The sequence below is a fragment of the Acipenser ruthenus genome, chromosome 40, assembly GCF_902713425.1.
Source record: "Acipenser ruthenus chromosome 40, fAciRut3.2 maternal haplotype, whole genome shotgun sequence".
NCBI lineage: Eukaryota > Metazoa > Chordata > Actinopteri > Acipenseriformes > Acipenseridae > Acipenser > Acipenser ruthenus.
Window position 1 is genome coordinate 6,496,940 of NC_081228.1, and position 60,652 is coordinate 6,557,591.

At 45.5% G+C, this 60,652-nt stretch overlaps 4 protein-coding genes and 1 long non-coding RNA gene across 6 annotated transcripts; 2 read left to right on the plus strand and 3 right to left on the minus strand.

The window, feature by feature from the left end:
- The first annotated feature begins 10,566 nt into the window (after nucleotides 1-10,566).
- On the plus strand, nucleotides 10,567-16,298 carry LOC117397436 (transmembrane protein 45B). The gene is made up of 6 exons (XM_059010306.1): nucleotides 10,567-10,742; nucleotides 13,424-13,630; nucleotides 13,935-14,147; nucleotides 14,352-14,536; nucleotides 15,179-15,324; nucleotides 15,605-16,298. The coding sequence occupies exons 2-6, from the start codon at nucleotides 13,441-13,443 to the stop codon at nucleotides 15,717-15,719; spliced, it is 849 nt and encodes a 282-aa protein (XP_058866289.1). The 5' UTR covers nucleotides 10,567-10,742; nucleotides 13,424-13,440; the 3' UTR covers nucleotides 15,720-16,298.
- An 880-nt stretch (nucleotides 16,299-17,178) lies between these two features.
- LOC117966673 (nuclear factor related to kappa-B-binding protein-like) lies at nucleotides 17,179-31,394 on the minus strand. 2 transcript variants are annotated; one of them, XM_059010302.1, is made up of 26 exons: nucleotides 31,272-31,394; nucleotides 30,898-31,067; nucleotides 30,011-30,212; nucleotides 29,482-29,609; nucleotides 28,835-29,009; nucleotides 28,591-28,692; nucleotides 28,141-28,214; nucleotides 27,978-28,062; nucleotides 27,504-27,690; nucleotides 27,110-27,221; nucleotides 26,614-26,740; nucleotides 26,408-26,485; nucleotides 25,624-25,703; nucleotides 25,248-25,294; nucleotides 25,085-25,145; nucleotides 24,502-24,676; nucleotides 24,151-24,257; nucleotides 23,529-23,652; nucleotides 23,325-23,404; nucleotides 22,390-22,574; nucleotides 21,411-21,699; nucleotides 20,511-20,720; nucleotides 19,522-20,250; nucleotides 18,987-19,093; nucleotides 18,333-18,468; nucleotides 17,179-17,937 (listed from the first exon to the last, which is right to left on the minus strand). In XM_059010302.1, the coding sequence occupies exons 2-26, from the start codon at nucleotides 31,015-31,017 to the stop codon at nucleotides 17,812-17,814; spliced, it is 3,846 nt and encodes a 1,281-aa protein (XP_058866285.1). In that variant the 5' UTR covers nucleotides 31,018-31,067; nucleotides 31,272-31,394; the 3' UTR covers nucleotides 17,179-17,811. The 2 variants fall into 2 exon arrangements, with proteins under 2 accessions (XP_058866285.1, XP_058866286.1); XM_059010303.1 differs by having other exon boundaries at nucleotides 30,898-31,081; nucleotides 31,272-31,348.
- Nucleotides 31,395-31,485: 91 nt separating this feature from the next.
- LOC131708121 (uncharacterized) lies at nucleotides 31,486-37,474 on the plus strand. The gene is made up of 3 exons (XR_009311266.1): nucleotides 31,486-31,610; nucleotides 32,969-33,194; nucleotides 36,614-37,474. It is a non-coding gene; the product is annotated as an uncharacterized LOC131708121 (long non-coding RNA).
- Nucleotides 32,047-37,563, minus strand: LOC117397433 (phospholipase A1 member A-like). The gene is made up of 10 exons (XM_059010305.1): nucleotides 37,459-37,563; nucleotides 35,963-36,309; nucleotides 35,505-35,613; nucleotides 35,095-35,196; nucleotides 34,718-34,825; nucleotides 34,200-34,367; nucleotides 33,888-33,980; nucleotides 33,445-33,556; nucleotides 33,033-33,212; nucleotides 32,047-32,661 (listed from the first exon to the last, which is right to left on the minus strand). The coding sequence occupies exons 1-10, from the start codon at nucleotides 37,505-37,507 to the stop codon at nucleotides 32,562-32,564; spliced, it is 1,368 nt and encodes a 455-aa protein (XP_058866288.1). The 5' UTR covers nucleotides 37,508-37,563; the 3' UTR covers nucleotides 32,047-32,561.
- A 1,190-nt stretch (nucleotides 37,564-38,753) lies between these two features.
- LOC131708120 (suppressor of tumorigenicity 14 protein homolog) lies at nucleotides 38,754-59,019 on the minus strand. Its single transcript, XM_059010304.1, has 19 exons — nucleotides 58,455-59,019; nucleotides 50,875-51,031; nucleotides 50,228-50,358; nucleotides 50,041-50,111; nucleotides 49,010-49,170; nucleotides 48,418-48,444; nucleotides 47,922-48,156; nucleotides 46,772-46,914; nucleotides 46,505-46,602; nucleotides 46,110-46,219; nucleotides 45,540-45,670; nucleotides 44,975-45,079; nucleotides 44,389-44,496; nucleotides 43,976-44,089; nucleotides 43,461-43,583; nucleotides 42,828-43,011; nucleotides 42,070-42,341; nucleotides 41,525-41,658; nucleotides 38,754-40,752 (listed from the first exon to the last, which is right to left on the minus strand). Exons 1-19 carry the CDS (start codon nucleotides 58,506-58,508, stop codon nucleotides 40,591-40,593), a joined length of 2,520 nt encoding a protein of 839 aa, XP_058866287.1. The 5' UTR covers nucleotides 58,509-59,019; the 3' UTR covers nucleotides 38,754-40,590.
- Between the last annotated feature and the right edge of the window lie 1,633 nt (nucleotides 59,020-60,652).

Here is a 60,652-nt window from a genome sequence, read left to right on the forward strand (position 1 = left end):
TTTACCAGGCATCTTCAAGCAGAGTTTCAAGGGCAGCCTGTGAGCCGCGATGCAGCCTTGAAGGTGCAGAACACTGCGGGATCGAGAGGCTCGCTCTGCTGCTGTCAGACTTACAGCTCTGCAGGAGTTCAGTGATGAGTCTGGATGAGACTTCCTCCTGCACACTGACATTACAAATCCCTTTTTCAAGGCTGACCTGGTCTAGGTGTGACATTATAGACACTAAAAAGAAGGAAAAACAATCGTCTAACATACCATGCACTTTAAAATGAAATATAAAGTTTAGTGTTATAATAAAGCGCCAGTCATATGCTGCATAAACACAACATTTTTATGACTAAAAGGAATCATATAGAGATCGTTTGAAAAAGGAAAACAGCTGTGTACCAAAAGGAGCAAAAGTAATGTAGTTGCACAAAAACGTGAATAATTGATAAAAGATAATGATTATATCAGGATGTTCCTGATAACTGATTTTGTATCAATTATTCACATGGCTGTGAGAGAGAGAGAGAGAGCGAGAGAGAGAGAGAGAGAGAGAGAGAGAGAGAGAGAGGGAGGAAGTAGAGAAGGGGACAATAAAAGAGTGAAGGAGACATGTGAAAAGGAGAAAGGAAAAGGGGGAGGGAAAGAGAGAAAACAGAGGAGAGAAACCGTGTCAGGGAGTCAGAGAGAGAGAGAGAGAGAGAGAGAGAGAGAGAGACTGTGTCTGATGCAAGTGGTTCCTGGTAAACTATTCCACACATTACTATGCTCTGGTTGTGAAAGACTTCTTCAGTATCTTCAATTTGAATGTTGTACAGCTGTGTTATGAGGGGCAGGTAATATGCACCTTCGTCAGTCTGAATCCAGGCAGGTGGGTGGGGAGCTGCAGTCTCAGTTGACGGGATGTCGGTGGACGTGTGAAGCGAGGCTCCCCCAGGAACGAGATCCATCTGCTCCCTCAATGCAGCCCTGGCTGTCTCCACGTTGATTCATATTGTACAGCAAGAGATGGAATCATGCCTCGTCCTGATTAACTAAAGGGAATTGGCTTTAAAACAATTCATATGAAACATTTCCACTGGAGCTCTCCCCAAATCTCCTCTCCTCCTCACACTCTCACTTTCTCTGTTTTTCAAAGGTCAGGTTTTAGCAGTCTGTAATCAAGCTATTGGCTGTACTGTATAACAGCTCCCTCCAAATCACGTGGGAAACCATGCAGAAAACAGATGGGAGATTCACACCGAGAGTAAAGAGAACTGCAGTTCATTTTACTCCCACAAACAACAGGAATTGTAGTTTTGCATTTTTTGATCGTGTTTATCAATGTTTAGAAAGAATTGATTTATAGAGGTGAAGGGCAGCGCCCGGAATCTGTCAGTGTTTGCCTCCGTCAGTGTTTGCATCCTTATTGACCCTTTCCTTACACTTTTAGGTATGACCTGTTGCAATGCGTCCCTTTGATTGTCTGCCATTGAAGGAACCGCCTGAGGCCAAGGAAGACACAGACCTCCGTGGCGTTTACCGTCTTTAGCATGATTCCCAGCGCAACACAAGTGACACGTTACACACAGGTTACCTGACGAGCATGCGACTCCCTGCATAGATACAGGGGGTTTAAACAAGGCGCTGATTGTCCCCATGAAGTCTGCACCCAGCAGGTCTGCTAGAAGCAGTAAAACACACTACTAGGTACTAGCAAGAGAAGACCCCCTCCTTCCACTGCTGATAGGATCACATCCTCAAAGAGCCAAACAACTTCAAACTGAGCAAGGGTCAGGAGAAATGTGTCATTATCCTATATCATTACTGTGGAAGTCTAATCAAGGCGCACAGAGTAGAGCCATGTCTCTTACATACAAATACTGCCCCTCTGTGGCCGTACACCAGATGACAATCAGATACCCAGTACATGGTTATCTCTATACTGTACTGTATTTAATGTGCTGGCTCTCAGATCCACAGCACTGAGTTCTCTATACTGTACTGTATTGAATGTGCTGGCTCTCAGATCCCCAATCATGAATTCCCAGTTTAAGAATACCCCATTTCTAAGCTATTTTACCATGACAGCTGTCCATGATGATGCATGTTTTCTCACACTTGTCTCCCTCAACTCGGTGGGAGAGTGATAAGTAATCAGTGAGTTTATGAGGTAGTAAAAGAACAGAGAACTTTACACAGTGAGGAACTAATAGAGAGGCAGCTGCAGGGAACACAGAGCTTGAAATCAAGTTTGAAGAAAATCCTGCAGTAATGTGGAACAGCGGGATGTCGAATCTCTTTTAAAACTTCTTCTCCTGACTTATCGCCTGCTGGTGGCTCCTGATGTGAAACTGGTTGGTCTTGGAGGTCTTTCCTTTAGCCACCTGGCTCCTGTGCTGTGGGATGACCTCCCCGTTGACATCAGGAGCTGCCAGTCAGATGATAGGTTTAAAAAAGGTCTTCAGACTTATCTGTTCGGTCTCGCATTTGGTTAAGGCCCTTGAGAAGCTCAAGTGGCCAAATCTGGTTGTTGTTGATGTTGGATGTGCCGGTGCTGATATCAGGACAAGTCTGTTCTGAGGGAAACTGTCTTTATGTGCTGCGTTTCTTTCAGTGGTGTTGTTTTTTTTATTACTTTTAATTCAAGCAATCATGATTCAATAATTGCAATCTGTGAACCAACGGCATACAGAGCGCGTGGGCGTTTTTCAAAGCTTTGTACTACGAAAGGCAATCGGTAATCATATTATGACTCATTAAAATATTAAACATTTTGAATGAGTAAAAATTATAAAATGTCAGTGTCTTAAATTGAAAAGACAGTGAGACTGTGACTGTACCTAAAAGACTTAGCGCTCGGAAGAGCTGCTTACTGTGTTCTGTTGACAGGGACGGGCTCTCTCCTCCCAACACGGAAAGGTAAAGAGGAAGCGATATATTAATACATTGCAACCTTTTTATAAACTAAAACATTCGTATTACCCCTTTAACAGCCCATCTAGTCATCGTGTGACGCCGCATTTAGGGAGAGTCTTACAAAATGAGAAACAAACGTCAGGAGAGTGCTGAATTATACATGACTAGGAAATGATAGGAGATGATCAGGTCTTTAATAACCAGGCCAGAGGTTCACCGCACACCTGATCTCATTGAGAAGCTTACCAGCACTGCCTGGCCTTTCCCCCTCAACGCTGTGTAACAGGGCGGAGGCCAGCCACCCTGCACATCGCAAGCGAGCTTCTATCCACTTTGCAAAAGAGCCGGGCTGCTCTGCATTCATGGTTTTAGAGCTATTACCTCACGACAGGGGACACAGTCTGTAACTGCAGTGTATCACACAACACTGGCCGGTACGCTAGCGGAGATTGCCGCGTGTGGAGCTGTGTCTCAGTGCAGCGCTCAGACAGGATGCCATGTTAGATTTATTACATGAATGGAGGGGAGAGGGGAGCGGAATTGTGCAGAACATCAATGTCACGGATCCTAAGTTCACAGTGCGAAATGAGACTTACTGATAATAAAACCCAAGCCCACATCCTGCGTGCAGACCAGCTGGATTTGCTTGGATTTGGAGAAGCAGACTAGCACAGAGACCCACCCTCGAGTCCTGTTTGCATTGCTGCCAGGCTTGCACCAGCGCAGTCAACTAAACACAGGGATCCTGAGCAACTGGAAGCTTACCTGAGGCAGTGCTGCGCTGGCAGCAGTGAACACTAATTATTATTATTTATTTCTTAGCAGACGCCCTTATCCAGGGCGACTTACAATTGTTACAAGATATCACATTATTTTTACATACAATTACCCATTTATACAGTTGGGTTTTTACTGGAGCAATTTAGGTAAAGTACCTTGCTCAAGGGTACAGCAGCTGTGTCCTATACCAGGGATTGAACCCACAACCCTCCGGTCAAGAGTCCAGAGCCCTAACCACTACACCACACTGCTGCCCATCTGGTTTTTATAATCTGGTTTATAAAGCCGCTGCTAAAAAGACAACCAGCAGGCGTCACATTCATGCGTTCCTCTTGAAGCTTTCCGTTGTTGTGTCCTGCCCGTGGTTGGCAAGCACACCCCATGCCCTCGGAGGATAGGCTGCATTTCTAATGAAATGAATACAATCTGTCCCTATTGATAATTTCCTGTATCATTTAAGAACACACCTAGCAGTGCTCCCTACAGACCCAATCCACGCTCCACTGCTTTTTTCATTTAAGCTAACAAAACAGGCGAAAGCAAATACCGTACAAAACACAGCTGATATGATACACCGATGATTAGGCTGTTATTAGAGACTGGAAACTGAACTGTCAGGAAATGACTACAAAAGATAGTGAACTATGCAGGGTGTGGGGTACAGTATGGCTTTGGGACATGAATAGGAAATCAGGCTTAAATCCTGAATATAAATATCATATGTTACGTATAATAAAAGATCATATTTACAATGGCATCAAAAGCCGACAAGTACCTCTAGTGTTTGTTTTCTAACACACGTTCCCTTGACAAAGGTATGTTAACATAACAAAACAGGACGTTGGCTCAAAACCACCATCCCAGGATAATCAGGATGCAACAGGATACTCGTCAATCACTAGAAACACTTGATCACTATTTGAATGTGAGTTTTCAGTTGATCAATTGCTTTTCTTCATTTGATATTTTGAGCAAAAACTCATTTGTTCCTTACCTCTTTGACCGTTCGTCACAGAGAACGGCTGCAATAAAATGTGCCTCCGATTTTATAACCTGTCACTCACGCATGCAGGGAGGGCTGTAGAAGAGCTTGATCCAGCCACCCCAAGCAAGTGATTAGAGGCCAGGGTCAGCTTACCAGCTCAGAAATGGTGTTAGCAGGTCTTTACACTGACTCTTATTCAATTACTTCCTGCCTCCTTCCCCTCTCCCCTATAAGACTCTGCTTATCTCCCTTTCCTTCTCTCTCTCTCTCTCTCTCTCTCTCTCTGACTCTGACACAGTTTCTCTCCTCTATTTTCGCTCTTGCACCCTTCTCTCTTCCTCTTTCCTTTCTCTTTTTCACATGTCTCTCCTTCACTCTTTTATTGTCCCCTTCTCTCCTTCCTCCCTCTCTCTCTCTATATATATAAAAAATAACATTTTAGTAAATTATTATTTGTTTATTTAGCAGACACTTTTATCCGAGGCGACTTACAGAGACTAGGGTGTGTGAACTATGCATCAGCTGCAAAGTCACTTACAACAACGTCTCACCTGAAAGACGGAGCACAGGGAGGTTAAGTGACTTGCTCAGGGTCACACAATGAGTCTGTGGCTGAGGTAGGATTTGAACCGGGGACCTCCTGGTTACAAGCCCTTTTCTTTAACCACCAGACCACACAGCCTCCTAAATTATCAGTTTATCAATTACTTGTATTCTTCATTAGATAGATAGATAGATAGATAGATAGATAGATAGATAGATAGATAGATAGATAGATAGATAGATAGCATTTATAGTCCAGTGTTCTAGCTGCAGTCAGACCATGTCACATTTTCTTTTTAAATCTGTATAATGTGAATTAAAAGTATATTAAATAATAAAACAAATAACCCGATATATATATCAGGAAGACACAATGATGTTGAGTAGCAGGGATAAGGTTGCTCACGCTAACAGGAAAGGGCAACGAGTTTTATCACTTCTTTAAGAGCGACATTTTTGACAGCGGGTGATAATTGAGAATTCTTTTGAAAAGGTGATGATGATCCATCTTGTATTCTTGTGTCAGTGATGATGATCCATTTCTTATCCGTGTGTCTGGGCAATAAATCACCATTCTCCTGCAGCAGTGCGTCTTGGCATGCTGGGAACATCCATCTTCATGCCAACGGGAAGTCAGTGACTTAAGAAACACGCCATCTGGAGACTTTGGAAGGGGGGAGTTCTTTGTTTCTTTCTTTCTTTCTTTCTTTCTTTCTTTGAAAACGAAAGCCATTTATTATTCCTGCAAAGTCTACAAATAGAAGGCACGCGCACACTGTCTCACTCTGCTCTGCTGGTATTCTTACACAGCAGGTGTGTGTGTGTCTCAGATCTCAACCATATCCCTTTTGTTTCTTTCCTTTGTACAGTATTCAGGAGTGCATAGCAAAAACTGCAGCTCATTTAAAATAAAAAATAACAATGTAACGTGCATTCTGTGGCGTGTGTCTTCTCTTCTGTACTGTATTGTGAATGTTCGCCTCTCTATACCTGTACAGACTTCCTTCTTTTCCTATGCTATTGGGACCTGAGGACACAGCTGGAAATGACGTAGAGATATATTTAGGACAGAGGATACAGTAAGAGATTTCTCTTTATAGAGAGAGTGGCGAGGGGATGGAATGGGTTTTGGTGTTTTTTTTTCCATTTCTGAATTTAAAAGAAAAGATTGTTTTTCAGTTTGAAAACCTGCAATTAGTTGTATTGGGCTACTATGGTTTTTTAGACTGAATCAGCTCAAAGATCAAAGTATACTGCATTGAAATGTTTTAAAAAGGAACCGCATAGCTGTCAGAGATGGGAAGAAGCTTTCAATGGAGGATATTATTTATTAACAAAACGCTGTGCCAACTTTCCTGTGAGCTATCAGCTGCAGCCCAAACAAATGAGTCCTGCACAGCGATGCTCTGACTCCACTGTGCTGCTGTAATCAATTTTATTTCCCAGTGTAACTTTTATTAATTATTGTTGTTTGAACTGGCATTAAAAAAAAAGTCTTTTCACGTTTTCTGTGTACTGAGTGTACGGAGCTAAATTGTGATTAATTTTTACCATCTGGCATCTATTTACCAAATGTGAATTTAATGAATGTGAATTATTCCAAATACTGTTGTGTGGCTAATTACATTTCAGGTGCGTTTTAAACAGAGAGTAATGTCTGGAGGTGTTGAACAGAGCCAGGCAGGCAGGTATTACAGAGAATGTGTTCAGGAAGTTTATTCCACACATCATGTGATTTGTTTCAGAGGAAATTTCTTCAAGATCTGAGTAGTGATTCTTTGTTGGTTCGCTTATAAACAGCCTAAGTCAGTGCAGTTATCTTTCTTCCAAGATAATATTTACTGTATATAAAATACTTGCTATGCAAATATATAACTTTGCAAATCAAAAAGTCTGTAATGCAGTGAATGGAGAGGGACAGGGAGAGAGGCAGGAGGAATGGAAAAGAGACTTGAATACAGAGAGAGAGAGAGAGAGAGAGAGAGAGAGAGAGAGAGAGGGAGAGAGAGAGAGAGAGAGGAAAGAGAGAGAGAGAGAGAGAGAGAGGAAAGAGAGAGAGAGAGAGATGAGAGAGAGAGAGAGAGAGGGAGAGAGAGAGAGAAGAGAGAGAGAGAGAGAGAGAGAGAGAGAGAGAGAAGGAAAGGGAGATAAGCAGAGTCTTATAGGGGAAAGGGGAAGGAGGCAGGAAGTAATTGAATAAGAGTCAGTGTAAAGACCCGCTAACACCATTTCTGAGCTGGTAAGCTGACCCTGGCCTCTAATCACTTGCTTGGGGTGGCAGGATCAAGCTCTTCTACAGCCCTCCCTGCATGTGTGAGTGACAGGTTATAAGCCACTCTATAAAATCTGAGGCACAGTTTATTGCAGCCCTTCTCTCTGACGAAGGGTCAAAGAGGTGAGGAACAAATGAAAGTGTGATGGGAGCTGAAGCACTGGAGGAGAGGGGATGTCAAAGTGCTTTAATGTTCAGCTCGTGGGATTGGAAAGACACCATCAGCCACGCGTTTCCAATTGTGTGTGAAGTTCTGTATCAGAACTCTGTATCAGAACTCTGCATCAGAACTCTGTATTAGAACTCTGTATCAGAACTCTGCATCAGAACTCTGTATCAGAACTCTGTATCAGAACTCTGCATCAGGACTCTGTATCAGAACTCTGTATTAGAACTCTGTATCAGAACTCTGTATCAGAACTCTGTATTAGAACTCTGTATCAGAACTCTGTATCAGAACTCTGCATCAGAACTCTGTATCAGAACTCTGCATCAGGACTCTGTATCAGAACTCTGTATCAGAACTCTGTATTAGAACTCTGTATTAGAACTCTGTATCAGAACTCTGCATCAGAACTCTGTATTAGAACTCTGTATTAGAACTCTGTATCAGAACTCTGCATCAGAACTCTGTATTAGAACTCTGTATCAGAACTCTGTATCAGAACTCTGTATCAGAACCCTGCATCAAAACTCTGATGTAATCCTCTCCACTACTTCTTCTCAAATCTGCATCTATACCAGATGATAGATACTGAAGTAAAAAGCCTTGGGACTGATGTGAAGGTGGTAAATACAGACACATTGCATGCATACATTATATTGGAAACTCTTGCTGGTCCATCTGTGTTGAACTGATGTCCAGACATGCATTTCCCTGACACACCAATTACACAGAACCCATAAAAATCCCTGAAATGCATGTTCCGAGTCATGTGTGGCTGTCTCTTCAGGAACACAACGCAGTGATGCATTGGCACCCTCTAGTGGCGCAATCCACGCATTACACACAGCACTAGGCTTGGGTGAGCAATTCCAATTCTGTGTAGCAACCCTTATATATTCGGGGATGCCAGAAAATAGTTTGAGGGTGATGTTGGCTAGGAAATGGAGGGCATGGTGGTGGGCACCGCAGACTGTCAGCACCTGCTCCTTAGAAATGTTTGCCAACCATGCATTTCATGTTGTGAATCTCTACTCTGGGATAACAGGGGATTTAGTAAGCAGAGGATCTGAGGGAAGTTCTGCGCTATACACACGCTAAACCTCCCTTTAAGTTGCAAAGACCCACAGACTTCCTAAGAAGATCATTCAAATATTGTACAACTGTGGCGTTAGTTCTGGCGTTAGCAGGGTGATGATGTCCTCTGGGTACAGTATGATTAAAGCACAGTAAAGCGAAGCGAAGCGCAGTGGAAGAATCCTGCAATCATACAGCACAGCCCAGCATGGAGAATTCCAGATCAGTATGGTACAAGAAAGTGTGCTAAATGCAAAATGCAGTGCTAATGTGTTGTGGTAAGAAATGACGTGTCTGTAGTTTAGCTAAATAAAGATTTCTGGTAACATAGCAGTAAATGCATGACTTAATCAAAGGTCATTCTGATCAGTGGCAATAGTTGTTTTGTTTGTGTTTGGTTACGCTGCTATGCTTCGGAAAGAACTTCGTAAAGTCCCCTGTTTTGTTTTGCAACTACTGTATATAAAAAAACGTGTAAATACTGTATATAAAAAAAAAATGTCCACAGAAACGGGGCTAAAATAATAGAGTAGTTTATAAGCTGTCACAGAGACCCGAGATGTTATTGTTTTCCTGTAACTCAGTGAAGAGGCCCATCTGTTACTTTTTGTAATACACGGATACCCTTGTGATGCTAATATTAAAGAAGACGAGGTTCAGCCGTGCAGTTGGGTGTTTTTAAACGTCGTGTTTCAGTGCAGTACAGACGCTCTGTGTCGTTATCCGTTTCTCTGAGATACGAATGTACCAGCTTTATTATTTATTTATTTATTTATTTATTTATTTATTTATTTATTTAACATATTCTCATTTTGTTGATCATTAATGAACATTTCTGTACCGTGGCTGTTGTCGAGTTATTGAAAACGAGACAGTTTGTGTTTGAATTGAATGAGATGGTCTGGAGGAGTCGAAATGGGTCAAAGTTCATGTATATTTTCCTCTAGAGGAATTATCACTTTTTGACGTCACTACTGTGGTATTTGCCTTTTTTAAGAATTGCTCAGGATGTAAATATAGCCTTCATCCATGTGTATATAACCAGTGTTTGCATACAGCTAATATAGTGTAGTCAATAAACCACGTGAGAGAAAGTTAATTATTAAATAAGGGTTTGTTTTTATTTACAGTATATATATTATCTGACAGTGAGGAACAGGCCTGACGGTTAATGGCTGCTGTAGGTACAAAGTTCATGTAAATATGCCCTCAAGCTGGTATCACCAGGATATGGGAATCAAACATTTCCCTGATGAACGGTGTCGGTTACGTTGTCAAGTGCGGTTTGCTATTTCAATTGGAATGCGATCTGTGAGAGATGCTAATAGTCGCTGTCAGGGTCTAATACGCACGAAATCTACAAGCGCAATACCTGACATCGTGTAACATGCCAGCGCTTTACACTGGAGCTACGCAGGGTTCCCGAGACAGAGACACCCCGTGAAACTGTTTCTTGACCCGGTTAAAGAATCATTTATATACCTGAACAACATAAACACAGAAAGACACCTGAAATCCAGTGTTTCTGTAGAGAATTCAGCATTGTTCTTTCATTAACAGGTATCATTGATACCAATATAATATGAACAATATCGTCTACGAAAACGCACGTGAAAGTGAATGGAAATGTAAATTAAACTCTTTGTGTACATCAAAAAAAACTTGTTTCATTTTGGAACACTGCGGTTATACCTCCTTTCACCAATTAAGAGGTATTAAATATGAAATAATACGCTTGTTAATTCAAATGTTTCATATGTGGCTCCCGGTAGGAATAACAGTGCGTTGCGTAATGTATTTGTTAGGAGATATCCACAAGGCAAACCCCGAGTGACGTGTTCCCCCTCTGCCTGGCAGAGCTGCTGGGTGCAAACTCATTGACAGACTGGGGCGGGTCATGCAGTCACCCGACAGGTAACCAAGGCTTTGGCTGTGAGACAGGTGCGCGTTCTGCCTGCACCTTACCCCTCCTCTCCGAAGGTAACACCACCGCGGCGGGACAAACCCGGCACAAGCGGGACACGGTTATACGAAATAAGGTAAGAATACTACTTTTCAAAAGTTTAGTTAACACTGACAGAAAAAAATCTGCCTTATCGCCAAGATTCATCTACTGATCGAGAAATAGTGTCAACTGATACCGACCACAGATTCCTGAAATACTCTCTTTTGTAAAAGTTATTTTTGTAACAGCTATCGGGTCGCGGAAGGAGAGCAACCTATTTTGAATAATGTGAATACGATAGAGGGGACAGGCGGTTTATTTATTTTTGGTTTTAGTGCGGATCCGTTCATCCGTTCATCTCAGTCATAACTTTATGCAGTACACTTATGAAACGTATATATTTCTTTTAATAATTAATAACACTACTTGACGTGTTATAAATTCTTCACTAGTGTATAACCATAATAATACACACACAAAAAATAAAGAAATATATTTTAAAGGAATTCAGAGGAAGAATAGTTTAATGATAGGCAGGGTTGTTTGTAGATCACTTTGAATACATGGAACAGGGTATGCTGTGGTAATCAACCTACAGAATCACGGAAGAAACAAGAGGCTGTCACTCAGTTTGGAAACTCTGTCAGGCTGTGCAAACATCCTGACTTCTGTACCCACACACCCTGATAGTAGTTAACCCTTTCTTCATTTGATAAAGCTGGGTTTCCCTTGCAATCCAGTATAAAACTAGTGCATATGATAATTATAAAAGGTTTTTGTTTTTTTTTTGAGAAAAAATTGCTTTGCATTTAATTTCATTGGACATCAACATCTATGCATCAGCCAATGTCTTTACAGAAGAGGCAGTCCCATCTTGTCCTAACCTTATCACAATCTTACCCCAAACCACCAGCTTAACCTTGACCTTGAAGTCACTATCAGATTGCAGATGTGCTATCCAGTCAATGTGGATGTTCCTGAAGCGTTTAGTACCAGACAAATGGAAAGAATTCAAAAGAAACAAGCATTGAGCCAGGACAACCCTAACAAATTCTGATTGCCCATGGAGCTGTCAAATGGAGTTTATGACTGTAATAAAGGTTGCATAGCTGATACTGTATGTATGTTGCAACCCCTCACAGTTCAAGGTGCACTTTGCAATCTGTTTTATCCATATCTAAAAGAAGTCAAGCTGATAACAGCACCCAGCATTGAAAGATAATCGAGATGACATAACAGTAGAGCGATGCAGGTACCGCAGTCCTCTCCAGAGCAGCTGTGTCACCTTGCTCTGCACTAACAGCACATTGCACAAGCTGCAATTCGCCCTTGCAAATGACACATTTAAACCCGCTCTGTGTAAGAAGCTGTGTAACCGGTTTGGTTAGTCTCTGGAGTTTCCAGGACTCATGGGAACTCTGAGTGTGGCTTTTGTATTTAGCAGCTTATGTTTAATAAGTACATTCTTTCCATGCTAATCAAACACAGAAAGGTTTGGAGCGTAGGATCACCCAAAGCAGCCAGTAACAGTCTGAGGCAGTTTCATGAGTTAAACTGTGGTTTATTCATACAAATAATCTTTGATAGAAATGTCTTCAAATAACTCCTGAAATAAAGCTTCAGTCAAAAGCAAGTCATCAGCCCTTTCTCCTCATCTCTATCACTGACACTGCCCCCTCTCCCTTTCTACTCATCTCTATCACTGACATGCCCCTCTCCCTTTCTACTCATCTCTATCACTGACACTGCCCCCTCTCCCTTTCTCCTCATCTCTCTATCACTGACACTGCCCCCTCTCCCTTTCTCCTCATCTCTCTATCACTGACATGCCCCTCTCCCTTTCTCCTCATCTCTCTATCACTGACACTGCCCCTCCCTTTCTCCTCATCTCTCTATCACTGACACTGCCCCCTCTCCCTTTCTCCTCATCTCTATCACTGACATGCCCCTCTCCCTTTCTCCTCATCTCTATCACTGACACTGCCCCCTCTCCCTTTCTCCTCATCTCTCTATCACCGCCACTGCCCCCTCTCCTCATCTCTCTATATTTCCCCTTCATTTTCTCCTTCTTTCCTTCCACCTCTCCCTCCAGACACTACCTGTCCCCTCTAATCAGATCAGTGTTTCCCTCAGTTGGCTTCTTGTTATCTGATAGTGTTGAATCCCAGAGGCTGCAGCCTCTGGGATTTGACAGGGAAGCAGTTGCACATGTTTCTGCGCTGTGCATTACACATACCTTTGGGGGACAAAACAACAAGAGACACTGTTTACAAAAAACACAGTATCCCCTGTGGAACAGCGTAGCGGGGCTAACCCACTGTGCCACCTAGCAACCATACACACCCTCCAAAAAGGAGCATGTCCATTATTTTAAGACAAAATCATAAAAGTGAAGGTAAGGAAACTCCTTAGTCTGGTAGACCAAGAATCAGTATGTATCACATTTGTTTAGTCATAAAACAGTTTTACAGAGGTGTATTTACGTACAACACTTTTATTACAGTCATAGTTGTGCTTTGCAAACATTGCTGGTAGAAATTGATCTGGATGAGATATTGAGTTATCTGTTATGTAGTCACCGTCTGAGGTCAGCTTTACAAACATGTCTGTTTCTAACGAATCCCGTGAATAGTTGCATGCTCTTTCTTTTGTTATTTTGTGTATCCCTGGTCTCCTTGCTGGAGTTCCTGAAAGATATCAAGTGTGGGGTAAGAGAAAGACGCTGCAAGACAGGCTGTGTCCTCATCAGTGCTTCTTTCCCCCTTCCTCCGGCAGGACCGCTGGTAGAGGGAATGGCGAACTTCAAGGGGCACGCTCTGCCCGGCAGCTTCTTCCTGCTCTTTGGACTCTGGTGGTCCGTCAAGTACCCCCTGCTCTACTTCTGGAGGAAGAACCGGTCAGGGGGGCACGTCCAGCTGAACCCCGTCTCCCAGAGGCTGGACCTCATTGAGGGGGTGGTCAAGGTGGTCTTCTCCATCGTGGGTGAGTCAAAGACAGAATCAATGGAGCAGTCCGTACCAGTGACATTAAAGATGCAAACAGCTTTAATAAAATCTCCACTGCTGCTGAAGCAACCTTGGACTTATGTAACGGACAGTAAATATGTATTAAGATATGATTTGCGAGGGGGAAGAATCCAGCGCTGTTAGAGATGTCCTCTTTTGGGTTTTCACATTTCCCAAACCAGCGAGTTCAAAGCAGATTGCGAAAGAAACTTTGTAAAAACGTCTCTGTCTTCAGCGGTTTGAAAGCAGACTCTCTTCTTTAACCCCTGGCTTGCCCGCAGGGATCCTGGCCGAGCAGTTTGTGCCGGACGGACCGCACCTGCATCTGACCCAGGGCGAGGGTCACTCCTGGTTCAAGCTGATGAACTGGCAGCACAGCACCATGTACCTCTTCTACGGCATCTCAGGGGTGGTGGACATACTCACCACCTCCCCGCTGGGAGTCCCGCTGGGGCTGGACAGACTCATGCTGTCCGTGGCTGTGTTCATAGAGGGTGAGCAGACTGCAGAGGGAACAACACTACCAATGGAACTGGCCATACCACTGACGTTAAAGATGCAAAGAGTCTTAATAAAATCTCTACTGCTGCAGCCTAGGACCTATGTAGAGTACATGTACATTAACGTATGATCTATGATGATGTTTACTCAATGACTGTACATAAAAGGCCCCCGTGTCCTCCTCTCACTCTCGACAGGTTTCCTGTTCTATTTCCACGTGCACAACCGAGCCCCGCTGGACGTGCACATCCACTCCCTGCTGCTGATCGCTGTGTTCGGGGGCGCCTTCAGCATCCTGCTGGAAGTGTTCCAGAGAGACCACATCGTCCTGGAGCTCTTCAGGAGCAGCCTGGCCATCCTGCAAGGAACGTGGTTCTGGCAGGTATGAAGAGCTGTCTCTGTGCTGCTGCTGCTGCTTGTGCATACCTTCCACAACCACAAAACACTCCCTGGAGGGGGAGACAACGTCATCGTTCAGGGTTCTGGCAGGTATGAAGAGCTGTCTCTGTGCTGCTGCTACTTGTGCATACCTTCCACAACCACAAAACACTGCCTGGAGGGGGAGACAACGTCATCGTTCAGCGATAGACTGAGAACGAGAACCAGACCAGGCATCGAGAAAGACTTCTAGTCGAAATGTTTGTCACTGCATTTATTGCGTTTCTTTCAGTATTTACAAATGGAGTAATATACAGTACCTGTCTGGAAAGGTGTGATGCTATATAGTTTAAAATGCAAGAATGTTCTGCAAGATGAAGACGTCAGATTTATTGAGGTGTGTCTTCAGGTGACTTTGCTTCTTTTTGTTTCTGAAAGGCAGTTCAAGGGTGTTTCACTGACCCTGATTAACCGTGACTAACTTACCTACGTTAACATTAGCTAGTCCAAGATTAGGGTTAATCTGTTTAGCCGAGTCCATTTTGCAGCGTAATTCTTCTTTCTCAGATATATAAACCCTGTAATAAAACCCTGAGACAGTGAGAGCTCCGCTTGCTGACGGCTGCTGCTGTGTTGTTTCCCTCAGATCGGGTTTGTGCTGTTTCCTCCCGGAGGAGGCACAGCGTGGGATGAGAGCAACCATGACAACATCATGTTCATCACCATGTGCTTCTGCTGGCACTACGCCACAGCCCTGCTCATCATGGCACTCAACTACGCCCTCGTGTGGTGGTGAGTGGAAACGCGGCTTGCACCCAGCAGGGAAAATAACCATACCACAGAAATGTAATTTATATAGCAATCCTCCTTGCAAAAAAGATAACAGAGCTCTAAACTGCTCGCTAATAAAAATTTTAAAAATATATGTTTTAAGTTTAGATTTAAAGACTGATTTGATTGTTGCCCTCTTCTCAAAGCTTTGAGCCCGATTTAACATCTGTTTGATATCCAGTCTAGTGTTTCCACTAGTCTCTGCCGAGTCTGAACTACTGCTGTTTTCCTTTGCCTCTAGCTGTGTGCGTCGCTGCGCTGACAGGACCGGAGCAGACCTGGAGCTCGGACGCCTCATGAAACCGTCCAAAAACACATCCCAGAAGGCCCTGCTGCAGGAATCGGACGAGGAGTAGATGCAGGCTGACCTCTCAGCAGTCACCAGCTATAGAGACATCCATGGATACCATTTAAAGCGACATATTCACAGAGGTGAATAGGAGAGTGGGGAGGGAGAGCGCAGGCTACTTGAACACTCCACCTGATGACCCGGCTAGTACAGAATACTAAACATTTTTAAAAAGGTGTGCTTCTTGAATCACTATTTTATACGTCTTTATTGTACTGTTTTGTTTTTTTGTATCTTTTGATATAATAATTGATGCTTCCAGACACTCCGACAAGATGAAGTCATTATTAATTTACTGTATATTAGCTTTGTGTTAGATTGAGTGTTTGAATGCTGGGATAAAGCGAGTTCTAGACTTGTCCCAGCTCTGCGCGTGTTCCTAACCAGCATACAGACATTTAATCATCTGTTAAGTCTGACGGTGACTTAACAGTTAACAGACAGATGAAGCAAAGTATTTATTGATCAGAAAACTGGTTCTCAGCCCAGTTCCTAGTGGAGAGAGGCGTCCATATTGCACCGTAAAACACATCACGTCATGGGCAACCCAATTTTACACTCTCTATAAACATTCAATAAAATGTAATCTATTAATACAGAAAGCAGTGCCTTTGTATTGTGTGTATCTGAACCCAAAGCCATTCTTTCAAGCAGGAGCCATTGCACAAACCCAACCCTACAGTAAGTATGAGCTGAATGATTGATGCACATGAGCACCGCCCAGAAGCAAAGAGGCAAGGGTCACTTTTAAAATGTCTTTTTTTATATTCTTTACAGGTATTGCGTATGTTACTTACATACACTGATCTAAATAGACTGCTGGTCCTGTCTTTAAGCTAGGACCATCCTTGGCACTTTACATGCAAGTACACAAAGAGATGTTTTTTTTATTAAATTACATCATCTTTTAGCACAGAACTTGGAGGGTAGTGGTCTCTGCAACCTCAGCCCTGGGGTTGAATCCTCAGTCACTACAGCGTGTTAATGCCTCGGGTGGACCTTGCTCCTCAATGCGGAACCCCTCAGCTCAGTCAGTAAGCGTTCTTTTCCACTCTCCCCTGGAGACAGTGTGTGTTCATGCAGTTTGTCGTCAAGGCATCCCGCCTTGTGGGACCTCTTCTAACCAGTCCATCTGGTTTTTCACTCTTTTTTCACGATACAGCCTTGTACCTACCTGGGGAACTGGGCCAAAGTCTACCACACAGCCCAGCAACCCCAGAGCTAGAATTAGCTTGTGGTCTCCAGGTAACAAACTGTTGTCCTCAATTACCAGATCTTCAAAACTGAGATAAAAGATCTGCTGCAAATCGCACCTACACTTTTACAAAAGAACGTGCTTGAGGAATGCGCCTGATGAGTTGAGCTCTGAATGAAACAGGACAGAAACCTTTTCACAAGGGAACAGAATACCTTGGAGTACCGGGCCAACACCCACACACCAACACAATGGCGTTGTATTTCAACACCACCCCGCGCAACAACAGCCTCATAAATCACTCCAAGCAACATGAAAACAATGCGGTTCAGTTCATTTTTAATCACTGTTAAACATAATCCTCCTTCTTCTTCTCTTTGCATTTGAAACACTTTAGCCTTTTAACACACACACCCCCCACAGGGAATTAAACACAATCACAAACAAGTCTTTCAAACGAGGAATGAAAGCAGACCTCCAGCATGGCAAGCACGACAGCAGAGATTGGGTAAAAAAATGTGTGTGCTCTCTCTTACTAACAGCGAGTCGTGTGAAAAACACAAAAAACAGACACACTGGCTAAAGCGCCTGTGTGCATTGCTTGAGATACATTATTCTGTGAAAAGAAGTGTGGGGAAATACAGAGACATAATGTAGATTAACAACGCGACAAAACTGTCAGAAGTGCCCTGGTATCGCAAGGCAGGGACTTCACAATACAGATTCAGCTGGAAGTATGACTCATGTCAGACCCGCTATTCTGTCACTGGGGTGCAGGGCTACAGCCTGCATTAAGCACCAGTGATTGCCTTGCCAGCTCCTGGGAGACTCCTTGCCTGGTTTAGCATGCCCTCGCTGGCAGGCTTGCCTCTTGTCCTGGCGGGGAAAGGGTGGGTTTGTGGTTCTACTGAGGGTCCGGAGTCCGTTTCGGGGAGGGTGCTGTCGTCACGACAACCGTGGAGACCGGTTTGGGGGAGCCCGAGGCCGTTCTCTGCTGCAGATGCTGAGTTTGGACGGTCTGGATTCGAACCTGAACGACGACAGAGAAATAAGAAAAAGAAAATAAAAAACTGCTGTCAAACTGCATGCAGATTACCCCCTCCGCAGTAAATGTATTGCATGGGCAACTGGCCCACAGTGGAAAAGCAGGCAACTGGGATTCAAGTTCAGAAACACTAAAAGAAACTGAAGAAACTCAATGACTAGAAGTCGACTGCAGACGTTGAAAAAAGACTAAACATTTCTCACTGAATTTATTTAGTTTCTTTTAGTATTTCAAGTTTTTTGAGGTTTGATTCAGTGATGAAGCACAGGGAGCGAGTGAGGAGTTCAGAGCTGATCGCACACGAGGACTAAAAGGCGAGGCTGCTGGTCAGTTCGGGCTCCCCTGTAATTCAATCAATTATCAATGAATGGCTCACTGACCTGCGTGGCCTGGCCCTGCTGCTGCAGCTGCTGGAGTTGCTGGGCCGTGACAAAGCTGACTGGTTTGTTCCCGGCGATCAGCTTGGTTCCTGCTGGCATCGTGGTCAGAATGATATTCCTGCCCAGACTGCTGATACTGCGGACAAAAGAGAATACAGCCACTCATTCAGATCGTCCGTGTCTCTGTGTGTCTGTGTCTGTGTGTGTCTGTGTGTGTCTGTGTGTGTCTGTGTCTGTGTGTCTTCTAAATAGTCCGAAACGAGATTTTGTTTTAAAAAATAAAAATAAAAAATCAACACATAATGAGCTATAAATGAATCTGGGGGAAAATAAATACTAAAAATCTGAACTATTTCAATCTCCTGTAATGAAAACTCATAGCTAACGCACAAAACCATCTATAAATGAATGCTTTCTTGTGGATTGATGTCAACCCGTGCACAGAACGAACATGGCAATTCTAGAACAGCAGCAGCACATTTTTCTGTTTCTGAGCAGTTCCCGATCCAATCTTCGTTTTTGTGATTTATAAGAAGTTTGAAAAGTCGTGTGTAGTGCAGGAGGTGACATCTCTTATAAAACGAGAGACACTCTCTGCACACACACACCGCGGATTACCTGCACCATTCGAATGACTGTATCTGTGGCACTCACTTGGTCCCGATGTTGCCCTTGAGTAAGGGTGCTGTCACCATGCTCTTCCCTTTCAGAGGCTGGCTGAGCACAGAGAGAGGCACAGTGATGCGAGCAGGCAGCTTCCCCTGAGCAAACACAGAAACACACACTGTACAGTCACGTCTGCAGCGGCACCCACAGGGGCGCAGCGATTCACTGTGTGCCGATGAACTGCGAGGCTTTCTTTACATGATCTACCGTATCGGGACACCAGACCACAAGCACAGCATAGCTCACCGTATTGCAACATTCGTGTATCGTTACATCCCTAAACATTGTATTGCACTGCATTGCACTGTAAAAACACATTGCACCTTCTATAGTATAGTACAGCTCTGATTCCTGCTGGATTCATACAGCAGACTTTATATAAGACTATATTGTAGGAATCAGAGTGTCCCACATACCTGTTAGCATTGCTCATCACTCAGTTTCATTCAGGTGTGTATTATCTTTAAGCAAAGAGGGACAAATTCAGATTGATGCGTGGTGCAGCTACAAGAGCGTGGCTCACCTGCTGTGCGGTGGACACCATCGTGGCGCTCACCGGCACCTGCCTCATCGTGGCCGTTCCTGCCCCCAGCGAGAAGGGCGTGCCAGTGCCCCCCTTGTGGCCGCCCATGCTGCCGGTCGCTATGGTTACCGTGGCCGCCCCAGAAACGGGGGCCCCCGACGACGCTGGCACCTGCTTGCCGCCAGCCGTCGCCACGGTGATGGTCTGGCCCGGTTTCTGGGGGATGACCCCCAGGCCTGGCATGATGCGGATGGTGGTGGCCGGCTTGGTGTCGGCAGAGGTGGCGGCCGCGATGGTCTTGCCTTTCTGGTCGGCCATGGTGACGGACAGCGCCGGCATCAGACGGATTGAGGCGGCTTCCGATTTGACCAGGCTGGTGGCACCCCCGCCGATGGAGCTGCAGGCTGCCTTGATGGCGGAGACCGTTTCGGCCGCGGAGGATGACGTCACGTGCAGAGTGGCGGACAGAGGCCTGCCCCCCGAGGAAGCTGCGGCCGCTGCGGCGCTCAGCATGTCCGGCGTCAGCTTGACCGTTGTGACAGGGGACTTGGTGAGCGTGGCCATCATGTCTGGAGTGATGCGGAGCACCGTCTGCCCCTTGGAGTCCGTGGTGATGGAGGAAGGGGGCAGCCGCAGCACGTCCTTGCCCTGGATACGCAGGTTCGTGGCGGTCAGAGGGATGCCAGCTCCTGCCTGGGACTTCATGCCCAGCTGACCTGTGATGGCAACCTGGGGGGTGAAGGAGGAGGAAGGGAGGAGAGAGGGTGGAATAGCTTTTTACTATTGAGTTCAATTCAATTATGACCAATTTACTGACTTACTTAACTAATTAACAAACTAAAAAAAATACTATTTTTTTCACATTGACATTTGTATACACTTTATAGTATTTTCCAATCCCCTAATCCCTTTCCTTTTCCCCCACTTCCCCCATCCTCCTCTCCTATCCTATCTCTTCGCTCTCTCTCCTTTCCTCCCCTCTCTCGTACCTGTTTGATGATGTTCTGCCCCGCGATGCTCTGCAGGACGGTGCTAGGTGTGGAGGTGTGTGCCGGGCTGCCAGGGGAGCTCAGAGAGGATTTGGTGACGGTCACTGCCGATGCCAGGCCGGTCACCGTGATGCTCGTCTGTGTCCGAGAGGCCTGAACCTGCACCGGGCTCCCGGTGGACTGAGTGCGCAAGGGCAGAGTCACCACCGTCTGAGGAGAGCAGAACAACGAGCTGTCAGACCAGCCCTACCCACGACGAAGCACATTACTGAAAAGACCGGAGCCAATCTGTGGAGCTACTCCCATTAGCACAGACGTACAAACAGGCGGCACATTCATGCTATGAGGAGAATTCATTCAAAGCAGATTTATCATCAGGGGCATGACTGTTCACTTGATCATTTCATAACTCAACAAGGGGAGTTCTGAAACCGAGGAATGGATACAAGTGTACAGCAGGGAGTAAACTAAACTGAGAGGCATCGCTGTCTGAGGAGGTCAGTCCCATCCAACCATCCATTTATTAACTAGAAAAGTTTGAACATGTACACGGTCCAACTTACATCTTCAAAAACGATTAAACTGAACTAAAGAGAGGTATCAGTTACTTAATTCATTCAGTGCTTAAGTCATCTAGTCTGAGCAGTTCATCTGAGTATGTGCCATATTGATCAGCGCAAGGCAGGTGTTTAACTACAGAGTCTGAATGTTAGTTTTACTTTTTCATTGCACGACTTGGTTAACGGTTTTAGAGACCAAAGGAATTCAACAACATTCTTTTAGTATTTCTAAATGAGAGTGCTCATTAGGTATGGGTGACAGCATGCACGACTACAAAGACACCATTTCTACTTGTAGATGTACAGTACACGCACATCTATCTATCTATATATCTGTTACCTGTGTGATGCCCTTGCTGTGTGCCACTGTGACTGGCACTCTGATCTGCTGATGCCCTTGGTGAACCAGCGAGGCCTGCTGGCCGCCGGGTGAGGTGGTGAGACCAGCCTGCGCAGTGACCACCCTCACCTGCGGCAGAGTGCTGGTGACTGAGTGTGCCACCACCCGCGCTGCAGGCTGCATCCCGGCCTGGTGGGGGGGCTGCTGATGAGGGGGCAGAGGGGAGGGCTGACTGGTGCAGAGGACAGAGCTGAGCTGGGGCATCGAGGACGGAGAGACCAGCAGCACACTGGAAACCACAGAAACAACATGAGGATCCGGAGATCAAAGTCTGATTCGTACCACCTCTGCACATGCAAGGAATCCATCTTACTGAATCCCAAAACAAAGGTGCAGAGTTTACATCTAGGGGTTCAGAGGATTCGGTGCTTATGAACCTGTGTGCACATGAACTGCCTTTAAAATAAAAAACTGATTCCAGCTCCAAACTGGTTTACATGCAGAATTGAAAGTGGATTAACTATAAAAACTCTCAATGGTTGAAAATGTAGTTATACCCAAAGAAAAGGCATAGCACTCTTCTACGAACATTTCTGAGTGTAACTCAATTGAACATTTCTGAGTGTAATTCAATTGAAGTTTCAAAAAATCTCTCGAGTGTTTAACAGACCCCACATTACTATATTACCAAGAACAAGTCGTTTGCCCGTAGTCTTTTTTCCCTCCATTCAAACAATACGTTCATTACAGATTGGCGGAAACGCTTTGAAATGATAACACTGTTAAATAATAAATAAATAACATTTAAAATAATACAATTTCATTAAGTTAGCCTTGCTTAAACCTGGTCTGAGTCGGCAGTGGTACAAGCAGATAATAATTACACGGCAGTCAATGGCACACACTCCCAGTCTGTCTGCTTGTCACTCTGTTTCCTGTGATCCTGTCCCCTGCGGTACAGCCACTGAGCTGGGCTTACCTCTGGCTGGTCTTGGCTGGCTCAGCACTGGCTGCAGTCTTGCTGGGGGTGGAGGCGCAGGGGGGTGTGGGTGATTTGGGGGTGGCAGGCTGGGACGAGACGCTGCTCTGTAGAGACCCGGGTTCAGCCTGCTCACCGGCACCCCCTCCTGGTGTCTTCGGTCCTCCCTCCTTACTGCTGGACTTCTGCAACACAGGCAGACTTTATTGCATATAGTTTATATTAGAAGTATCCGGGTGGGTCACACAGTGGCGTATCTGCATAGCGCTACTTATTTGTAACCCCTTAGTAGGGATTTATTGATTCCCTTAGTAACCACTACAACACCACCACATTTTCAACTTTCAAAGGGCTTTTTGTGTCCGAGACTTAACCAAATGCATACAGTGCTCCCCCTTTATAACACTAGTCGGGCGCCATAGTTACAAGACCGTGCTATTTGTGTTTGCCTTCTAACAAGTAGAAAAGTGCTGCTGTAATGGAAGCCAGCACAATGCTGCCTTATAACCGATTCTGCTGTATAAAAGAGCTCCTTATAAAGGGGGAGCACTGTACTAGGGGTGTTATATTCCCTGCGCTGCTCATCACACTCCTGCTTGTCTCACTCCTGCTCGTCACACTCTTGCTCGTCACACTCCCCATGCTGCTCATCACACTCTTGCTCGTCACACTCCTGCTCGTCACACTCCTCGTCACACTCTTGCTCGTCACACTCCTGTTCATCACACTCCTGCTCATCACACTCCCCGTGCTGCTCATCACACTCCCCGTGCTGCTCATCACACTCCTGCTCATCACACTCCCCGTGCTGCTCATCACACTCCTGCTCGTCACACTCCCCGTGCTGCTCGTCACACTCCCCATGCTGCTCGTCACACTCCCCATGTTGGCTCCACCTGGTTAAATACAGGATTTTAAGCTCAGTTTCCACTCACAGGTTTCGGGGCTGGCTTGGGTTTCTGCTGCAGGGCTTTCTTCGCCTTGGCAGCGGCAGCCTGTGCCTGGTGTATCCTCTCTGAAAGACAGGCACGGATAGTGGGGTTACACTCCTGGCTGCTGGACACACTTACCGATCACAGACCAAGAAGACAATTCAATCCCCATGAATACAATTCAGTGTACAGAAGCGCTGTCCTCACCGAACTCCTCTTCACTGCGGTCGCGGTGCAGGTAGATCCACAGCTTGCGTCCGATATCGTACTTCACACAGGGGTCCTTCTCATAGTGCAGCCTGTCCAGGGCTCCGCTCACCACTGTGTTCACCTGCAAACACACACACAGGTACATGAACACAGGCACACACACACAGGTACATGAACACAGGCACACACACACACACACACACACACAGATGCACACAAACAAACAACAAAGACATTGAAAAAGACTCCTAGGGGAAACATTTGTCACTGAATTTAAGTTTATTTTAGTATTTCTAAATTCAGCCCCATTCAGTATTTAACACACAGCAAAAGTTTAAACTGTCTCTCAGTCAAAAAGTCCCAAGCTATGCCACTGCCGACAACGGCCGGGAGTTCCCAGGGGGCGGCGCACAATTGGCCAAGCGCTGCATCGGCAAATCCTGGAACTTAAAATATATTCCCCCTTGGTAAGCTGTAGATCCGCTGCAGTTCACAGCACCAGTAATAGAACAGTTTAAAACAGGAAACCCACACTTAATGGGAGTCAATGCAAAGTCCTCTTCATGAACACTATAAACATGCCTGTTTGTGTGCATCTGCATGTGTGTCTGTGTCTCACCTGAGCACTGGTGACCTCCGGTGCTAGGAACTGCGAATCCTTGAGCAGCTCACAGATCTCCGCGCGAGTGCCCTCTCCATTGGGCAGCCTGGCCGCAGCGTCGCGCACTGCAGGGGGGAGATCAAAGGCATATAAAAAAAGACAGCTTTCTATTAATATTCTTACTGTTATAATAATGGATAAGCAACATAGTTGATTATAAGACTCCCCTTGCATGGCAGTTTGATCCACTCCTGGTTTTACTAGGAGCTTAGTAAGACACACCTGAGCTTGTTCCCTATACACTGTGGCTGATCAAGCTCATAGTAAGTCCCATCCCTGGGATCTCCAGGTCCTGCTCCTGGCACTCACCCAGCGAGAGGATGGTCACGTAGGCTGGCCGGTCCGAGCGCAGCAGGGAGTGCTCTCTGGCCTTGTTCAGGGACGTCTCCTTGTCAAACACGCCCTTGACAGGCCCCACCACGGACTCAAACCCGTGCATGCGGAAGGTGAAGGCCTTGTGAGGCTGGTCATAGCGCTGCCGCTCCTGGGGAGAGGGAGAGGAGTCAGCAAGCTGCCCTGTGCCGTGGAGAAGCACAGCACAGTGCAGCAAAGCATACAGGACAGACTTGTAATACCTTTAGACAACGTTTCAATGAGAAGCCTTTCTTGGTGTGTTATGATAGTGTAAGCATAGTGAAAGCAGGGGAGGCACAGATTACCATGGCGAATCCCAGAGGTGTAGGTCAGACCTCGTTATAAATGCAATAAAGGCATAGAGAAACTGTAAGCATAGGAAAAGAAAGGGAACTGCATAGAGTAATGTTGAGAGAGAAAGAGAAAGTGAGAGAGAGAGATTGAGAGTGAGAAAGAGAAAGTGAGAGACAGAGTGAAACTGAGAGACAGAGAGAGAGAGTGATAGTGAGAGAGAGAGGAGTAACAAGCAGCAGCTCACCTGTTCCTGGAAGGTGCGTCTCTCCTCTACAGTACTGGGACGCACCACATAGTCCGTCCGTCTGCATTGAAAACACACACCAGCGTCAACATGGCCTCACAACACTGCCAATAACCTACCATTATTATAAATAACCACTGGGGGAGACAGAAACCCTACTCACACTCTGGGGGTGGGGGGTATGGAGTCTGACAGCTCCTCACTCTCCTGCTGTAAGAAACAAAACAGGAGACGTTCCCATCACTGAGCCTCTGCACATGGAGCAGACTGCAGAACCTGACCAGCAGAGCCCTGCAATGTCTCTGGACCTGGGCATGTCATTTGGTGCAACCCTCTTGTTGACCAATAACACACCCTGATTTCCATGCAATCTCCTGAGCGATCAACTTGACCAACCAATGAAATGCTCAGCAATTAAATACTAAGCAGCTTCAAACATGGTTTTGATTGGTTCCACTTCATGAGGGCAGCACTGTGATTGGTGGAGCGTGCTGCTGAGGTTAGTCGCATGGCTCTGTGCATGTGAATCTCAGACACACCTTGACTACAGGCTGGTCCTTGGTCTCGAGCCACAGCTGGCAGAGCATACCGAGATCCTTCTCACCGTCCTGGCTGGGGACTGCAGGGTGGAGAGAGAGAGAGAAGGGGAGGTCAGGTTTCATCAGGTATAAAGACATATGATAGATGGATAGATAGACAGAATACAAAGAGATAAGCAGACTGAGATAGACAGAGACAAACAGACAGACAGACAGACAGATAGATAGATAGATAGATAGATAGATAGATAGATAGATAGATAGATAGATAGATAGATATAAATAGACAGGTAAATAGAGACATAGATAGATAGATAGATAGATAGATAGATAGATAGATAGATAGATAGATAGGTCCATATAGATAGATCCATATAGACAGACAGACAGACAGACAGACAGATCAAAAGAATACAGATAGCGATAGATACAGAGTGAGCAGACAATATGATAGACAGGATAGACAGATTAACAGATAGAATAGAATATATAGATAGAGATACAAATTAATGAATAGACTGCAATTCAGGGAAGAAAAATAAGACTCCTATTGTATAGCGGTTTGATCCATTCCTGGTTTTACTAAGAGTTTAATAAGACACACCCAAGCTTGTTGCCTATACACTGTGGCTAAGCAAGCTTGTAGTAAAACCTGGAATGGGTAAAACTGTTATGCAACAGGAGTCTCATATCCATCCCTGTGATATACAGATAGATAGATAGATAGATAGATAGATAGATAGATAGATAGATAGAGACAGATAGATAGATAGATGACTCTTACTGATCCACTTCCACTGCTGTGTCCGATCTTTGAACTCCACAAAGGGGGTGAAGCCACTAGGCAGAGCCATGACTCCCGCTGTAGAGAGAACGAGAGGGAGGGAGAGTCACTTAGTCAGGGCTTGTTTTCAGACTCAAACACACTTATGAAAGGAATGTGTTCCTTATGCATATAAACATAGTGAATGATTCCACTGAGAGCCTCACCTTTGCTTTCTCCACTCAGAAACTGCAGTGCTGACGGTACCAGCTCAGCCCAGTTGGGTGCAGCAGAGAACCACGGGTTCAGTGTGCTGGCTGGGGAGGCCTGCCACTGCTGAACCTTCTCCTCTATCTGTCAGGGGGGGAGAGAGGGGAGCAGTGACAACCAACAGGGCATAATAACACAATCAATAACCTGCAGGGTGACACATGTGATCCTGCTTGGAGCTTGACTGGGTTAGCGTTCGCTCAACCTGCAGGGTAACACATGCGATCCTGCTTGGAGTCTGACTGGGTTAGCGTTCGCTCAACCTGCAGGGTAACACATGCAATCCTGCTTGGAGCTTGACAGGGTTACTTTTCCTATGTTATGAACATGATGAAATGGAAACGTGGTAGTTGCCGCATATGGCCACAGGATGGAGTAAGGGAGCCGTTATAATACTGCCGCTCATCTCCCTGGCGCAGGGCGACACAGAGATCAGTGTTCAGGGCTGCGTACCATAGCTGAGCTGGCCTGGCACTCCAGATGCAGGATCTCCTCCAGCAGACTGAAGAAGCTCACTGCGATCTCCTCCACAAAGAGAGGAGAGCCCTTCACCTCCTCCAGGGGCCTGCAGCAACACAGAAGGGAGAGCGGTGAGGGGAGAGGGAGATGGAGAGAAAGAGGGGGGGGGGGGGGATTGAGAAGAAAGGGGGATAGGAAAATGAGGGAGTGTGAAGGGGAGAGGGAGGGAGAATAGGATGAGGGAGAAGGAGGGAGAAAGAGAGATGAGAGGTTCAGTAATCTGAGAATAAAGCAAAACGATTCTCTTTGTCTTTCTCTGCCAGCTAGTTCACCCACACCCCTGCACACTCCCCGGTTACACAGTCACACCGCAAGGCTCTGTACTCACTCCTCCTTGACCACCGGCAGCACTGGGGCAGGGGGGGGCTCGGGGGGAGCTGGGGGGCACTCTGGGACCCCCAGCAGCTCGGGAGAGTCTTCTGGCTCCTGTTTGATCAGCTTCATCTTCTTCTTCTTTTTCTCCTCCTTGTCTTTCTCCTTCAGCCTCTTCTTGGGCACTGCCAAGTCGAACAGCGCTGCGAGGGGAGGGGTGGGGTTGGCAATACGCAGAACCAAACATATTCAAATACACTGAAATTACCTAGAGCCTCTCTCTCACTAATTACATTATTAATTGTTACGAAACTGTTCTGAGATACGCATCGCAAATCCTCCACTGCAGTTTCTTAATTAATTCATATCTATTCCTGACAATCAGTTTTTCACGTTGTACAAAACGATCGACTTCATTTAATCCCCTCAGTTCATCAGGGAACTGATGGAAGGGTCTCCCAGTTCCAGCTCCCCAGTCCCACGCACTCACCTACGAGCGAGCCCTTCCTCCCTGCGTTCACGCGAGTCATGATGTCATTCAAGTTGAGGTCTGACGTCATCAGATCAGGGCGGTCCTGCAGACAGACAGACAGACAGAATTATGTGCTGCTGTTTGATATCCGGCCTTTATCAGGATCACACTCTGTACATACCGGCTGCCGTTTCCTTCTCTCTCTCTGTCTCTTCAGCATCAGCTTCAAATCTCCATCCCCCAGTTCTGGCTTTTCTGTAGGAGAAGCAGGGAGTAATCTAAATAATCTATCATTCTACTGATGATGTTTTTCATCAAACTCATAATGAACTGGTCTGGACATGATAATAATTTCTTTTTTTTTGTATCAATTGAAGACATTGAGAAAGACTTCTAGACTAAATGTTTCTCATCAAACTTATTAAGCTTCTTTATGCATTTCTAAATTTAGCACTATAAAACGTTTAATAGTTTTGTATTAAGTACGCTGTTCTTAAGATTTTGTGAAGGTCTGTTCATAAGCTGCTTATTAACTCGCTGTGCTGATTTTGAAATGCAAAGTCGCATCTCTCTGATCTGTGCTTTTCCTATCAGGGTGTCAGTCCTGGGTGTCGTGGTGAGGGTCTCTCACCTGTGGTCTTCATATCCTGCGTGGACAGGCTCGGGACCACCCTGAGAGACACGCTGAGGTTCGAGGGGTGCAGGGGAGAGGGGGGCAGCCAGGAGCCCAGGTCTGGGGAGGGAAGAGAGATGTGCTCTTGTTCTATGGTTTACATATCTTTTAGCTTTGGCTACAGTTTAAATAAGATATCCAAAAAGAAGAAAGAATAATCCAGGGTGACTCTGGAATCATTCCCGGAGTGGCTCTCCCGTACCTTCCTCATCGGATGACAGGGCGCTGTCCCCGCAATCCTCCTTCACCTCCCGCAGGATCTTGGCCACCCGTCTCTTGGCCCTCTGCTCCCTCTCCTCGGGCCGGGTCGAAGCGGAGGGGTACCGGCGCTTCAGAACCAGATCGGGCCCGCTGCTCCGCGCCGAGTCCAGCAGCTCCTAAAGACAGGCAGCGTCAGGGAACCAGGACATGACAACGCACAAGACAGACAGCGTTGCAATACACGTCTAGGCAAAACACATACAAGCAGACAATCAACACCACCCAACTGCCTTTTAACACAGATTCTCAAAGCTCGTTACAGCGTTCGTGCAATTTTTTCATAAAGGACAATCACACCCAATACATTTACTAAACAACTTAAGACATTTCATTTAGGGGCTTGTAAGTATTCTTCACTTTACAGACTTGCAATAGCAGATTTTTTCTTTTAATTAGAATAACTGGCTTCAGAATCCAGCTCATTATGTTAAATGATATTATCTGATGTAGTCTTTTAGTGCATCAAAAACATATACTGTACACATATATATACACATTAGGACTGAGATGTATTGTATACTGTAGATACAAAGTGCTGAAGCCTGGCCGGAGATCTGAGCTGAGATGTGAGAGGGAGGCCAGTCATACCTTCCTGGAGATGAGGATCTGCTTGAGCAGCCTGTGGTAATACTGCTGCTGGGAGTGCTGGTAGCGCTTCCTCTGGGACTTGATGCAAAGCTGCCTGTACTGAACCACCTCAGGGTTGAAGTACCCATCTGGGAAGAAAGATAATTAGGCTATTTTTCTTTATATTATTTCTCATCAGTGCTGTAGGACGCCGCCTGACGTGGAAGGCACTTTACACATTGAGTCTGTTTCTGTTGAATCAGATGTAGACACAGATGTAGAATTGCTAACCTAATAGCTACGTGCCCTGAACAAATGCCTAAGAACAAGGCAGCATACAATGCACACAGATTTGGGTAGTAAAGGTTTTCTCTATAGAAAAAGTATGCTGGTATGTAGACGATAGCGATTTTTACTCTCTACTTCAAAATTTAAATGATTAAAAAAAAAACAGTTATAGATTTTCACTCTGAAGTTTCTTTTAGTGTTTCTGAATGGATATGGTGATGGAGGTCGTGGAGGGGGCTGGTGAAGGGGAGGGGTCCCGTACCTCGGAAGAGTTTCTGGGCGATGTGCAGGGGGTTCCCGAAGCGGAAGTTCTCGTCCCCGAACAGGTCTGTGATCACCCGCTCCCGTTGCTCCGCGGAGTCTTCTGGAAACTGCGGCAGGAACTGGAGGAGGTGCTGCCGCTGCGAGTCCGACAGCACGTCATTCCAGGTGCTCGCACTCACCACATCGAAAAAGATCTCCGGCTGAGAGGGGGGGAGAGATAGAGAGAGGGAGGGGGAGAGAGAGAGATCAACCATGAACCTCCACACCCATGGAATTTAACCAACACAACCCTGACACACAAAGACCAATCGTCAGCCTTCATTCACTGTTCAAATAACCAGGTAGGTGCCTGGAATTGAAGCAATAAAGCCCCTGCAAAAATCAGGTACCAACTCATCACACTTATAACAAGACTTTTAACACAGGACTGTGTCTCACCTGCATCTGTAGGTTATTAATTGGAACAAGTTTTAAACAGATTGAGGAGCTGATAATGTATACACCCTGTTTAAATGAGAACATCAGGCCTCAGGGATAGTACTAGTGTCGAACCCGGAAACCTTATATGTAGCCCCAGGGATGCAAATAAGACTCCCATTGCATAGCAGTTTGATCCATTCCTGGTTTCACTGTGAGTTTGATAAGACACATCTGAGCTTCTTACACAGTGGCTAATCAAGCTCGTATTGAAACCTGGAATGGGTGAAACAGCTATGCAACAGGAGTCTTATTTCCATCCCTGCAGGGGAATCCAATCCCTCACTGGGGGTCGTTGTGAGGACGGTTACAAGAGACCAAAGATCCCCGGTGTTACTCTGACTGCTTCTGTTCTGCAGGATCCTCATTTTAAACAGTGAAGCACACTGCGATGTTGCTGCTACTCACGTCTTCCAGCAGGTCCTCTGGCAGGCTGACCCTGGTGTTTCCTAGCATGCAGTCCTCCATGATGCGACCCCCGTGGCCCGGCTCCAGGGGGTCGGTCAGCATGTGATCCAGGGCGTCCATCCTTCTGCATGCACACCGCACCACAAAACACGCCGCTGTCTGCAGCAAGGCTGATGTACTCCGTCTGTACAGCGTTAATAATAATAACAGGAACTTTTTTAAAAAGATCTTCTGTTAGCTAAAATTAGTTATGCATATAATTACTTATATTCATTGAGGAATTAAATTATCGCCACTTGGTAACTGAACCACGGTGTGTCTATATTATTACCCAAACAAGATCGCTGTTTACTTTCACAAACCTACAGTCTTACTTGATTAAAATGAAATCCGTTTCTGATTTACCGCTCTACGCTCTGCTCCGGGGGAGTAACTGACCGCTACGTTAAATACCGGATATGTCATGTTTAAAGGGTTTATTTAACTTTTAGTCCAGGAAATGAAATACCCAAGCAGAAACGGAGGAACGTGGGGAATTAAAACACGGACGGACTACTTCCGGTCGATTTCAAACTCTGCGGTACCTACAACCAAGCAAAGGAAAAACTCCGTTCTGAGGTTGCAGGCGAGTGAGCTGCTGCTTGCATTGTTCAGTGTGGTGCAGACCACCCAAGTGACCCGCTAGAGACATTATACAACCCGCAAAATAAAACGTATGTGTTAGATTGGATCTGAGATCAATCTTGGCTGGTTCTCGCCCTGAGTCTCTGTGCAGTTATCATCAGTCACTGGCGCAAGACGCTGCTGTCTGTAGAGTTGAGATTGTATGGACAGTGCAATCCATTCATTGATGGGCTCTTAATTCAAGTTGCAAATGATATCATTTTAAGTGAACCAATGTTGTTTTATTTTCCTTTTATTGATTCGAAATCTCATTTTAATAATTGCAGTCAGAGTTTTCATTGTCCATTATTTCCGAGGATGGGGGGATACGGTGCTAAACCGACAGGTTTGTACATTTTAGGGCGGCGATATTGTTTCTCGTTTATTTTGTTTTATTGTATTTTGATGGGTACCCGCATGACTTTGTTTTACTCTTTTTTTTATGGTCTTAGTGTAAAGTACCAGGGCATCATTTGTGGCAAAAGCTAGGAAGCCGATATTATCAACAGCCGTATCTGTTTAAATAATTGAAATAGACCCCCTTCTGTCTTTGACTGCGTATTTTAATAGATTTGTTTTCATAGCTAGTATAAGTTCACAACAGAGCTGGTGTTACTGTGACTGGTATATGTTAAATAGTTAATTCAGGACAAAGAGGTCTCGATCACAACAGAGTGGGGTGCGGTGGTAATATAGCAATGCCAAGAAGTGAACATGTGTTTTAATCCCTTCGTTATCAATGCTGTTTGTGAAAATAAACCGCCAAGGCAGGATGGACACTGTCCTTGCAGGCATCGCATTGTATTACAAACAAGAGCGAGAAACAACATGAACGCACTGCGCTTGTACAGCAGTTTATTGCAATCAGGTAACGGACAGTGAGTGTAAAACATCCGGCCGCAATTCATATAGGAAGGGAAAAGCAGGAAATGGTTTGAAATCTGTTGTTTTATGCTGGATCTCGCCAGTTGTCTTCGTCCTCCACTCATGCCTGCCCCTGCCTAGCTCGACAGTATCGTAGAGAGCTCCTCTTCCTTCGTTAGGGGGATGTGTTCTGTGCGCCCCTCTGCAGCTTCAATGTCGTTTGCAAAGTAGACAGTCCTGCAAGAGAGAAAGGGATGACGATCTAGTGAGAAGGAGGCACATGAGAGGACAACTGGGCTGATCCAGGACAGGACAACACAGGATAGGAGGACTGAATCGCTTCAGGCTAAACAGATAGGGATGGATTTGGCTGAAGTTTATAAAATAATACTTGTCCTGGAATCTTTTATTATGGAAGGATGTAAACAAGGGGCATTCAGGAAGCAAATCTGTCTTGTTCCCTGGCTTTTGTTTCATAGCTCCAACACCAATTTTGACGCAAACTCATTAGACATATTACAATGTAATCCTGTTCTTGTCGAAGCTGCCTTCACAATCCAGGGAAAGGAAAGGAGGAGAGAAGCCCTGTCTCGCCAGGCTGTGCTTACCCGTTGTCTCTGGGCAGTCGTGTGAGAGTGAGCCCATCGATGTGCACCCTCCTCCTCCTCCACTCCAGATGCAGGAAGCGACTCGTGTAGAGCTCCAGCAGGAGGCTGTTGAACTCTCCGTCCCTGTCCGCCGGCACCAGGAACTGGTACACCTTCCCGGGGGTAAGAGTCACTGCAGAGCTGCACACACAACACACGCGGTTTACCATGCTTCTACATTACCCCTAGGCTTGTCATGTTTTTAAATGTGCTTTACCATACCTCTCTGGGCTTTACAATGCTTTATTACACTTTGCTTGTACTAAGGGGACACTTTAATAAGGAACAGCACAGAAGCCAGTTACATGACAGCTCACCCGCCATAAAGAAAGAATGAAAAGCTGGCCAGTTAAAGTGCTGCTTGTCTACTCACTGGGAGAGACGCAGGGCCGAGGTCTCCACTCCTCTCCCCTTCAGCTTGACAAACAGCAAGCACCGCAGCGAACGCGTGCCCCCGATCTGCAGCTCCAGCAGGAAGTATGTGACTGGAAGAGAGCAGGAAAGCCAGGGAGCAAACTCGGACCGAGCAGACAAACATTTCAGACGATACCCTCGGCAGATTAACAACAGTACAGACTGCTGCCAAGCTCAGCTGCAAACATTTAATCAGTGACGAATAATTCTGCGGGTTGACTCAAGGTGCTGTAAGGTACTTAAAAGGTGCACTACCCTAATTTGGCTGCAGAACCCTTTTCCCAGCTCTCCACTTTATCATTGATTTTTCACTTACACGCTCAGGCTGTTAATCAGGGCTCTTAAACAGAGCTGATTGTGTTCTGTGTCGAAGCTGGTGAGCTGTGAGAAGCTGGCACTCACCACAGTGCGGAGGGGAGCTGGTAATGTCCAGAAAGGCGGTGAGCTTCTTGAATGGGACTGGCCTGTCTGCTGTCAGCCAGGAGGTGTTATAGCCTAAACAGAGGACAGACAAAGGGGTCAGTGCAGGGGTGTCTTGAATCAATCAAAACTGCATATGTTCCCATATAAGAGAGGACTATAGTACAGGACCAAAGCATGATTCCTATAGTATACTGCAGTACAAACTATAGCTAAGCATACTATATTACTATATGGTGTGTGAGGATGGTAAAATGGTATTTGTTATATGTGATCCGCGCGGCTCTCACACACCCAGCTCTGGGCAGCTCCTCAGCCCTGGTCGATGGCACCGTGTGCAGTGCCCCCTAGTGAAGGAGCGCAGCGAGCAGCAGGGGAACGCAGTCAGAGGACAGCCAGCGCGGATGGAGCTGGTGAAGAGCTGGTAGGCTTTCTGGTGGCTGCACAGGACATAGCGCTCCCCTGAAAACACAATGAAACAAGGGCACACGCTGTGAATATACAGCAGAATCAGTTTCTGAACTTACTACGTTTTATAAGTCATGCCTCGTCTTTATAGCACAAAATTGAGCCTGATGATATATATATAAAAAAAAAACACACATTGATAACTCAGTATCTGCTTTTAAAGTAAACTACACTAATTATACAGAATAAACCCTGGTCAAATAAAAACAGATTTTATCCCATGTGGAAGTGGGCTCTCATTTCTTTTTTGGGGCTCTGTATCTCCCCACTACCCCCCATATAGAGGATTATGAACCCTGTGCTTCTGTCACTAAAGCACTTCCAGGACATGGACGGTCACTTACTGTCCAGCAGCGACTTGGGGCAGCCGGGCAGCTGGTAGCCTTTCCCCACGTAGAAATCCACGTGCCCCATGGGCGGACGCAGCCCCAGAGCTGCTATGGGTTCATTAGCTACAGGGACAACAGCAGACAAGGCTCAGGTCAAAAGAACACGAACCTGGGCAGTGAATTCAGTGCCTTCCATTGATAGTGCAGGGATGGAAATTAGACTCCCATTGCACAGCAGCTTGATCCATTCCTGGTTTTACTAGGAGTTTAATAAAACACTCCTGAGCTTGTTACCTGTACACTGTGGCTAATCAAGCTTGTAGTAAAACCTGGAATGGGTGACACTGCTATGCAATAGGAGTCTCTATTTCCATCCCTTGCTAGTGACAGACCTCTGTAATTGGTGTGGACCACGTCCACAAACTGAGCGTCAGTGTAGTCCAGCCGTGTCCTGGGACCCGTGTGGAGGAAAGACGGGCCGAAGGGGTCCAAACCTGCATAGAAAAACAGAACAGGAAACTCTGAAAAACTCTATACTTACTGCGACCAGGAATTGTGTTGTTTTTGTCCTGTTTGAATGATTTGATTTTTATAATGTCATTTCTTTGCGCCCTCTCTTGCCAGGACTCCCTTGTAAATGAGACGTATATCAAGGGTTCTGTTCTGGTTAAATACATTTTATATCCAATGAGAGAGAGAGAGAGCCTGTTCAATATAAACCCCACCCCGGCTACAGTACTGGTGCTCCCCCTAGTGGTTGTGTCCGTTCAGCGCTGTGCTTGGGTGGAAGGGTAGCTGTTACCTGTAATTCTGCCGATAGAGCCTCGAAGACGGAACCCCGCGATTCCTGCGATGTGAGCCCCTGTGCCGAAGCCAATCAGATGCAGAGATGTAGCACTGAAGCCTTTAGCCTGCCAAGCAAATAGGTGTAGACTGCTATCACTTCCATTAACAAGGATGCCAGTAACACACCAAGTCAGGGCTATCAGTATGATCAGGAAAGCTGATGACCATCATCAACAGGATTGGATAGAAAAAAAGAATTTGCAGTGCAATGTCTAATCACAATTTGATAAGCTCTGCAAGTATGCAAACGTGCAAGTGTGACACACAGACAGCCGTTCAATTCAATTACTTTAGAAATCCCAAAAGAAACAAATTCAAAGATAGACTGGAAGTCTTTCTCAGTGCCTTCTCTTAACCATTAATAATCATCAGCGCCCCTCCATCGTATCTCAACAGTGCAGTGTCTAGACTCACCAGTAGGGAGCGCAGCAGCCCTGCCAGCAGCTTGCCTGCCTGCGTGGCTGCTGTGAGCAGGTTTTGGTTGCCAGGAGCTAGCCAGTCGATGGCCAGGACATTGAGCTGGTGTGCGGAGAGCAGCTCTTGGGCCATGACCCCCACCCAGCGGGGTCTGACTTTGGGGGGGCGGCGTCCGTGGAGAATCACGACGACAGGCAGCCACGGGTTCCAGGGGTACCCAGACAGGGACCCCGATACATTGAGAGGGACCCCACAGGGGCCCCGTCCAGCACTGAACCCCAACACGCTCATCCAGAGAGCCCCCGGCGCTCTTCTTCTGAAATCCTGACACTTCGACCCGCTGCCTAAACAGAGGGCAATCAAACGAGACCCGAGCGGTGATCAAGCATCTCTGAAGAGGCACTGTGAGACCAGGCGTGTGCGAGGCTGGCCCGCCCAGTCCAGGACAACCTGGTTCTGAACTGAACCCTTTAACCCTTTCATGCATGGGATATTGAAAATAGCTGAACATGTTTTAAAATATATATTTTTTCTATTGATTTATATGGAGAAAACATGTCATGCTCATATGAGGCTTTCATGCATTGTGTCTTCCATATCTCCCTGTATAAACACTAGAAGAGTTTTTTTTTGTCCATCCCCATGCAGGTCACCATGCAGGAAAGGGTTAAACCCCCACCCAGGATTGAAAACAGTGAATTTTAACTGTTGAGCCCAAACTGAGTTTCTACACCTGTGATGGACTGGCCTCAAAGACCAGCTGCAATGGATCAACACGACACAACACAATTCAATTCACATGTCTACTGCAGCTTTCATCACAAGGATACCAAAGTGCTTCACACACACTCAAAAATTACATTAAAACAGTCTAGTACAAAATTTAATAAAACAGATATTTTAAAAAATATAACAGTTAAAACTATTTTTTTAATAAAATTGGAATTAAAAAAGAATAACAAGAAAATGCCGTTTTGTAAAAATTGGAAAACTATTTCCCAGAATGCTCTGCACCCCCCCCCCCCCCCCCTCTCCTCTCGGGAGCGACCCGCTGAGAAAAACACAGCGTCTGGCCTTTTAAATTAAGATTAAACACACAGAGGTATCATCCTGTATTATACCATTTCTTGTTTTTTTTATAAATGATCTACATTACTTTTTAAAGAAAGATTAAAAAGGCATTTGTATTATTTGAATGTACATTTATCCACAGCATTGCATTTGAAATATCTGAATATCTTGAATTAATATCATGAATTCACGTTAAACAGGGACCAGAATTGAGACCCCTTGCAACAATACAGTGTTAAAAGTGTATCCAGATATCCAAATGTTGAAAGTACTGCATTGTCAAAAGTCAAGCACAGATGTCAGCCTACCTACAGTGCAGAGATACTGAATATGAATCGATTCAGCCTTTTCCTTATACATTTAAATGTAGCAAATGTAAAAAATAAACACAGAAAACACTCTGAAAGTGAATCATTTGCTACCTGCTGCAGCTCCAAGCAGAAGAAAAAGGCAAAGCAGAGTTCTCTGCATCTTCAAGTCTCTTCAGTCCACAGCATCAAACTACAACCAGAAGCCTCACCCCAGCACCATGCAAATAACCCCAGCAAGGAGCAGCCTCGTAAGATAACCCCTTCACTAGAAACAGAAACCTGTTTTATCGTCAGTGATGTGAAAGTGACATCGTTCATGCAAATCCACACACACTGGCTGATTGTTACATTAAATGCTCAGTTTGTCAGATACTTCTAGGAGGGAGAGTGAGTGGGTGGGGCGTTTTTATTTTGCTTTATGTTGTACAGGAGCTGAAAATGTCTAACACTGTTTGAAGCACACTGATACCGTTTACAACAGAGCCTTAAACTAAAGGGTTAGCAAAATAGGGTTTTGTGAATTACCAATAAGACAGAAAAAAAAGTTTATTACAGTGTTATTGCATTGGAACAGTCAGCTTCATCCATTAGTAATGTGTTTTATTGATATTGTCGGTTATCATTAGTAGTGTTTATTTGAGCCTTTAGAACACATCAATAGACATTTTTTATTATTTATTTTGTGTGCCCAATTATTTTACCCCCAGTTTACAATGTCCAATTATTATTTATCCCCTGACCGCAGCAATTCCCCACACAGCTCAGGAGAACCGAAGGTTCAGCGGGCGTCCTCCAATCCCACGACCAAGCCAGCTTCCTCTTCTATGCCCAGGAACTCCAGAGCGGAGGTCAGCGGAGGTCAGCGAAGCTAACGGCCTCTGGAGGACAAAGGGCAGCCCTGCAGGTGTCTGCTCCGAGCTCAGCAGGGTCCGCTGTAGTACGAGGAGAAGAAACAGTCCCTAATGGTTTTGCCTTCCTCTGAAATCCCCAGCAAAGACTGGCGACTTCACACAGGCCGGTCGTGAACCTGCGCTCCCCTGACTGTATGACTCCCCCTGCATACCACACGGCCATGCCTTTACGAGCGGAGACACGTAGGGGTAGATGCATTATGAAAAGTACTGGTAATTCCAAAAAGGATACTGCCCCGATCCTACACAAACACCCCTGGCACAAGAACCACAGCTAGTGACCTGCTTCTAATAAACCTTAAAAACAATAGAGAAAGAAGGAGACAGCAGCAGGCCAATCCGGGATATATTTCTCCACATTTTGTTTCATTTAAAACAATGAATTCCCTGTGTTTAAGACGCAGGCACCGGGTCTGTGTGCTACAGGTTGTGTGAAATCCAAAGAGCACATTTTGGTCTTAAATTTCATTTAAAACACAGAAAACACACACCCAGTCGGCTCCTGTCATTTTATTTAGATTCAATGACTTACTGAGTTCTGTTCAATTGATTTAAAAACAGTGGCAGATCTCAATACCAACCACCAATAAAAAAAAAACATTACAATATCTTGTTCATGAAAGTTTTTACATATTATTACAAGCAGAAATAAGCCAGGGAAGAAACTAACACACACTTTAATTATTTTACAGTCGCGCCAGTATTTAGATCAATTGAATACACTCTACTACAGCTACAAGCATTAGATAATGAAACTCGCTGCCTCTGCAGACAGACGCACAATGCATTTCAGTACACACTCCTTGAGCTAACTTTCATAAGGCACAGTGGGAATGCCAACCCAACCCACGCACATGGGTGGGATCAGAATCTCCTTTATACACGTGTTCATATACAAATCATTCAAATACAAAACAAAGTACAAAGTTTATTTTTTATATAGGGACACTCCTTTTCAAAAGGTGATTTTAAATGGTCAACAGGGTTTCCATCCCAGATCTGAAGTGCTCTTTGAATGAGCAGTTATTGTAATGCCTTCTAGTGCACTACCTCATTACACCACAGGGGGGCAGTCTCGTACCAACACCTCGAACCGATACACGCAGCGCTTTCCATATTTTATTAAACCCCACTGCTAGTTCAGCAGGTTTTGGCACTTTGTTTTATCAAGTGTCACTGGTAACAGAAATGTAACTAAAACGCTCACTAAAATATCCCCGTGATGGTACAGGGATGTTATGGAAGTTAATAAGGATTCTGTGCTCACAGACAGGCTAACCCTTCACATGATCTGGTCAGCTTTGCTGGCATGCCAACACAGCCCAGATGAGTTGAGCAAGGTCTTCTGCACCCCTGCCCTGCCTCAACCCAGCTGCACTCGACACCCACTGCGAGAGGAGAAATCACTGCCTTTCATAGCGATGATGTACATCTCTACCACCCCCGCCCTCCCCCCAAAAAAAGGGTCAAATAGCACTAAAAGTTACACCACAAGTATAAACTCACTTTACAACACCCCTTTGAGACTACTGCCTCCTACCACAAATACAACGCATTCTCCCGACGGAAATCAGTATAAAAATAATAAAACACAAGGTGATAGACAAGATCCCTTCATACGGATTGTATTAAAAAAACATCAGTAACGATCTCAACAGCTTAGACACGAGCATGAAAAGGGTTATATTAAGTAATATAGAGCAACACCTCTTTCGTTTTTAAGATAGGTCTGAATAATGCTGGTTCCAATAGCACCCTCCCTAGAATGAGACTTATTGTAAGAGAGGTCGTATGTCATGACCCTAGTACTGCACTGTAGCAGAGCCTTGTTTTCTTAATCTAACTACAGGGATGGAAAGAAGACTCCCGGTGCACAGCAGATCCATTCCTGGTTTTACTATGAGTCTACGATGTCCCACCTGAGCCTGTTACCTATACACACTGGCTAATCAAGCTAGTAGTAAAACCTGGAATGGGTTTCCCCACCCATATCAAATCACAAACGACATCATCTCCTAGGTACATACACAACATATATATATATATAACGTGACTAAAAACAAAATCAGCTTCATCTGTGAAACATCTGTATTGCATGATCTCCTTGTTGTTTGATAAAATACATTTCGATTTATTTATACAAAATTAAAAAAAAAACACACACACACACACAACCTTTAACCTGTCCGTTCTTCTGAAAAAAAAATGTAAAAATGTGTCTTTCGGGTTGTCATTCCGAGGTTGCGGATAATGAGCACAGTGGGTTTGAATTCCACGGTCCGTTCCCAGTAATACACAGCCTGGTTGCTGCTGTCCTTTTCGCTCCCCCTGATCACACCCCTGTGATCTCTGTGATCCAGCCTCGGTACATCGTGACGCGGGTGTAAACCCCAGGCTTGTTCCTCCGAGCACAGCCATCCCCCCAGCTCACAACTCCGGCTAGGAACAGACGCCCGTTCGCCTCGATACTGGACAAGGGGCCCCCAGAGTCACCCTGTGGAAGTAACAAACAAGCTGGATTAGCTTCAAAATGGTTTCAAAATCCACCCTCTTAGCCTTCACCAGCTTCAGAAGCAGACCCCTGCTCCTATCGTCATTGGAATCTATCCAAAACCATTCTCCCTGGCACACCTTCCAGCCTTCCTATTCGTATTAACGGTGGTGGAAAAGAAAGTTTCTTCTCTACTTGCTACTGCAGACGTGTCAGGCCGCTCTACACCACCAGGGCTGGATAACACTCTTCTGAACTGGACCATCGCCATCATCCTGGGGCCAGTTGCATAACACACCTACAGTTACATTTCCCCTTAGTGTTACATAAGTCAATACCCTAGATAAGGGGACATGTATCCTTAAGGGTTATGCACTTCAACTTAAAGCTTAAGGAGTTTTAAGCCACCAGACCCAGGTCTAAAGTAGTTAACTAATGTATACCTACTCGACCATCAGATATGTGGAAATAAACTTGATAAATACAATGACAAACGTTTCTAGAAGACAGAGCCTTTCGGCTTCCTCAGTAGAAGCTACATTTAAAAAATAATAATAATAAACGTGATCAATTCAATGGCAAAACGTGTGTCTGTTGAAATACAAAGAGTACCAGGGCAGGCACAGAATGACCCAGTCCCTCTCTATTGAACCCCCCAGTGCGCTCCTCTGACTGGACGAGACGCTCCCCGCTCCCCTTGAACTCTTCAGAGGAACGCTGTCGCCCCTTTGTGGTTTGCGTGCAGCGCTGTGACCCGGTTCTTTCCCGGCTGTACCTGACAGGCGTCCACTCCCCCGGTCAGGACCCCGGCGCACATCATCCGGGAAGTGATGTCAGACATCAGACTCGAGCACACCGTCTCGTTGATGATTCGAACCTCAGCCTTCTGCAGCACCGTCGCACCAAAGCCTAGAGACAGCGGGGACAAACACGAAACAAATCAAGTCAAGGGATGGAAATAAGACTCCCCTTGCATAGCAGATTGATCCATTCCTGGTTTTGCTATCACACCTGAGCCTGTTAGCTATACACTGGCTAATTAAACCTGTAGTAAAACCTGACATGGGTGAAACTGCTATGCAATATGAGTCTTATTTCCATCCCTGGAGTCTCATCCATATCTACAAAAGCAGTACGAATCCTGAAGAATTTAACAACAACCGTTTCGTCAGTGCCTAGCCTGCGACTGTCTCTATAGCTCTATCAGTTTGTGAGCGTGTGTCCCTCGCTTACCTCCCTCAATACTAGTCTAGCCTGTGATAGACAGACTTCCATGTCTATGCCTTTGAGTGTGTGAGAGAGTTCCTCGCCATCTCTTACCCCCTTCCTTGGTGGCACCCCAGCCCGTGATCCACACCGACTTGCCGGCTGGGAAGACGAAGGTGGATTCGGGGAGGCAGATGGGCCAGATTACGCTGGAAAGGGTAACAGGACTCTCCAGCTCCATGAGGGCGATGTCGTTGTCGAAGGTGTAGGTGTTGTAGTTCGGGTGAGGGATGATACGCTTTATATTGCTCTTCACCGTTGACTTGCCCAGCTGCCCCTGAGCATGGAGACCCATGTAGGCCTCCCAGACGCTGGCTTGAGAATACCTGCAGAGGCAAAGCCAGCTTTACATGAAGGAAAGACTTCAACTACAGAGCCCTGCTTCACACCTCCCAGAGGCTCCTTCCAAAAGCAGCCCAGAGGCTCTCAATTAGACGGAAAAAAAAACCACTTAGGTGGACTTTACTTTGTACAGAGATTTTATTTGTATTGCTTAATTAGACTTTAATCCGTTTATCGCTGTGGAACAATTCAACAGTAAAGTCAATAGTTTGAAAATCCTGTTCCATGCAAATGATTAAAACACTGAAAAAAAAATTAGATCAATCTGTAATTAAAAGATTACGATTTCAAAAATTGGAAGAAAATAAAATGGCACAATTTATCGGATTCTAATAAACCGGATTAGAGCGCATTACCTTGGTAGTTGCCCTTTGGGTAAGAACCTTCTCAATATGGTCCACTACCAAACGTTACTGCCCCTCTAATCAGGCTCAGCTGCTTCCCCCCCTCCTCTTTCTCCGTCCACCTACTTGACTTTGAGGTCGTCCTGGACGCAGTGGGCGGCAGTGACCAGCCAGCGGTTGGAGATGACCGAAGCTCCGCAGGTGTGTCCCGATCCCTTGACGTGCAGGCTGACCTGCCAGGGCCACTCCCCCTCCTCCGCGTTCTGACCGCCCACGATGCGCGAGTGCTTGTAGGGACGCGTCCCGCAATCTGCACAGGCAGACAGGCAGAATGAACAACAGGGTCCCCGGGACTTCAGCACACACAAGAGAGGCAAGCAACAACGGGAAGTCCAGTCCAGGTCTTTGTTCCTACACAGATTCTCTATTATATTGATTAACCAGGTCCTTTACTCTCTGTAAAACCTGGACTGGAACACGATTTTTTTAAATGGATCAGAAAAAGATCAGAGAATATCAAGGCGATGCCCTACACAGCATCGCAACACAAACAATTTACAGTATAGGAAGCTGGATCTGAACTCTCCAGACGTGAAAGGAGCCACATATCCCCCTTATAAAGCATCTCCTAAACACAAGCCAACATGTCAGTTAATCAAAAGGAAACATGTACGGCTTGTGCAGTTACGAAGAAGGTTATTACACAGCTCCATCAAGCAGGAGAATGAGCCTTTAACAGAAATGTAATAAAAATCTCACTGCAGGCGGCCTCGTCGGAGCGATCGGCACAGTCTTCCACCCCATCGCACTCCGGGTTCTTCTTGTTGATGCACTGGTTGTTTTTACACTTGTAGCTGAACTCCGTGCAATCGATCACCACGGCTAAGGGGACGAGACAGAGCGAGCAATCAGGAATGTGTGGGATGAGCTTGGTGTTCTTCCCCCCCCCCCCCCCCTCTGCGCGCCAGCCGGCTCTTTCTGCATAGCATTTAAAACATTCCCTCGCCATCTGCCCGGTGACACACGCAATCACAATACCACACGGTCAACCCCACCCAAGACAAAATAAAACAGATCCCGAGGCAGAACTGAAGCTAGCAAACCAAGAATTACAAAGCTGTCAAATATTGTCTTGCTGAAAGAGAACATTTTCAAAATTAGTTTTTTTGTAGGTTGGCAGAAGGGGCTGTGACTAATTGCACTGGCAACAATGTTTCTACTCTTTCTACTGTACGAGAGCACTGGGAGTACTGGGAAAGGGAAGGTTTCCTTACTGTTGTCGCACTCGGATTCGTCACTGCCGTCCCCGCAGTCGTCACGGCGATCGCAAAACATCTTCTTGGAAATGCATTTCCCGTTTCTGCACTTGGCTTGATCGGACTTGCAGGCTGGGAAACAAGACTCGCACGTTTACTGAGGGGCAGCGGTCCAGACAGACTGGTGCAGCCACTTGAGAAACAATGACCTTTTATTAAATAAGGCAAGAGGCCGAACATAATAACATTTATCAACTTAACCTAGCAGACAAGCGACTGACAAAAATGTGGGTTTTAAATCACGTAACTAAAATGATTAGAATTAGTTTTTATCTTTGTATTTTATTTTATTTATTTTTTAATCAGTGTATGGTCGACGCGTCTCCCCAGGTATTTCTCTGCGGTTGTTCAGTGCTCTTTCATGCACTTACCACAGGGCTCCTCGTCGCTGTTATCTCCACAGTCATTGACTCCGTCACAGACCCAGAATTTGGGTTTACACAGAGAGTTCTTGCATGCAAACTGGTCCGTCTTGCAAGCTGGGAGGACAGAAAGACATGCAAAACGGTGAGCGTTTAGGGTGCTGCGGGGATGCCAGACAGTGCACGGAAAACACGCCATGCACGCCTGTTAAAGGGACTGGAAAGAGGTCATACAAGGGGATACAATATGGGAAACGCATTCACTGCACAGCAAAGTAATTTAGCAGGGGAGTCATTCCGGCTCAAGAGGACCAGAGAGGCGTCTCCTCCACTTGGAGATCGATGATGATGATGATGATACAGACACATAACCCACATGTGAAATGAGAAGAGGGCTGTGTGTTAGGGTGAGGGTGAGTCGGTGCTGTGTGCATGCAGACGTTTCTGCATGAAGGATGACGACACTGACCAATTTAATTCATTTTAAAAGCTTGGTTCAAGGGGTCCCTCCTGTCCCACTTGAGCTGGACCTGTGCAGACAGGCGCCGTGTTCTCCCCCCAGGTGTTGATTCTAATCGTTCTGTGTGGTACTTACTGCATGCGAGCTCGTCGCTGGAGTCGCCACAGTCATTCCAGCCGTCACACCGCAGCTTCTCGCTGACACATCGGTCGTTCGCACAGTGAAACTGTGAAGGGCAGGCTGCAGGAGAGCAGACGAGAGGAGAGGGACCAGGGGTTAATACAGGACTCTCATCAGCCATAACCTCAAAACACTCCATCGGAAGGTAAAGCTATACAAGTCAAATACATAGGAGGCACTAGCCGAAAAAAAAAGGATTGTCTATTTGACTTATTTTCTTATAGTAATACAAGGGGTAGAAAATTCAGATCCTTGAACACAGATACACAGGAATCCGCTTTCAACCTTTACAAATGTCTCGGTTCTCATGCCCTCAAGAACTAATGAAAGGCCATAGCAAAGCCATAGCCATAGAAATGATTGCGTGACCCATCAACAGGCACACAGTTGCCTCCAGTCTGCCCCCTGTTGACAGGTTTAGAAATCAACCCCAAAGCCCTCGACTGCCCACCTCTAATATAGGAATGGTGTACTGTGTTCTGCTTGGTCTCGTGTGAGTCAGCTGGGTTTGTGCACTTACGGTTGGAAGGTTCGAAGGCTTCGTACCGAGCAGCGAAGCCTCTGTCCACGTACGTTGCGTCGGAATGGAATCGGATGGTCATCTCGTTGGTCTGGCTGGAGACCACCAGCATTTTCTCATCCCCGCAGTACCTGAGTCAGACAAACAGATTGATTCACCTGCCCCCAGTACCACAGTTTGCACAAGTTCTTCACAAACGCTGCGGACCACCGCAGTCTTTATGCGATGATCAGACTGATTTGATTTGGTAGTTTTACCGCGACCGAGTCGCCGCCAGCAAAGAACTTTAAAAGCGAAGATAAACTGCAACCCGCGCGAGCCGTGAGGTTTGCTCTTATGCATTATGGACCAGCGTCCTTTCAGCAGCCATCACACATCCACAGGAAACACCTGCATCAACAACTCTTAACAGACAGCAAACCCCAGAATGGATTCGTTTATTGTTTTGGTCAAAAGCAAGTGAATGAACGGGGTAGCTTGAACAGGCAGTCACAAATGCAGAGCGTGCTCTTCGGTGTTTCTGTCCAGCAGTCGCTGGCTCACAGGGCGTTTCACGTGTGCGTGCCTCACCTCTGCGTGTTGATCTCCACGTAGTCCTTCGTGCAGCTCTTGAGTTTCACCCCAGGTTCGCTCATCAGGAACTTCGTGAAAGTCACCTTGACGCTCAAACCCGCAGCCACCTTGGATACAGAAAGTACTCAAATAATCAATGAAGGGCACTTTACGCGACGGGTAATGCCTGACCGGATTTAAACTAGGTGGTGCAGGTTAGGTGATTGGAAACAAGCGTTTGATAAAAACATAAGTTATTGTAACACAGTATGTATAATCATGTTGTAGAATTATTTTCTTATTAATTATTATTAATAATCAATAAATCAATCTATTGAACAGACGAATGGTTCTGCCGTTTTGCGTTTTTGATTTCACAGTGGATGTGGGATGCAAAGCCTTGCTCCTCTTACCTGGATTTTCCAGGTGCAGTCCATGCTTGCGGAGTAGAACGCTGGGTAGTTGGGGGAGGTGAACGTGCCGTTGCTCCCAGTGAGTTGACCGCCGCAGGCTGGCAATGGAAACACAAGGAGAAGCGAACACGAGTGTTTAAACACAAACAGACTCCAAATTCACATCCGATTTTGAACCCAGGAAAATTCAAGTGTAGCTGTCCTTCTGTTTGTAGCAGAAGCTACAACAAGAAATACCTTATCCCACCAATAAAAAGTCAGAATTACCGTTGCTATCCTTGGGAATCTGGCTGTACTCCGCTTTGAATCCTGGGAAATTCCTATTGTCATCTGTGACCAGAGCCAGGAGCATGACGTTCCCAGATGAGATCAAGACCAGGGGCTGAGAGGGGGAGAAAGTCCCGCACTTCCTAAAGGCAAAAAACAACATCAACGTCGTGTCAGAATTCAGAATGGATTTTTTGTATACAACTGTAAGTCGCCCTGGGTAAGGGCGTCTGCTAAGAAATAAATAAAAATAATAATAATAATAATAATAATAATAATAATAATAATAATAATAATAATACTGATATTCTGGGACTGGGAAGAGACATCACACTGCGCTTTCCTCCTTCCTAAACTGACCATCTCAATATAGAAATCCTTATTGTGCTAAGAGTGGACCTGCTTGTCCATCCATCTTTCTGTCTCTGTCTGTTTAAAGGTTACCTGCAAATGTATCTGCTTGTAACGATAACCGTAGACCACGATGCATTACATTATCACAATATGCAGGCGACGCTCCTGCTGGGCTACATTTCAATGATGTGAAAAGAGAGAAAATGATAATTTAAAAACGTGTGGACTGTTTCCTGTTCACAGAAACTACAAGCCACGTGTATCCGGCATTCAAAAAGCACGGGTAGGGCTCCCGAGTGGCGCATCCAGTAAAGGCGCTCCGTGTGGAGTGCAGGATGTGTCCTATAGTCTGGACGTCGCCGGTTCGAGTCCAGGCTATTCCTTTGCCGACCGAGGACGGGAGCTCCCAGGGGGCGGCGCACAACTGGCCGTGCTTCGCCCACGGTGAGGGAGGGTTAGGTCGGTCAGGGTGTCCTCGGCTGACCGCGCACCAGCGACCCCTGTGGTCTGGCACGGCGCCTGCGGGCTTGCCTGTAAGCTGCCCGGGAGCTGCGTTGTCCTTCGACGCTGTAGCTCTGGGTGGCTTCATGGTGAGTCTGCAGTGTGTTAAAGCGTGGGCTAACGGCACACGCTTCGGAGGACAGCGCATGTTCGTCTTCACCGCTCCCAAGTCAGCGCAGGGACGGCAGCAGTGAGCTGAGTTTTAAAAAAAAAAAAAAAAAAAAAGAGGACACGCTTCTGTTCGTGTCTCCCGATTCCCGTGGAAAGGATTCATGGACAGAGCCCTGCTGCTTACTCTGTCAGCACGCGTGTCTCCAGCGGTCCCAGCGAGTCGTACACACGGGCAAAGTCTTTGCTGCAGTCGTCCTCCAGGCTGAAGGTGATGAAGTTCAGCTTGAGCACGTAGCCGGGGTCGGCCCGCAGCCTCCACAGGCAGTGGGTGTCCGTTGGGTAAGGACTGTTGGGAAACCCTGGAGAACTCAGGCTGTCAGTCACACCTGGCTTGGCATGGAGGTTATAGCTGCACTTATCTATGAGAGAGAGAGAGAGAGAGATTGCTGATTAACTGGGGTGCAACGACAATACCTCATGGAATGCATTCTGTATTGTATATCACAATCCGGTACTTGAGGTCCAGAATCCTCCACATTTTATAGGGATCATTAAATAATTAACATGAACGATTTTGACCTAGAAGGTGGGCAAATTGGTTCAACAAACTACTTCAGGGAACTGTGCACCCTTGCCTGTTACATACACATCAGAGACACAGGGAGGAGCTGGTTACTTACTGTTGCGAGCCATTCGCGGATCCACAGCTGAAAAACAAGGAGAGAAAGGAAAGAGCCGTTGTGATTTTGCTTATAGTTTGAGATATCATACAATGCGTAATAAGTATGAAGGTGTGTTTGTCTATTTATCTGCTTGAACAATAGGTCGCTTTTAATAAGCATTAGAAATCACATCCCCATTGGAATCTTGAAGCTCTTCGTATGACAGACAGCAAATAGCGAACGAGAAATCTCAACACGATTAGACGTGATGAAATGGTTTCGAACCAGACAAGTTCAATTCAAGACCAAGGCTGGGGTCAATTTTTGTTTTTCAATTCCAATTCCTTTTTAAAAATCAGCTCCCAAATCCCATCCCAATTCCAACACATCGCTGATCAAAATTGTAAGCAGCAGCAGTCTGTCAAATGAGCTTCTCACAGCGGCAACACATTACTTCAATTGAAGTCACCGTCAGTCAATGAACGGGCTTCAAATGAAAGCCTTTGAACAAATCACAACAATTACCAGGTCTCTAAAATTCATTCGAAGGAATTGGGAACGGATTTTAAAAAGTCTCTTAACCCTTGGAGTGCGGGGGGGGTTTACTCACGGAGAGTCACCATCTCGCCCACTCTCAGCTGCTCGGGTGCGAGCTTCCTCTGGCCACGGAGAAGTTTTTTTCCGATCTCTGCCAGGGCAGAGTCCACTGCTGCCTCCTGATTTGCTGGCACGTCGAACTCCGAGATGTAGTAGGCAATCACAGACCCTTCACTGCCGGGGGGGAGGGAAGGATTAGCAAGGACTTCAGGTGCTAGTTTTTATTAATTATTTTCACTCTACGTTATTAGGGAACAAATCAAAAGGGTATTTACAACACAACGGGGTCTAAGCAGCGGGACTACATACTAGAGTTGTAAACTCGCACTCGGAATTGTCTTTTAGAAGTATTGATCAGCAGGTATTCAATAAATCCATTGACAGTTTGCAGCCTCGGTATGCCACTACAGCAATATCAGCACCCCGGAGGAGAGGAAAATGATCTTCCCATCGGCTTTTAAAAGTGCAGAAGTTAATTGCCATTGATTGATACTCAGTTGTCAAGGTGAGGGAAGGACAGCTTTTCTTGTTTTGAAATCAACACGTTAATGAATGGATTTATTGACTACCTGATGATAAATACTTTATTAAGACAGTTCCGCGAAAGAGTTTTTGCACACACCCAACTAAACACCAGGGTTTAGGAGCCTTAATATAGGATCCTGCTTTGTGTGCCAAGGTTATGAATTCAAGCATCTGACAGTGCAGTGATGTGTACGTGAGCTATACGCAAGTCTAAGCTGTATCGTTCTGTACCGTATTGTGCATTTCTGTCTGTGGACATACCTAAAACGCCATGGGGGTCCTATTATGATTTAAACGATATTAACATCGATTGAATGGATCCCTACAGCAAGTTTAAAACAGCTCCTTCGGACAGTCCAGGGTCCAATGCATTCAGGTTCCTTTCATCTGTCTCTTTTCTGCGAGACACACAAGACTACCAGAATGCACTGCGAGAAACCTGTATCTTGGAATCTTGATGCATGAGGTCACCCTATCCCTGGTATCTTAGCTCCTGTGTTTCGATGGAGTTGCACATACCTGAAGGCATTGACTGTCGACCGAACGTAGTACCTGGCCAGCTGGGGCGTGTTCGAGTACAATGTTTTAAGCTGGAAAGAAAAAACAGAAATCACAGGAATGCCAGACAGTGAGGAAGGCGTGCGAAAGCATTGTGGTGGAAACACATCTGTGAACGCGGTGATGGATCCAGACTGGTGAAACCAACCTGGTCTTGCACCTTGGCAGCCAGAGCACTGAACTCCGGGCTGGCAGAATCCTCGTAGGCATCCTGGAAAGTTTCGCTGGTGATGTGCATGGTGCCGGCGTACATCTTGAACACCTTCATCTCTTTGCGGACTGAGAAAGAACAGAAAATACTAACTGGAGAGCACGTGATGAGGACTCACAGCAAGTATGTTTAAACAACATTACAGTAAAAACATTGCTACGTATGGATACAGCAGGGCCAAATACTTCAGGTCCCTGTGTGATCTCCAGGACTAGGAACGCCCTAGACCAGGGGTGTCCAATCCTGGTCCTGGAGGGCCAATGCCCTCCTGGTTTTTGTTCAAACTGTACACTAAATTGATTAATTGGACCGATTAAGCTTCTATAAGGGCTTGATTGGACCAATTAAGTAATTTAGGGCACAGTTGCAACAAAAGCCAGGAGGGACATCGGCCCTCCAGGACCAGGATTGGGCACCCCTGCCCTAGACAGACCGCTCATCCCATCGTCCAGCATTATTATTCATTAGTAGCTTAAGCCATGTTCAAGCAACACTCATGAAAGCAGCTTGGTAAAAACATGACCTGCATCTCCAGCTGCTTTAGCAGCGGACCTCCCGGTAGTTTCATCCCCGGAGTTACTCACAGTGGAAATGCCAGACCAGCAATCCGGTCATCACAGACAGGACAGTGATGAACACCAGGACGGCCACGATGGCCAGCGCCTTCTTGGGTCCCTTCTTCTCCAGCTTCTTGCTGTTTGAGGCAGGCAGGAACTGCACCCCCGTGTCCCAGCTGTCATCCTGCAAAACAGCGCGGTTAGGAGAAGCAGAGCACAGGACACCTCCGAATCAATTACAGCGAGCCAGCGTCACTCGCACAGAAAGGAAACGATCGTGATAAAATAGTCCAAGAATATTCACAAGAATGCATTTAAGGCCTGTATGTGTGTTACAGCAGCATTAAGGACTCTGAAAATCACTCCTCATGAGTTTCAAAATGTTGATCAAGAACATGTTCCTTTAGGAAGCTTTTGGCTACATAACTTGTGTTACACCAGGTTTTCAGCTGACATTACAATGCAGGAGGGCGTCTCCAAGCTGTAGCACATGTATCGTGGAATGGGCATTAACAGAACATCACTCCAGATTCGTTTTCAAAACTTACTTGGATGATCTGATCTTGGCATCTTTGCAAAAGTTTTGTATGAGAACAGCTACAGAGTGACATGCACGTTGAGTTTTTGTTCATTATTATTTCCTTTTCATCAAAGCACTCTACAATACAGCTGCTATCTCTTAGGAGTGCAGGATGTGTCCTGTTCCAATGCTGTAGATACAGAGCTTCTCTGTTCACAGTGGTTTCTGTCCCTCCACGACTTTAGTCTCGATACGGAGGGTGGAGAGAGGGATAGTGGAATAATGACTTCCCCTCCAAGCAAGTGAACCGGTCAGACAGGTGCTATCCACGCGGATCACCGAGCACACTGTAACAAAGCCTTCGTTTGGGGGAGTGCGCTGCTTCAGGGAACACAGCCAAATTGAGGTGATGAGCAATGTTTTCCTTCCAAAGATACACCACCACGGTACCAACTGAACGAAAACAGCAGATTGGTGACTTGGAGTGAAACTACAAGTCTCTGAAACGCACCGACGAGATGAAGGCTGGGTCGCAAATGATATCAACACGGGCTAATCAAAGCAATGCATTTCCTGCAGGCAGGGGCTTGTTATTCTGGTTATGGGAGTCATTGCAGCATGCTGCACACAAACACACAGGGCACGCGATTCACAAAACCGAGGTATTAAAGTGCAGGCAGTTCCACACAGTCATCAAACACAGAAGAGAACTTAAAGTAAATTAAGAGCGACTGGCTTAAAGTCAAAAATCCATACCAGCTTCGAGTTAACTTCTTGTTCAAAAGCTTTTATGCCAAACCCTTTTAGTGTATCAGCAATTATAGTTGGGGGTTGCCTCCCTTGCCCCAGGATGTTTTTTTGTTTGTTCTTCAGTGTCTAGAAGGTGCGACACAACACAATAGAATCGGTTTTGAATCATTCAACTCAATCACTAGCAATAAAAAGAAATGTATCGTTATACAATTCGGCACAGCAACAAGAACACTGCCGACATTGTTTGGAAAACAAAAGGCATTGACAACGACTTAAGAAATGACCCGTAATTATTGCTGCACGGTGGCAAGCTAGGGCAGCACAGCCCCAGTATGACCTGTGTGGAGGTGAGTGTGCATACGGCTCCTCAGAGGGCCTCAGCTATGCAAGCTTGCAGCGAGACCGTTTGACCTGCTTATGTTATGAGGAAGTGATTCCTTTCTTACACTATTCTAATAAACAAATATGTCCTCTTCACGGATTTAGATCAGGCTTGGAGTTCATTGCTATTTAATTAGAGGGTGAGGTGCAGCAGAGCAAAAATGAACCCAAGAGGTAGAGCTGGCTGAAGCAGTGCAGAGTCTCTCTCTCTCTCTCTCTCTGAAAGACATGAAAACAGGGCACTGATCACAGGCAATGATTCAGCTAATCTTCTCTGTGCACTTTCCCCGTCTCCAGCGGAGAGTTTATGCTCTGCAAACAATGCCACCTGGAGCGTTTACCAGGAAGACAGTTTGCCCAACGACCGGGTGAAACACAATCAAGAAACTTCTTATCTGAAGAACAGGATTCAAGCATCTGAAATGAGTGTGGGCAAAATAACTCCACTGCAAAGAACGCAGATATCTTCAGCACTAGGAAAGGGGGTAAAACTAGCATCACAGGATGCCCCATGAGAGTGGACAGGCACCTCGAGACATTCACAGATTCTGAAACTTCTGAAACAATGATTTGCACTATTGAATGTGCTAACCAAGTCACTTCACAGATAACCACCTAACCGGAAAGCTGGTCTCTATAACAGGAAAGGAGTAGAATTGCAGCCTTGGTTAGCACTCCTTTGATCTGGTGTATATGAACCGAACTGGCAGGCGCACGCTTGCAGTGCTTGGGGGGGTGTGAGGGTGGGGTCTGGGATCTGCCATTCAACAACTTTAAAAAGAAAACAGAGACAAAGTTTAAAAGCTTGCTCAAGGTGAAATCTCCTCTTTTAAAAGCCCTAACACAGTAAGCAGTGGGTGTGCCCGTGTTCATTTAATAAGAGTTTTAAGTAAGAAGCAAACAGGTTTTTAACTCTCTACTAGACGAACCCCGTTTGCTGACGGTCGTTTTCTTTCCTGTCGTTGTTTTCACTTTATTTAACTGTGCCACCACACTATCAGTCCACTTCCTGTGCAGCAGCCTTTAGGACCCCCCTGGTTTCACTTCCTCTTGGTCAACACAGGACAGAATTTGATACGAGTTTTGCTTTACCTCATAAGTTGTTGGGGTATTTCTTGTTTGTGTTTAAAGCCTGGTGAATGAAATATGTTTGGTATTCATGAAAGTGCTGTACCGTCACAAGTTTTTATTTTTTTATACACAGTCTGTCATTTCTTGCCCAAAAGTACTACCACACGTAGTAGTGGAGAGAGAACTGCTGAAATCAATTCACAGCACAGACGGGACTCACAGTATGTGCTGCATCTCTTAATGAAACGAAATACTGTCAACTGCGCCAGGAACGTGCTCAGGGAATTAAGTAGTAGCAGTAGTGTTCTTTCAGTGGATGAATGGCGATTTCATTTATTATCAGTTAAAACCTATATACAGGGAAATAAGACTCCTATTGCATAGCAGTTTCACCCATTCCAGGTTTTACTATGAGCTTGATTAGGCCCCAGTGTATAGGTAACAAGCTCAGATGTGTCTTACTAAACGCCTAGTAAAACCAGGAATGGATGAAACTGCTATGCAGTGGGAGTCTTGTTTCCATCCCTGCTATAAATAACTCCCAGGTTACAGTGGAGTAAACAGGGTTCATTATCTGACTGGATTGTCAGATACAGGATTAAGTTTCACGTTTGCAGTAACTGAAAAGGAAACGGTTTTTGTTTCTTTTTTTAGTGAAACTCAAGAGGCTGACCTGATGACAAAGAGGAATTTCCTGAAACCATTCAATGAGACTGTACAAGGAGGATATACACAAAGATGAGAGCTGTTAGAAATGACTCAGTGGGACTTTAGACTGAGAAATTACACATTTTGCAATGGTATTTACAAACTACAAATAATAATAAACATGTTATATAAAGGCACGTGCGTTGCAGTTTCTACAGGGATGGAAATAACGAATGCATAGCTGTGTCACCCATTCCAGTTTTACTACAAGCTTGACCAGCCACAGCGTCTAGGCAACAAGCTCAGGTGTATCTCATAGTAAAACCAGGCATGGATCAAACTGCTACGCAATGGGAGTCTTATTCCTATTCCTGGAGTGGGATTCAGGTTCACCGACAACTACTAGTTACATCTCAGCGCAACCTCTGACCCTGAGCTTGTATTCAAACAATGCAGAGATATTGCTGGGGGGTAGAACAGCTTTCAGTCTTTGTTCTGACCTGGTACTAATAAAATGTATTCAGTTTCAAACTTCCTCGTTACGAACAAGAGAAATAAAAACCTGTTTCCACATTCCAGTTTCAATGAAACACACTGACAACGTTTGGCACAGACACCAAGGCGGCCCAGCCTGTCCTAAAAATAACATTCTCCCTTGATTCTGCATGCCTGGAAATCGTGGCTCAGATCAACACATGCTTGGTGCTCAGAGGCAGGGGAGACCACCAGCAGCGACACGCCATCAGGAGATTAGTTTACTTTTCAACATACAAGCCGTGTACTGCACAGGATCTAAAGGTACAGCTCATTTTCTGTAAAGAAACATTTATATATATAAAAACAAAAAACACACACATGGACAGGGAGTTGACCAAATCGTCCTTGGCAAGTTTCTTTGTTTTAAAGAAGGGATGTTACGGTCAGGGTCAATTCCTTTTTAGTCAGTTACAATTCCTTCTTAAAATCAATTCAATTCCAATTCGTTACACTGGGGTGTGTGTGTTTGGGGTGCGAGCGGACACTCGTTACACTGGGGAGTGTTGACAAACAGGGGAGGGGACGTGCTGCACCACAGCAAACTGAAACCAAGATAAACATGAGTCATCCCAAAACACAGTCAGCCCTGCGATCTGCACAGACAGGTGATTGATCAGGACCCAGAGCCCAACAATCTGCACAGACAGGTGATTGATCAGGACCCAGAGTCCAGCGATCTGCACAGACAGGTGATTGATCAGGACCCAGAGCCCAGCGATCTGCACAGACAGCTGATTGATCAGGACCCAGAGCCCAGCGATCTGCACAGACAGGTGATTGATCAGGACCCAGAGCCCAACAATCTGCACAGACAGGTGATTGATCAGGACCCACAGCCCAGTGATCTGCACAGACAGGTGATTGATCAGGACCCAGAGCCCAGCGATCTGCACAGACAGGTGATTGATCAGGACCCACAGCCCAGCAATCTGCACAGACAGGTGACTGATCAGCACCAACAGCCCAGCGGATCACTACACACAGAGAGAGCTGTACAGCAGAAGAGCATACAGACGGACTGTACACCTCCTGTGACCTTAAAATCCTTCAACTCCCTGCATCACATGAAGTTCTATTTGTGGAATTCTCAGAGTGTCAGGTTTTCAGAACATGGGTCCAGTATTTAACTCTTACAATGCCGAGCCGCCCGGGCCCACCCTTTCACTGCGATGCCTGGTTTGTTTTTCCACTGCATCATTTAAGACAGCGTTGCAAGGTGATCTGTGTGTAGAGAGAGGCTTAAAACAGTCCAGCGGACTGAAGGGAAGGCTAGACGAACTCTGAACCTGGATGAGTTTGTAGTTAGGAGGGAATACAGAGAGCTAATTTTGTGAGCAAGCGGCAAACGCAAGGCAGATGCGCAGGCTGCAGTGCAGTCAGTTTTGGAGAACGAGAGTGAATGCGATTACGCCAGCGGGGGCAAGGTCCCTGATTAAGAGGATGAAGAGCTTTTGGATCCTATTTTCGCTGTAGGCACTGAAAGGAAGGCGATTCAGGATTTAATTTTGTCCTTTCTCTTATGTTCTCACGTATCCCTTACTAACATGCCATGAAATTGGTTTATTTAATGCGTTTATATAGCAGTTACCTGTCAGATTGATCGCTTCTTGAGTTATTTAGGTTGATGGTTTACTTTATTAAGCACTGTTCTAACAAGCCAGTTGTGCTCATAGTGCACATTTTCTGTGGCTTCAGCACACTTGTGATTTACCGTGCTTGACAGTGCAGACCCCTGTGCAGGGGATCAGAGAGGCAGGCCAAGCCCATCTGGTGAGGCGGACAGCTCTCCAATCCCCAAGCCTCATCCTCTGGTTTGTATTTAATCAGCTACACGTTCCTGTTTCAAATCTGCTCACTTCACGTCTTTATCACCCAGAGTGATTTCAAACAAGGAAGTGCGACTAACGCTGCAGAAACCCTGCAGCCTCCTTATTTGAGCTACACACAGGAACGTCGTCGTTCTATTAGTGATTTACAGGTGCGCCAAGCTCCATTCTGAGCTTCCAGAGCGACCCTTTAGGTGAGCTGTGTGTCACAAACTGACCAAGAAGGCCACTGTAAAGGAAAGCACCCGACCCCAAGGGCACATGCTTACTGTGGGGAAAGACACAGCTTCTGTGATGTAAATCACAGCTACACAAGGAGGGAGGTGGAGAGAGAGGGGAGGAAGTCACCCTGGAGTGAAAGCAAACAGACTAGTGTGAAACATACAGGACAAGGACAGAGATGCTAGCTTGTATGTGGCTGCTTGCAACAGCGGGAGGTTTATAAGTACTTCAGTACCTGTGGTTTTAAAGTTTTATTTCGTAAGCTCTATTGTCTTCGGAAATACTATTACACTGGTATAGGAACAAGCGAAAACGCTTTGTCTACCCGACTTGAGTTTCTCGTGCGCTTCTCCCACAAAACAATCTGCTGGCCTGACCATTCCAACAGAGCTTGCTTAGAAACCCCACATGGGAAGACACACCTTGATCAGGAATGCGCCCCAGCAATTCTGAGAAACACTTTCGTGTGCTCTAACCAATCAAAAAAAAAAAAAAAATTTGAGAAAGCATCCGATAAGCAGGGAATGCCTGGACCGACTTCATTATCATTGGGTTCAAATGGAGAAAGAGTCTGGCCTTGCGCGGGCCCATTGCTGCCCTTTGTACCCCACACAATAACTTGGTATCCCTGAGCAGTGAGCCGTCTTCTCTTCAAATACAGGCAGAAGATGTAAGTGAGATGTCCCATAAGCGCGGAGGTATCCCAAATATTATCTTCTACAAACGCTGATCTGCAGGTATTTGTTCTTCAGTGCAGGTTCACAGAGACTGCTATCACATTGAATTACTTACACAGGTGCACTGCAGACTCTCAAAGCACCTTTATAATTCCTGACACATCAGGATCCAAACTGCAGTGTGTAACATGGCAAACATGAGAAAATGGTGTTTTGTTACTAGTTATATATCTTTTTTTAATGCGTTTTGGTGCAAAGGCCTTTAATATTCTGTCCCCTCGCTTGTTGCTTCGGTTCAGGTCCCAGAGATGAAAGCCATTATCCCAAACCACCCCACCCCCATATAATAGATGGGCTTCAGTGAGTTACAGGAAAATAACTCCATCCAGGGTTTCTGTGACGTCATAAATTACGAGAGCGAAGGTCGACTAGTTTATAAGCTGTCACAGAGACCCGAGATGGAATTGTTTTCCTGTAACTCACTGAAGAGGCCCATCTGTTACTTTTTGTAATACACGGATACCCTTGTGATGCTAATTTTAAAGAAGACGAGGTTCAGCCGTCTATGTATTATATAATATATCTACATCTACATATCTATCTATCTATCTATCTATCTATCTATCTATCGAGAGAGAGAGAGAGAGAGAGAGAGAGAGAGAGCTATCCCTATATCTATATATATCTATATATATATATATCTATATATATATATATATATATATACACACTGTATTAATACCAATGTGTTTTAAGCTGTCCCTTTCAATGAGAGATGCTGACTAAACAACATTAGCCTTTGTGGAAATTGGTAAACAAAGTTCCTCACTTTAAGAGAAAGTATTTTTAAAGAGGAGCTGTAATTAGGAATGTGAGGGATTTTGTATAAATACGTGAATGAACGACATCATGTTGCTTAGAGACGCCATTGAAAAAATAATAAACACATATTACTTTTAAAAACAGACTTACCCCAGATTTAGGGTTGTATCTCATTCCGGAATCTAAGTAATCCATTTTGTTCATTTGAGAAGCTGGCTGATCCTGTTCCAAACCACACACGGAAAATTATAATATATATTTAAAGTGTTTTTTTTTTTCATGTAAGGTTTGTATTTACAATCGTGCTCTCCTTTCTGTAAATATGAGGGTGTCACTTCAACAGCCGGCCTTTGTGTCTCATTTTGTACGGGCTTTGTTTTGCTCAAGTTTCAGGTGAGTCGGCTGCAGGTGCAGCTTACCCAAACAGGTTCAAGAAAACTACAAAACAAACTACGCAAGCAAAAACAAACTCCGGAGAGACTGCCCGGAAAGATCCCGTAATCCAGAGTGTGGGAAGTAGTGTAATGAACACAGATTTGCGATCGGGGTCGTTTTTGTTCCCCTCCGACCGTTTTCGTGTTGTTTATTGGTTTGTGACCCAGAAGCTCTTCCGCCTGCCTGCAGTGTTTTTCAGGCGCGGCCCCTCCGGATCTCTCGAGAATACCTGCTGCTTCCGTGTACAGGTGAGCTGGGGCGTGGCTGGAGTCCGAGAGACAGAGAACACCCTCCCCCCCCCATCCCTAAACCAGATACGAGAGGTGATACCAAGCCCTCCCCACGCCTAGTGTCACACTGCCTCTCCACAGGTGGGAGCGTCACTGGAAGAAAGCCTCGACACTCAGTATATTAATATTTATACAGTATTTTAGTTACACACACCGGGAAATTTGTTTTTCAAGAGCGACCGGTGTTGTTGTTGGTTCACTTTTTTTGCTCAACATGAATTGACATCAACGAATATTTATTTGTTCGTTTTTTTATGATTATTACATTTCCAGTTGATGATGATGACGATTCTTATCATCTATTTCTTGTATAAACTTAATTTCTCTGTTGGGGTCGCGTGAAAAAGAATACAGGCTGTGGATGCCACTTCTGCTTAGAACAAGAAATTATATGCAGCATTTTCAGCTGCTAACAATTGTCATGGAGAAACTGAATACACGTATTACCGCTTCACTCTGGCACAGACTGTGCAGATGGAAGTTCCGGTATATTCAGACACACTTCATGAACGGATGCTGGAGATTGTTGATTTATAACACACTGCTGACTCAGCCCCCTAGCTCAGGATACAGTGCCTGGTAGTTGTGTTCAGGGTTTAGGTAACCCACTGTGCAAACTATTGCACCCTCTCCTGGCTCACATTCCATATTCCCTAAGGATTTGCTCTGAGTAGTTTCAAACGATTACACACTAGTAGTATTTTGGACGAATCACTTTCCATTTATACTGAGTCTGTGTGTACCTCCTTCCCTTCAGGAATAATGCAAACAGTGCTGGTAACTTCACTGAATGATTGTGTTTACCTGGACAGCCAGAACTGGCTCATTGATTTTCAGATAGTGTCACAATATTAGATTTAAACATATAATCCAATATATTTATCAATATATTTCCATACTACACTGTGTATTTTACAAATGATCTGCTGTTGCTGAATTGTTTCCAGTGTTTATTACCATGGTACTCTTTTTGGTTCCTGGTGAAATTCATTTGAGTTCTGACCCCTTACATTGTCCATGCATGAACCTTTCTTACAATAGGTTCTAGATCAGGGGGGTCCAATCACAGTCCTGGAGGTTTATTCCGCTCCAGGTTTAACAGGTAGAGTGATACTGCTCCAGGGTCCGGGTGGTCGTTTCATTGGTTAAATGGGAACAAATTGGGTTGGAACAAAAACCAGGAGTGGAAGAGCCAACTTTGGCCACTCCTGTTCCAGCTCATAAGGGTTCCATTTCTTCATAGAACCATTATACAGGATTCCAGATTCCATGCTCAATATTTAGAGGTTCCACATACAAAGCCGCTAGTTTTAGAATGTCCTAATGGTTCTAATCACGCCCATCAAGGTCCAAAACAGGAATGCTCTGTAATACATTGTAGACGGTGCTCCGCATTGTAGAGACACTGCCTAGTGTTTAATATGTACAGTAAGGTTAACATGCAACTGAAGTACCTCAGTATGTGGGGATGTAGTTACTTATTTAGCCGACCCTGGCAGGTGAATAGAGGGTGTATTTGTGACCCCGCTCTTGTTGTGTGTTTTTAGCAGCAGCCGGTCGTGTGGCTGTTAAGTTTCGCTGCGTTCGCAGATTTTCGGATTGCAGAATGTCGAGATCCTGTCT

Excerpts from the sequence above, each read along its gene's own strand:
- LOC117397436 (XM_059010306.1), top strand. The coding sequence starts at position 13,441 with ATGGCGAACTTCAAGGGGCACGCTCTGCCCGGCAGCTTCTTCCTGCTC. Across the intron at positions 14,537-15,178 it reads AAGGAACGTGGTTCTGGCAG|ATCGGGTTTGTGCTGTTTCC; the intron begins GTATGAAGAGCT and ends TGTTTCCCTCAG. Across the intron at positions 15,325-15,604 it reads AACTACGCCCTCGTGTGGTG|CTGTGTGCGTCGCTGCGCTG; the intron begins GTGAGTGGAAAC and ends CTTTGCCTCTAG.
- LOC117966673 (XM_059010302.1), bottom strand. The coding sequence starts at position 31,017 with ATGGACGCCCTGGATCACATGCTGACCGACCCCCTGGAGCCGGGCCAC. Across the intron at positions 28,063-28,140 it reads AGAGAAGGAAACGGCAGCCG|GACCGCCCTGATCTGATGAC; the intron begins GTATGTACAGAG and ends GTCTGTCTGCAG. Across the intron at positions 27,222-27,503 it reads CTGCCGGTGGTCAAGGAGGA|GCCCCTGGAGGAGGTGAAGG; the intron begins GTGAGTACAGAG and ends GTGTTGCTGCAG.
- LOC117397433 (XM_059010305.1), bottom strand. The coding sequence starts at position 37,507 with ATGCAGAGAACTCTGCTTTGCCTTTTTCTTCTGCTTGGAGCTGCAGCA. Across the intron at positions 36,310-37,458 it reads TCTGCTTGGAGCTGCAGCAG|GCAGCGGGTCGAAGTGTCAG; the intron begins GTAGCAAATGAT and ends CCCTCTGTTTAG. Across the intron at positions 35,614-35,962 it reads GGCTGCTGCGCTCCCTACTG|GCTAAAGGCTTCAGTGCTAC; the intron begins GTGAGTCTAGAC and ends TTTGCTTGGCAG.
- LOC131708120 (XM_059010304.1), bottom strand. The coding sequence starts at position 58,508 with ATGAACAAAATGGATTACTTAGATTCCGGAATGAGATACAACCCTAAA. Across the intron at positions 46,915-47,921 it reads GAGACACGCGTGCTGACAGA|GAAGTGCGGGACTTTCTCCC; the intron begins GTAAGCAGCAGG and ends TTTTGCCTTTAG. Across the intron at positions 46,220-46,504 it reads ACTGCACCTGGAAAATCCAG|GTGGCTGCGGGTTTGAGCGT; the intron begins GTAAGAGGAGCA and ends TCTGTATCCAAG.